General features: G+C 38.1%; 1 protein-coding gene across 2 annotated transcripts; it reads left to right on the forward strand.

Annotated features, from left to right (window-relative positions):
- The first annotated feature begins 288 nt into the window (after nt 1–288).
- LOC134533266 (eukaryotic translation initiation factor 3 subunit C-like) lies at nt 289–37,803 on the forward strand. 2 transcript variants are annotated; one of them, XM_063370707.1, is made up of 2 exons: nt 289–454; nt 34,843–37,803. In XM_063370707.1, the coding sequence occupies exon 2, from the start codon at nt 34,871–34,873 to the stop codon at nt 37,487–37,489; it is 2,619 nt and encodes an 872-aa protein (XP_063226777.1). In that variant the 5' UTR covers nt 289–454; nt 34,843–34,870; the 3' UTR covers nt 37,490–37,803. The 2 variants fall into 2 exon arrangements, with proteins under 2 accessions (XP_063226777.1, XP_063226776.1); XM_063370706.1 differs by lacking the exon at nt 289–454 and adding an exon at nt 513–717.
- Nucleotides 37,804–72,089: the final 34,286 nt, after the last annotated feature.

Genomic DNA, 72,089 nt, shown 5'->3' on the forward strand with positions numbered 1-72,089 from the left:
CCTCATTGTTAATAATAATGCCTGAACTGCTTGGCTCAGCCTGTTCTGACCAGTAAGTACACAAACTGGTTTGTATTCATGTTAAATGAATAATCACACACATTCGGACGCAATAAACGAATAATATCGCAATTACGATTAATTTACATTCGCCGCAAATCATTCAATTTAACTATCCATTCATTTTACGTGTAAACAAACATTATCGGTTTCAAACAGAGATAAGCAAATCCATTTACTTATCTCTGGTTTCAAATAGCGCGATAAAAAAGAGAAAGAAATGACAATTCAAAATAAGTTACAGCAGCGCGACTAGCGGAAGCTCGGAAGCGCAGTAAAGCTCCTATATACCTATATACTATAGCTTCCACCCTATGCTGAGAAACCGTATAGATTGTTTCTGGCTGAAAACGACATTATCCTAAATAATTCGTCATATTCTCAGAAAAATTAGGTAAGAGTAAATTATTGATTTATATGTTAACTGTAAAGCATATTATATGGTGGTTTCATTCTTTAAAGTGGGTTAAATTTTATATTACTTTTTTTAAAGCGTTTTTGTAAGTTGCCTCACATGCATGTCCAGTTCAAATCATGGTATTCTTCTGCGCGAGATGTGGTTTTTTATGTTGGAAGAAGTATATGCGTTAAGTTATTTGGCTTTAAGTTTGTGTGTGTTTTTTTATTTAAACACTAACTGTATACTTGTTTGTTAAGGTAGGTAACATAGTATACAAAAAGGTTTAGGCAAACGTAAATGTTTTGTTATTTTAATTTGATTGATTTTATCATTGTGCTCTTAAGAGTTAAAATTTATTTTCTAATTTGGAATTTCGAAATAATTATTTTAATTATCTCTGAAACTACATGCAAAACATGTATGAGAGTAAAATATTTTAGTTTTTCCTGTCGTTTTGTATCTGGTGGTTTATTTCTACTAGTTTATTTGTTTAGAGTAGCTGTTCAAGGCAGTATAAACAGAAAATATTAACCAAAAACTTTTTAACGTTACATTAAACCAAATACTGAAAATTGGGAGGGCAGATAGGGTAAAATAAACGATCTGTAATAACTGTTACCTATTGCTATTACATTTGTGCAAGGAGTGAATTGAAAGTCTGTTTAGTGAAGAGAAGATTTGGACAAGTTGGGTATATTTAAATAGGCATTCATGTTTAGTTAAGAAAAGGAATTGAAAAAAATATAAGCGTAAAAATTTAAATTTGAAAACATATTACTATTTAGCAGGCTGATATATATTGGTCATTGTTGTATAAATGTTTGTCAAGAGACAATATAAAGTAGAATATTCAGATTTAAAAGCATTTCATGATTGTCTATTCATGCATTGGCTTGGGAATTATGAACCTATCTAAATTTTTATTTAGGTAATTATTGAAACATCATGGCTTTTTAGAATGGAAAGAATTAAATAGGAAAACATGGTTTCACACACTACACACGTCCATAAATTTATCCTGAAGAAATGGTTTTTTAAATTCCTCCTGGATCGTGAAAAATAACAGTTTAAAGGTTGCATTACAATACCTGTGTTATCACACTGCCAGCCATTCATTGTTTACCTGTGATTGTGTATCTCTTTGTTTAGCACAACTTTAGTCAACTATGGAGGATTAAAAATATGCTAATTCTTCCACTTCATATATTGAAGTTTATCCCTGGATCCTGAAGGCTTGATCCTGTGGTACATGATGCTTTCTGTTTTAATTCAGTACATCAAAAGATCCTGATGGCATGATCCTATGGTACTTGATGCTTTCTGTTTTAATACAGTAAGTTGGAAGATCCTGTACATAAAAAAAAAATGTCATTAATGAATTATGATAGTATGTTGAATAAAAATAATTTATTTTCAACTTACAATTATAATTCTTTCTTATTTCACAATTTATTTCATGTGCAGGATCTTCCGACATACTGAACTAAAACAGCAAGTATCATGTACCACAGGATCAAGCCAACAGGACCATGCCATCAGGAGCTTCCGACATACTGAACTAAAACTTAACAGCAAGCATCATGTACCACAGGATCAAGCCATCAGGATGAAGCCTTCAGGATCCAGGATCAAACTGGGATACATGAAATACCAGCCATATCAAACACACAATATATGACGGCTGTGATCAAAGAATTCTTTGGAAAGACCTACAAAAATCAATGTGTCAGCTACTTCAGTGCACAGCTCACATTCCGCACAGAAAATGAATGCTGTTAACAATTGTATTCAAACTTTTGCCTCCTAGTCTTGTCCATTGCAGCGTGACTTAAAAGAGTACATACTTTAAATGCAATGAAATATAAGCATTAAAAATTCCTTACAATTGCAATATACATTCATTATTTAAATGAATTTCATTATTACAATAAAACCAACATTGGCTAAAGTTCTTAAAAAAATTAGAAAAACCCACACAGGTAAACAGTGAATGTCTGCGATTGCGTGAATACATAGGTATTGTAATGTAAGCTGTAAACTGTTTTTTTTTTCCTCCACGAATCAGTAGGATTTAAGAAACCTTCCTTTCAGGGTTATATCAGGAAAGTCTCAAGTATATTGAAAACATATATTCCTATTTATCGCGGGTAAACAATGAATGGCGGTGTCAGGGTAAAAGCACAGGTATTGTAATGCAGTGGCGAAGGGTGAATTTCAAAGTGGGGGAACCAAGTATGTTCACTGTCACCCCCTATTAAGGTGCTGGAAAAATTTGATTTTAAGGTGCAAATTGGTGCTATTTAAGCGGTTAACGTATCTCTTTTGTAGGAAATTTTATGCTCTTAAATTTTGTATAAAAATGTTTTTTTTTCTTCCAAAACCCATAGTTTGGAAAATACTTAAGCAAAAGCGATGAATTGTACCTTTAAACAGCCCTCCCGCCTCCCTTTCACCACCGACCAAGGGGTCTATTAGTATGTTTTTCATCTATTTTTCTTTTGTTGCCTCGACTAATAAGGTGGCTTCCGCAGCAAAACAATTTTAAGTGTCGATGAAAGCTAGGCCTAAGAGTTTCTCTACAAAATGTTAAGTCAACATTTCCTATATTATAAGAAAATTAAAAAGCTGGTATGACTAAAACTTGAGCAATTTTCGTTACACGAGGCAAGCTTTTTTAATCCGTGAAACAGTGAAAGATACGCTCGGAAACACATCACCAGCATATATCAAAATTCACGAAATTATGATTTTGGTAGTCAATGAAATACATGTTACAGTCACGCAGAATTTAATAATCTTAACTCTCACTTTCAAGCATGAGCATGTATGGTCGTTTTGTTAGGCTATTTCGCTTAAGCAATGAATACATAGGACGAGTCAGTCTTAAAAAATCTCAATATATATACTGCCAAAATGTTAACAAATCTGTGCATACATAACAATTCTGAAACTAAACTATTGAAGAAAGCTCTGTAATTTAGGAAATTTCCTACTCACCATCATGTCATCTTGTAGAGATTATTGGTGGAGTGGAGAGATTTGGGCGGCGCTTAACATTTGTGGTTTTGAGAATTGATGCAGGTGAATGAGGTGGGGTGGAGCAGCACTGGAATGCAAGAGCTGGGAATACAGGATATCTTGAGTAAACTTGCTGACCAGCAACATTGTCCGGTAATATCCACATCCGGGGAATTGCTGAGGTGGGCTGCTACTTATTTGTAAACCAAGTCTAGTCGTCATGTCTTGCGAACAAAATTGTCAATTACATCACTGTAGAAAGTTTTACTTTGTTTCAGGGAAGGCAATAATTTCTGTTCAATTGAAATGAGTCCAAGATTTGACAGTCTTTCTTGTTTCTGGGCGTTTCTGATGTAGGTCTTAATTTGTTTCAGTGAGGAAAACGAGCGTTCGACAGATGCACTTGTTGCTGAAATTGTAGCTACTAACGAACACAATTTATACAGCTCAGGAAGGAAAACCGTCAACACTTAAACCAGACTGTTTCAATACCTGCAGTATCTCATAAATTGATTTTGATTTAAACTCTGCTAAACTGAATTTTGTAGTTAATTCACTCCTTAAACGACGTAAATCGTAGTAGTTGCCATAAGAAAATTTTAAAGAGGCGAATGCTTCCTCGGGAAATATTTTTGCATTTTCCTCGTTTTTATTTGGATTTATTAGACCCAGGAACTTCAAATTTTCGAGTGAGCTGAATCTTGTAACAAGCTGTACTAGAATATTATCAATAATTTCAAAATAGTTTTCTGTAGCTAGCTTCTGAATCATTTTCCTCAGATGTACGCCGTTTCTTAGTGGGAGGGTCATCTTTGAAGACAGACCAAATTGTTGAACTGAATGCGTTTCTCTTCTCAGAAATTAATTTTTCTGTTTCTTTCAGTTTTTGAAGGTAATAGCTAATGTCGAAAGTTTTTGCTTGAATAATCTGAAACAATGCATCTGTGATGGAAAATAAATCAGAAAACACATGTAACATAAAATTAAAATTGAATTCTTTTAATGCAGCTAGGAAGCCACGTGCAGTAATGTAGGTTTCATTATCCCATTCATCAGGACTTTCGGTTATGTTTTCGAAAAGGCTTATCAGATCTGATTTGTTTTCAAAAATCGTATGAACTAAGCAGGAATTATAATTCCACCTTGTAGGACATACTTTGGGAAATCGTTTGCTCACAAATTTGTCTAATGCCTGTGTTCATTTGGTAGAATGAGAGAAGAATGAGGCAAACCCACACAATGTTTTGAAAAATATCTTACAATCAGTAATGTTGTTGAGTGATTGCGAAAGCACAAGATTGAGACTATGCGCACAACAATGTATGAATATAGCATTATCATATTTTTCTCTCACTAATTTTTGTAGCCCATTCAGATGACCAGCCATAACAGCAGCTCCATTGTATGTTTGAGATACCAATTTTTCGCCACAGTTATACTGATCTACTAACTTAAAAACGTGCTCTGCCAGTGCTTTTGCTGATCTGTTAGAACTAACGTTAGTAAAACTGAGGAATCTCTCTTCGATGTTACCCTCGTTCGTTGCATACCGCAGTAAAGATGCAAGCTGCGACATGTTGGCAACATCAGTCATTTCGTCAAGGATTAGTGCTACAAAAAGAGTCTAACTTGTGTTGCTTCGGCAATACTTTCTATTATATCATTTTGTATGTTGCTAGACAAACCTGTGAAAACCTTAGAAGTTTCCAAATGTGAGGCTAATACTGAGTCGTAACTGCTTAACAATTTCACTAATTCTATGTAATTACCACGGTTTGAGGAACACTCTTTTTCATCGTGACCTCAGAACGCAAGCTCTTGTCGCCCGAGAAACATAGTGACATCAATCAAACGTTTGAAAACTTCTCTGTTTTGGTCCACAGCCTCATTGTGTTTTTTGACATCAGCGCGGAGTTGTTCGTTTAGATCCAGATCAACACGACTGAATCCAAACATATTTAGCTTACAGACGGCTGATAAATGTGTGCGAGAGTTCATGTCTGTAAGCTGCTTTATGAAAATTGTTCATCTCACTAAAACCGCTCTTATTACAAACTCCTTTCTCATTAGTAAACATTAAACAAGGCCAACAGTACAGTTTTAAAGTTTGTTTACAAGCAGTAAGCCATTTGTGCGAACTGTAAAAAATTAGATTTGAAGTGTCTTTTGCACTGCACACCGCTTGATTTAGCATTTGTTACCATACACGACATGTCTGGCGTGGGTCTACCTTGCAAAATTAACACTCATTTTTGTTCGTAACATTTAGCACCAAAAGATGAAACAAGTAAATTTTCTACCACGCAGTCACAAGCACGTCTGTTTCCTGCCGCTCCCTCCCCTCCTGAACTGCACCCTGTGACAGCTTCATCCCTCCGCACTCCCCTTGAAGACCCCTCCATGACCAGGGCCCGCAGAATAGACTGTTGGTTCCCTTGGCTAAGCCTACCGCAATGAGCGAGTTCAACAATGCTGTAGCTATGTGGCCACTTTTGAATTTGATGAAACTCTTTACCAAAAACTTGGGACGTAATGAAGTATTATAAAGTACGTATTCTTACAGCAGTAAATCTGCTTTCAGGCTGTCAGGCAAGTTATTTTACGCAACGCGAAGCACAATTTCTCTAGAGAATACGCCACGCGGCACACGATGGAACCAGCCTTCTGGCTTGGTTCCCCAGGACGGCAGCCGAAGCCGAGTGCTCACGGAAACACCCGAAGGCGAAGGCGGAGAGATCTGATAAGGAGTCGGCCACCAATGAAGGCGCAGAAAGCAATGGAAGCACCCTGTGGAAGGGGGGGGAGGAGGTGGGAGCAGGGAAGGCAGAGAGAGAAAGAGAGGCGTGAGAGAGATAAAGCGATAGCTGAAGAGGTTCAACGTGCGAACGCGCCTACACAAAGTGTTAGGGCGAGCTGTTCAAAAAATACAAGTTAAATTATTTATGATAGTAGACAAGTAGTAATATATTAATTTTATTTATTTGTCAGCAGTAGGGAAGCAATGGTTCCCTTGGTTCCATGGAATATTCACCCCTGTTGTAATGTAATATAAAAATTTAATTTTTTTTCACCAACTAGTAAGAATTACGAAACCATTCCTTCAGAGTAAATATATGGACGTGTGTGAAAACCATGTATTCATATTTTTCTCTTTCCGTTTTAAAAAGCAGCAATGTCCAATAATTACCTAAAAAACATAAGTGAACTGCATAGCAATCATTAATATCAAACCATACTTAAGTGGGCTGGTGATATAGTGGAACCTAGCATACTTGAATATTAATGTTTGTGGAAAAGCGTGATCCTAATGGTTCTGCCTACTTGGAGACACTTGACTATAAGTGATACCAGATTCAATCTGAAATTCTAATGCAATAAGGACACATGTGCCAATAAATGTTTTTGTGCTATTAAATGTGAATAACAATAAACATACCAACTAAGGAACATGGTACTAGAGTTTGGTAATACAATCTTTCATGTGACACATGTCTCACAACTGGGTCTCCTGTCATCTGCATTTTAAAGAAGTAAACCTTAAAAGAATATGGTCATATAGTGAGAACTAGCAGGTCTAAACAATAATAAAAATCAAATAAAGCTGACAACATTCAGCTTGGCACATAAGATTAAGGCCGAGATCCATAGTTTTGCAAGCACGACGGAAATTATTTATCCCACGAATAGCACTGTCGGTAAAAAAATTGTAAATTACAGCATTATAAGATCAAGCTTTGATTTTTGCAATTGTGGTAGAAAAAATTTTATCAAAAAATTATTTGTTACTAAATTGTAATTAAGAAATTTTTAAAACGACATATTTCATATTTATAAGAACTGTACACGGTCTTTATTTTACATACAAATCAAATTGAGTATCCTTTACAATTCCTGTAGCCCAAAACTGAAACATTACGTACAGAATTTAAATAATTTTAGTTTAAAACTTGTCATGTAACGGACGCGTGTAGCTCGTGAAATGGACGAATGATGTGTTAGTTCAGCTTTACGCCGCTAGACGTCAGGCACGATGAGTTTAGAGTTTGCCCGCTAGATGTCCCAACTATCGCAGAGGATTTCTGTAGGGAATAAAATTTATTTTAAACTTTCGACTTCAAAACTTGTTTCGGTGACAGTAAGTCATTGTGTTTTGAAAATAGAAGTAAGCCAATTGAAAACTCTTCCATTTCCTTCGAACTATACTGAGCAATGAAACATCTATATCCTAATATTGCACAGATATGATTTAACAAAACTCTGTAGAACTTTAATTGTAAACTTTTATTGAGACAAGATTTATTGTTTTTATGATTATAGTCATATTGCGTGGATCAAACGTGACCTATTAAATGTCGTTTCTTTATTTTACTTTTTACAACAACACGCGTCCTCTTTCGCCCCATGGTCCGCTCTGTAGGTATCAGGTCACGCAATATTTTGAATGTTATTGTAATTTTGGCAATTTAAAATTTGTGATTTATGTGTAGTAAAGTATTTTTTAATTTTTATAATTTTTTTTTTTAGTTGGTTGGTTTTTTAATGGTATATGCGTTCCTTTATTTCCTATAATAAAGTCATATTTTACTACTGGAATCTTTCCATAATATCTTCAAATTGCAATAACTATTTCTCTGCATGAGAAAGGTAATAAATCAAATATATAAAATTAACGTCTGATAGCAGTTATGTCTTGTTTTGCAATAATATTTGAACAATGTGTTGAAATTATGTGTATGAAAATTACAAAATACTATCAAATTTACAACAGCTAGAAGCACTGAAACAGCTTTTGCTGATTTTTGTTATAAAAGATACCGATACAAGGCAATTGATGATGAATCGATAGGAATTTTTTGTAACGCATCTAACACGATTTGACACGATTAATCAAAATATAATGTTGAATAAAAAAACATTATTTTAACTGGGAATAGTTTAAAAACACACAAATTATTTCAGTTTTATCTTAATGACATGAAGCATATAGTACCCATTCTGCTCAGCCTGAATGATTAGGTCCACATTGTCAATTCTGATATCCAAACAACAAATATCGGGGTTGCCCAAGAAAGCATTGTCCAAACCTATTATTGAATACGTGAATGTTGCGGAAGAATAAGTAAAAATGTGTATCTCATTAGCTTTGCGGATGACGCCAACACAATTCCTTAAATAAAAAAAAAAAATAAAAAAAAAACAAAAATAAAATATATATATATATATTCTCAAATGTACGAATGTTTGTTTCAGAGAAACGTTTTAGATACTATTTAGAAGATTTTCGATAAATTGTATCATATTTGGTAGTGAATGGTAGTTAAGAAATGTTCTATTCTTTAGCCACTGTTTTTTTTACAATCCCTTACAGTATTGGTTGGTTGTATAAAGTATTATTTCAGACTAAAGTTGTAGAGACTATTTATTAAGTTTGCAGAAAATAAGAATGTATTTTATATTTTATGTGGCAAGAATGTTATAATTTTTGTTTGTTTTTCAATTCTAATCGTTTGAACTCCCTGCAACAATGTTTAGACTTATCAAAAATAGTTTTATAACATTTTCTAGAACACATCTAAAGTTTACAAACAATTTGAACTGATTTGATGGCGTGCCTGCTAAGGAAGTTAAGAAATTCTTTTGTCCTCTGAGCCATTTTTATTTAACCTTGCAGTTATTTTGACAAAAGGTTTTTGGTATAAATTAAACGAGATATATAATAACTCTTCATACGGATGCGCGGGTTATAGCAATTGTCCTATTTAAAAAAATAAACCTTCCCCATTTCTGCCCCATTGGTCAGATATTTTCCATTAACAAACTCGACCAAGATTTCTCATTGTTTTTTTCTTCATTAATTTGGAAATGTTTCGTGCAAAATTACGTAGTTATCGTGTTCATAAAATTTTATGTATGTTATATATATGCATATATAATGTTTTGAGATGATGATTTTGGGGACACTAAACTATGTAACGAAAAACTTTGTAGAAATTTTCCGGAAGTCACACAGTGGTAACTGCTACAATAGGAAGTCTTTCTCCGAAATCTACCCAACTCTATAAAAAAAAGATCACTTTTATTTCAATGATTTAAAGGCTAGCAAATTCATGCCAATACATTTTCATACGAACAGCATTTTTTATAATCACTCTATTAGTTGCGGCATTAATTTTTAGAGTTATAAACAAATCCAAGTTAAACAAAAAAAAATGAACAGTAAGTATTTAAATGAATAAACCACTTCAGTCACTACCGAAAACTATTTAAATCGTTAAGATTCATCCTGTTCCTTATATTTTTATCTTTGTATCCATTTTATATATCAAAACAACATGGAAAAAAAACTTCATTATCGATCCAGAAACAACCAAAAAATACACTTGCAGAGAACCACAAAAAATACTGCCTTAGCAAGTGTTTCCGCAGTGGATTTAAACTTATAATAGCTTTCGTGTTTCATAAAATCAATTTTAAACTCTATTAAATTAAATTAATTCTTCTAGATAAATTAAAGTTTGTAAGGCCGTGTCCGTATTCGCCTGAAGTATATAATACTATACGTACTTGTCCCTGGAAGTGAAATCACAAGGGCTGCATAACTGAAAGTTAAGTAAATTCAAGTACGCAAGTAAATAAATCTGTGTACTTCTCACGTACTTCCAGTTGAAAAAACGTCACCATTTTGAAAAACGATTTTAGGTTATATTTGATTTTAAAAATTTAAGAACTCTTAAAAAACATTAATAATTTTTATTATAAATTTGATGAAAACATTATTTATACACGTTTAAAAATAAGTTTAAACAATTACATGCACATGCACAGCCTACCGTTGGTAACTACAAAACGTAGGTAAAATAATAAATTAAATTGCCATAAATTCGCGGGACAGTAATTAAGTGTTATATGACTATTTTCGGCTAAAAACATTTTTCTCAATAAAAATTGTGTGCAAAAATAAAATGTAAACATCCTTTTTGGCTAGATATTACCATGTGAAGAGGCCAAACATTGAACCTGTCCAGATTCGTCAAGGGCAAGTGAAGTACGCAAGGTTGCAAGCTCATAACTACATAACTTTAGTTCGGATCGGCCTAAATAAACATGTTAGTAGTAGTATTATAGTTTGGTTGCTCCGAGCCCTGGCTTCAGGCTGAGGATTGAGGATGGGGTCAATGACCTATTGATCTGGCGTTACGGTGGCAATATTTGGTGTCAAAATTCCCCAAAAAAAACTCATATTTGGAGGGAAAAATTCCCGTTTTGAGGGAAAATTTCTCGTTTTAGTTATCAAAACTGTCAACGGCTTTAAAATTCCTAAAAGTGGCTTAAATTCTTAGCGTTAAGCCGTTCTAAGCCGTCGAGGTCATGACCTTGACAATTAGGATGACATCACCGCAATTTTGAATTATCTCGTAACTGTTGCAATTATCGTGTGTATAAAAATTAAACTAACTGGCTGTAGCGCACTCTAGCAAATGTAAACAAAATGACGACTGTGATGTCGTAATCCAAGATGGTGGGCGTGACGTCATACTAGCGGGCTATATATATATGTATATATATGTGTATATATATACATATATATACATATATATATACATATATATATATACATATATATACACTTTAGCATTAGTGGTGGGAAGTCATTCTGATGGCGGCTTACATGGAGGAAGGATGGGTCGCCATTTTTTTTATTTTTTGCACTCACCGGGTTAGAACCGAGGACTCCGAACTTCATTTTGTAAGTGCGTTTTTAAATAATACTTTATTAAATATTGATTAAATTTTTTATAAATTTTGAATCTTTTCTTATTAAAATCTGAAAATAAATACGGATTCTCAAGATGGTGGTAGTGATCTCATAATCCAATATGGCGAAGTGATATTATTTAAATTTTTATTATTTATAAATTTTAATAACGTTAATGAATTTTTTGGACAATAATTACTGTTTTTCAAGATGACGGCTGTAACAAAAATTGCAAAGATCTATAATTCAAGATGGCGGGCGTAAAGAAAAGTGAAATGATGGCGTTATACACATCCATTATGGCGGGCATAACGAAACATGCAACAGTTCTGGAATCCAAGATGGTGGCCGTAACGATATGTGCAACGGTGTGTTTAAATATTTTTTATTTAAATTTTGTTAATTAAATTATTTAATAAATTTTAAATTTTTTTCCGATTTTATAGCATAAAAATTACGTATTTTTAAAATAGTAGGCGTACTGATAATTGCAACAGTTACGACATAATTCACAATGGCGGTGATGGTATCCTAATTGACAAGGTCATGACTTCGGCAGTTTAGAGCGGCTTGACGCTAAGGAATTTAAGCCGCTTTTAGGAATTTACAAGCCGTTGACATTTTTGATGACTAAAACGGGAAATTTTTCCTCAAACGGGAATTTTTCCCTCGAATTAGGAATTTTTTTAAAAGGAATTTTGAGTCATTTTTGAGGAATTTTGACACTAAAAATGGCCGCCGTGACGTCAGAGAAATCGGTCTCATACGTTTATGCCCTTATATATTCTTGATTAAAAAGTGACAATGTATAATGACAGGGCCCATAGCATAATTATGTATACCAGTTGCGGAAAATGTAATGTAATGATACTTGTATATATAAGAAAAAATATAATTTTTCTCATTAATTTGCAATGGATGTGTAATTATTTTACTACAAAATTTGTCTAATACATTGCTATTTAATAAATAATTTGTCCTCTAGTTGTTTTATTTTCATTTGTCCAAAGACATTTAATTATATACTAAGCTTACTAATTTTTACTTTTTCTCAATTTTTCTTTATTATGCAATTTTAAAATGTAAATTTGGTATGCAGCAATTACAATTTCTAAAACGTGAGTATAAATTACTATAAAACTACGTCCATGACTTATATTTATTGTACTAGTATTCCTCGCTCCTAATCACTTAGACTCTGGTTGATTTCCGTGTATTACATCAGTGGTCGTAATTTATGCACGCCTTTTTTCTACTTACCTGATCCAGGTCCAGATCTGAAGCAGTGTTTTGCATGTGGTAACGTGTTAATTTTTTTTTTTTTTTTTTAAACGGTTTGGGAAGGGGAGAATTACTACTCTTCGCGTATCACTTTATCTAGCCACCTCTGAAATATTATTTTGTTACCTACGACGAATAGCCTACTCCCTACATATGTTCATTCAGACACTTCTGACTGGGTAGCGAAGGCGGTTTGTGGTAAAGGTCTGTGACCCTTTCAGAGTTAAATTTTAATTATAGAAATATTAATTATTAATTACAACATATGTTATTTCATGCTTGTCCGACCTGCAGTACATAAATACCTACAAGGAGAACTACCGGTGATGGTTGACGTCACCCGTAGGGATAGCATGAAGGTGCTCTCCATTTCGTCAGACGCGACCGCCAATATTTATGTTGCAATTATAAATTACTACACGATACCATATTTTGTAAATTTTAATTACGTATTTTTAAAAGAAATTTTTTTGACGAATGCCAGGGTCATTGAGCAACTAATGACATAGATTTCAAACATCATACATGATAAATAAAAATGAAGGGGTCATCGAAAGCCACAAGCTGCAGGTAGGCTAAAAGCAAACCAAAAAATGCTTCAGCTCTATCCTCGTCTATACATACTTACATGCATAATACATTCAAACAACTAAAATTAGTGCAATAAGCGGCAATATTTTGTGGACATATATTCAACTACAAATATAAATTGATTGTATAAAAAGGTCATTTTTATATCGTCGTACAGAAAACTATAAATTTTAATCATATACCCAAAAATATCACTTTACAACAGAAAGTCGCGTAATTAGATGTTCAATCATATATCTGTGGCAAAATGTGTAAAGGAAGAAAACCCATAAAAGCTCAAACCCTTTTTCGTACAGTATATAACAATACTTTTTTTTACGGGAAGGAAAACTGCATTACTGGCCAACCTCACTGATTGTAGTGGTCAGCTGTGTGCATAACTTGCAGAAGAGACCAAATCTGAGAGTTTCGCCACCAACCCACCGCGGTAAAATGTACAATATGTTTATCGTATAAGTGAAGTGTTCTTTATATTTGTTTGCATATGTATGCACAAAATTAATATTTATTATAATTCTGCTGGGTTGCATAAGGTTGCATACGGTTACCTACGGGTTTATAACTGAAATGTCAAATGTACTGAAAATAGTAATATTTATTCTCTTACGCGCTGAGGGTCGAGCGGTCGAAGAAGTCTGGGGAGAATTGACAGAGAAAACCGAGCGGAAATCTTACTTCTCTCCGAGGCAGGCAGTTGGCTGGCTTCCCCCACCCCCCTCAGCTCATTGAAGAACATGACACCCCGCTGGGCGATAAGGAATTCTAAGAAAAGCGCGCTCTTTCCTCCTACTCCTCCACCCCCACCCCCCCTCATCATACCATAGCTCATCCGTACAGCTAGTGCTCTCTATCGAGGATTTTGGAACTACGTGTGTTGTGTTCTTTCTTTGCGCGCTCGGGAGAAACTCAGGATCTTAGCCTTAAGCAGACTCTGCTTAATGTCACAAAAGCTTGCATTAGATTTTGACAGGAGCCCACATTAACAGTTGACGCAAGTATTAATAGTCGTGATCGCAAGTTCAATGTGACAATAATAAAATCAAACAACCCAAGGTAGCAAAATTTGGCTTGGTACAAACGTTTCTGGAGACTGCTTAATGTCGCATATATTTCACAACTGGGGGAGCTTGTACCAGCAGCCTGCACAGACACTGACCGGACCATGCCAGCAGCATGCAGGGCCATACCAAGGAGCTGAATAAGGAACATCATCCGTACACTCCTACCACATAACTAGCCTTCACTTCACAGTATTGAAGTGTTTATCTGTCTGCTCAAAGTTTGCGTAGTTTTGGCAATTAAGTTAGATAGTTCTGTGTCAATTTGTTTGAATGTACCTATATTGTTGATAAAATAATCACACAACACAATTTGTTACTCAACAATGATTACATATTTTATGATGATGTAGCTAAAAATAACTTGTAGCACTAATACAACATACTTTATGCAAAGAGAATCGTGAGTATGATGACGACCCTCGTGGCTAAATTGTATGAGCACCAAGTTGGGAAGCAAATGGTTCAAAGATACCATATCCTTTACCTTAGACAATTAATCACCTGATGACTAATATGATTGTTAAAACCTGCCTCTAGTTTAATCAATCAGTATGAAGTGTAAACATTAATCAGCAATAGGAAAATTAAATTTTCTCCATCAAGCAACTTGCAGCTTGACACATCAGTGTTGACGCTTAGTGTAGATGGTGTGTCGCGTGACACAGGGTTTCACACATGTATTTCTGTTTTCCACCCAATGCTTTATGACACTTCATTAATTAATTTAACATCAACATAAGCCTTGTCACAGGGATTTGTGATGGCAGTAGAAGTGAATGCATTTAGCTGCTCAAACACACTGCTTCTTTGCATTTCAGTACATGAGCAGATCTGTCTGATGAGGTTCTTGTTAAAGAAGTAGTTTTAGATTGTGCGACATTAAACATTATCTGTTCTCTTTATCATTCTTAAGTCGGTGCCATGGGCCCTTGTGTAAAAAATTATCGTTAGATAGCATTTCTTCAATTTGTAAAAAAGTAGTCTGTTGCTGAAAAATTCCAAAAATAGCCATCAGGAAGTCAGATCAATGACAAATCAACAATAATCAACAGAACAAACAAAATACGGAAGATGATTGGGAGATTTAAAAAACTACAGACAGAAATAAGAGCAAATACAATACATAGCAACATACAATTTACCACAGCAATAAAATAACCAAATCCTACACTGTGCAGTGAGTGGGCTTGATATTACAGACAGTAAATGGCCAGAAACCAAAGACTAATAAAAATTTTATAGCGTCATTTGTGACTGTAGTACCCTTTTATAGATGATGGGAGTTGTAAAACAGCAAAGTGTAGTTCCACAGCAATCACACAGTGAATTGTACACCACCCAGCTACTGCGTCATGAGCAGCGTGGCTCTTGTGTGGTAGGCTGACGGCCCACAAGCTCTGTCCTTTGATGTTTTCATAAAGTTTGCCCAGTTCCAACCTTTTCATTGATGTTCAAGGTAAGGGCAATTTAATGCTCTCATTCATTAAAAATTTTATGTGTGCCTTAAAAAAAATCACAAAAACTCATCACTTAACTTTTATGAAAAACAAAATTACGATACCTAGTATTTTAAATGTTATTTATTAATAATTTTTGTATTCCTAAATCACAAATAACAATTAGGCCTATAGCTACAGTTTTTGTTTTGTTTTCCTGTATGTCAGCTGGTATGCACCACTGTATGACTATGTGCATCATTCTTAATGGCTAAAAAAAATTTCTGTTAGTTGACTGAATCCTGAACATAATTTTGATTAAAGTGGTTTCAAAAGTCTTTTGAGCTGCATTTTTGTGAAACAACTATATACATGTATAGGAGTACCTATAAGAACTTAATTTGAACTGTCAAAAAGCTGTTTAAATTGGTTTTTTCTTTGAAATATAGAAATAGCAATAACATTCAAAAGAAATGAATATTTCTTTGTAGGCTACAACGTGTTAAATAGAATAGTTGAAATACTTGTTTTTTTGTGTAAAATGCCTTTCAAAGTTTTGTACTGCATTAAATTGCATTTTTAATTTAAATAATCTAATCAAGTGATTGAATCCAACAAACTGTTAGTGTCAAGTGTGCAAAGAGGCATTAAATTTGAGAAAATTAGGGCAGTGTGACTTTAAAATAAATGTTATTGTAATTGCTGAATGACTGAAACACACTCTATTTGTGACTCCAGCGCTGTACAAAGTCAAGTCTCACAGATATTGTTGAATTGGTAACTGCGCTGATCCTTGTGGTAGAGGTCAGTTCTGCTTGGTTGATACTGCCCGTCAGAGTAGGTCGCCCTGGCTGACTGCAGTACCTAGGCCGCGGGGAGGTAGAAGTCTGCAAGCACCCTCGAGGGCTGTATCATTCGAGCAGCACTCCTGCGTTACGTGCACGCCCTAACAGCGAATGAGCAGGCAATCCATCAGTCTGCTCAGTCTGACATTGTCTGATCACAGTCATGGACTGAACTGATGCCAGACAGAACATGTGATACTGCGTATGCTCAAAGGCTTTGGATGTTGGCAAAAAATAATCAACTTGCACGTTTTTAAACATCTGCTCTTGCAACCAGAGTAGCCAAAATCATGAAGCAAGTCACTAGAGATGGTACAAACAGTACCTATTGTTTCAATCACTGCTAAACTGTGAATGCTCCCATATTTAACTAAATCCGTTCTCATTGTAGTCAACTGTATATAGTTTGTACCTAGTGAAACTAATTGAGTAAACTGCAGGCGCTACTGCGATACCTAAACAATCACAAAGTCATTGGGTTATTATAAATTGTATTGTCGCCGAGCGGGCTGATCCCCTTATTGGTTGTGTAGGTTCTTGGGCTAGCTCAGTTGGGGGTGGGTTTCGGGCCGCGTGGCAGTTAAGAGGATCTAGCCGGCTAATAATGAAACTACATAGGGTTTCGTGGCACTCACTCTTTTTATTGGCCACTATTTGATTTGCACTGGCACGGGGCTGTCGCGGTTCCCGCCTACGACCGTTCTTAGGTGAGGCCTGACTACACGAGAATTTCCCCTTACACGGCCGCCTATGTGGGAAGTAGTAGGTGACGGCGTCGCGGCGCTAACCGATGGCGTTTGTCCCAAACCGGCAAGGCTTTGATTTCCTGTCCTATGGCGACTTCAGGCAAGCACTACCTGCGGACACAGTTTCTGAACTGTCCCATTAATATGGCGAGGTCTCGTCCATGACACAAAGGTACTATTTTATCCTAGGCAATGCACGACTATACAAGCGAATAAAGATATATATATATATATATATATATATATACATACATACATACATACGAGAGGAAAGGAAAAAATTAAGAAACACTAATAAAAAAAAACTAACTATCTACGATAATGCGACCCCTTGGCAATAGTTGACATACTAATCTCCATAGTTCCGAACTGCCTGACACGACTCGAAGACTGTTGCTGATCTATTCCCCGCGTCACTCTGGTTAAGCCCGGAGGTCTCTATGCTCACCCGTTTCACTCGTCTTCGCGAGAGCTCGCGGCCGTCACGTCTCTGCACCGCGGTTCTCCAGACACGACTGCCGACTCTCCTCGCGCCGACCCCCTCCCCACGCGCGTCTCGTCCCGCCCCTCACGTCCTCGTGGACGGGAACCCGCGACTTGTTCACCCCGTGCATAATAAAATACATGTTATTTACCCTTCTAATTTAAATTATACATGATGGACGATATTAAAGTTTTTACAATAAAAATTATGTCCTGCTGAAAGAAAAGAAAATATACATAAAAAACTACGTCGGAGGGACACTGGTTTATTGAAGGTGGCACCACTGGCTCCCGCACATGATCGCGCACAGAAGAAGGCGGTGACGCGTCATAACGGCCTGCAGGAGCTAGGGTGGCCTCTGGGTCGACGTCAAATGCCCTCCCCCCTCCCACAAGGCCATTATGCGCGTCAACGTCTCTTAGTCGCATCTGCCGTTGCACTCGTTGATCGTGGAGACGGGAGGGTAGGGAGTGTCTTGGCCTCTGGTGTGTTTTGTGTGCGGGTGTCTCGCGAAGGGTGGCAGTAAACTCATGACACTGAGTCGGGATCCTGTGTTCATGTGGTGGCTTGCCTTTGGTAGGTTATTGCACTGAAATTCCCGTAAGTAGGTGGGTACCCGCCGTATCCTCCTAGGTCGGGAGTTTTCCCCAGATTCGCTTCTGGAAAGTGAGGGGCTGGGTGAACGGTTGGAGTCTAATGTCCTGCCCTTTCCCCCCATCCTCGTGGTTGGGATGGCAGACCACCCCGAAGATCCTGGTTCACCTGTCAGGACCCCCATCAGTTCTTCCTCCATCCCCTCTGTGTCCCCCCGTTCTGTCTCTGAGTCAGGTTCGGTGACGGTCATAATGAACGACGAGTCCGCCAGACTCGTATTGAGGGGCCAGAGAGGGGTGTCTGGGTCTTTCCCCTCCTCGTCCTCCCCGTCCGTGTCCGGTTCCGTGATGAACTGGATCACGTTTGTGTCGGCGGTCGTTTCGTCTGGTTCCCCAAATGTCCTGGCCGGTTCCATTACGCTCTCTTCTGCCCCTCCTGTCTCCGTTCCTTTCATGGCTGCCCTTGTGTCGGCTGCCGGTCGCGTCTCTGTCACGTCTCCTCGTTCTTTCTGTCCCGCCATGTCCTCGTCCCACCTTCCATCCATGTCACGGCTGGCTTGGTTTGCGTCGGTGACTGGTGTAGAGGCAGGTCCCTCCCCCCTGTCCGTGTCCCTTGGAGCTTGTCTCTTCCCCGCGGCTAGGCGCAGTTGGTCTCTGTGAATTTTTGCGGGCCTCCCGCTTGGTGTACGTATTAAGTGTCGCAGAACGGTCCTGGGGCCCGCCCATTTCGGGGCTAGACCTGCACAAAAGTTCTTTGCCCTTGACGACAGAGGATGCTGTCGGACGTACACTTGGTCCCCGGGGTTCAGAGTAGGGGGAGGTCTAGTGGACTGTGGTGTCGTTTGCTGTAGATAGGCCTCCTGTCTCCGCCTAGCCCTCTCCTGCATTCTGGTCAGCTCGGTATTGAGACATTCGCCCCACCCGGCTTCTGTGGCTGCCGCCTCTACCCGGCATTCTCCTGGCAGCGCCAGGTTCCGCCCCATGACCAGCTCTGCCGGCGAGTAGCCCGTGGCGGCACTCGTACGACGCCTCAGACAGTATAAGAGGTTCGGCAAATGGGTATCACATTTTGAATGGTCCTCTCCCAACCGGAGACGGAGCTGAGCCTTTATCTCTTGGTTCCGTCTATCGGTTGGGTTGGCCCTCGGGTGATACGTCGGCGTCGTGTGGTGGCTCACCCCCCACCTTCTGCAGGCCTGTTTCCAGCGGGCTCCCGTGAACTGACATCCGTTGTCCGATAGGAGCACCGCCGGGTACCCGAAGCGAGGGGCTACCTCTCCGTCGATCAGCGCTATCAACGTTCCCGACCGGACGTTGGAGACCGGATAGGCCTCGACCCATCTGGTGAACAGGTCTGTTAGTACTACAAGGAAGCGCTTGCCTTTGCTGCTGCGGGGATAGGGCCCCATGATATCTAGAGCTAGTGTGTGGAATGGGTGTTGCGGGCGGCGAGGTCGCTGTTGCTCCTCCGGGCCTTGCGCTGCTGGCAAGTGTGGCAGCGTCGGACGTATTCCCGGACATCGTGTCCCATGCCGGGCCAGTGGAAAGAGACCCTGATTGCCTCCGCGGTTTGTTCGGCCCCGGGGTGGCCTGCTAGCTGGTGGTAATGGAAATAACCCAGTATGGCCGCGCGGGCCCCCTTCGGGGCGTGAGTCCGCCAAGCGTCCCCACCTCCCGGCACCCGCGTCTGCAGGACCCCGTCCACGCAGCGCTGGTCCGGTACCACCTGGTTCCCGCACGCCTCCACGGCGGCCTTCGTGACGTCGTCCCCCCGCTGAACCCGCTGCACGGCGCTAATCAGCTGGGAGAGTGTGTCCACTGCCTCGGGTTCAGGGACTGGTTCCTCCTGTGTTACTGCGTACAATGCCGCGGGCCCCACCTGGTCTCCCGTGACAGGTGCCCGCCCTGACGGAGGAAGCAGATCGTCCCACGTGCCCTCGTCCTTAAAGATGTTCTCTGGGTTAGGATGTCATGACAGTTCATCGGCAAGTTGGTTAGTCCTCCCTGGCACGTGTTCCACTGTGAATGCAAAGTTTTGGAGGGTCACAGCCCACCGGGTAAATTTACTCTTCCTCCCTTGCATCGAGTTCAACCATTTTAAGCACTGATTGTCCGTCCTAAGGGTAAACTCCCGCCCTTCCAGATGGTGTTGGTACCGCTTGACAGCCCACACCACTGCCAAGCACTCCTGTTCATTCACATCGTAGTTCCGGGCGGCCGGCCCGAATTTGGCGCTGGAATACTCCATCACGCGTCGCTCGCCATTGGGTCCGACTTGGTACAACACGGCCCCCATACCTACTTGACTCGCGTCCGTTTGTAGGTACAGGGGTTCGCCCGGCACCAGCCGTGCGAGGCTGTGACTGTCCTTGAACAAGCGCTTGACAGCAGCCAGGGCGCGGTCAGCCTCCGCGGTCCACCTGTATTTTGTTTTGGGGGATAGCAAGTCCGTCATGGGGGCCGTCACCGCTGCGAAGTCCGGTATGAAGGACCGCAGCCAGTTCAGGAGCCCCATGAGTCTTTGCAGCTGTTTTCTCGTCCGTGGAGCCGCCTTGGACGCGATCAGGTCCAGGTGCTCCGGGAGAGGGCGGCACCCCTTCTCACTGACGACATGCCCCAGGAACCTGATCTCCGTTGCCCCGATATGGCACTTGTGCGGGGCGCAGGTCAGCCCGTGTCTGGCCAGCCGTTCGAGGACCAATGCCAGGTGATGCGCATGGTACTCCCACATCCGTGACCAGACGATCACGTCGTCCAGATAGGCCGTGACGATTTCGCCCACGAACCCATCCAGGACGCGGACCATCATGGCCTGGAACGTCGAGGGGGCGTCCATCAGTCCGAACGGCATGGCTCGGAACTGAAACCTGCGTCCGTCCGGGGCCGTAAACGCGGTCTTAGGACGGTCTTCCTGCCTGACGGGGACTTGCCAATACCCGGACCTTATATCAAGTGACGTAAATATACGGGCGTCCCCCAAGCCTGCCAACGCGTCTGCAATGTTTATCAGTGGTGGTGGGGCGGGTATGGTGACAGAGTTCACGGGTTTGAAGTTCACACAGAACCTCAAGGTCCCGTCCTTCTTCTTAGCCATGACGATTTGGCTATTTTACGGAGATTCGCTAGCTTCTATTACTCCGTTCCGGAGCATTTCGGTTATCTGTTCCTGCACTACCTGACGGTCTTTGAGTCCAAACTCACGCGGCTTTACGTATATGGGACTGTGTGGCTTTGTAGGGATGGCATGTTCCGTCACCGTTGTCCGCCGCAGCATGTCTGTGGCCGCGAACACTAACGGTTGCTGTGACAACACGCCCTCGAACAACCCTGTGTAATTTGGTGGCACGTCGTGAGTGAGGTCTGCCAGCTGGATCTGTGGTGAGGGAGGAACAGGGCCCGCCCGGCCCACGCCGTACAGCGTTCGGCGCCCCTGACGGCCCACGTGCAACTTACTGTCCTTGATGTCAATGGCGGCGTCCTCCTGGACCAGCCAAGGCAGGCCCAGGATCAACTCCTCCCGCAGTCCACGCATCACCAGGGCGCTAGTCCGACTGGATAAGTCACGAACACGGATGGTTACCTGTGCGCGTCCAGACGTGGACGCGCTTGTCCCCTCCGTTGCCAGTTGCACCTCGTCCTCGTGTGGCTCCAAGTCCTCGTCCGGCACCAGGTGGGCGGCAACAAAGGAGTGGGTCGCCGCCGTGTCCACCAATGCGTGGACGGGACGGCCGTTCAGGAGCACTGGCACCCGCAGCAGCGCCGCCTGGTCCGCGCCCAGCTGTCCCAGCTGTGCTGGAGGAGCCCCCTGCTCCTCTGGTGGTGACCTGTCCCCTGCTGTTGGACTGCTACTGGCTCCCCCGTCTGCTGTGGCGTCCGTGCTGCGGTTCCCGTGGTCCCTCGTGTCTCTTCCGAGCTGCCCAGTGGGGCTGTCACTTTTGGTAGGCGACGTCCCTGTGTTCCTCTCGTCCATGTGGCTGGTGTCATGGCGGGCGTCGTCGGGCTGACTCGTCCTCGGGCTCGGTGAGGTCTTTTCTGTCATGTTGTCCGGGTTTGTATCTAGGAGGCAGTGGCTGACTCTGTCCCTGCCCCCTATTGTCCGTTTCCCGGATGGCGTCCTTCCCTTTCCATCTTCCTCCACAACTCCGCCTTGGTTGGACACTCCGCGTGCCAGTGATACTCCGGGCTGCGGCAATACTGACACCTGGGTGGACGGTTGTCACTCGTCCGCTGATTCGTACTCCGCTCCTCTGACCGTGTTCTGGTCCCCCACGTGGGTCCCCCTGTCGTCCTCTGCCCTTGTGGTGTGGTCCCGCCCCTGTATCGGACCACTGTCATTGCGTCCTCGGGTGCCACAGTCTCTTGTGACATCACTGGTGTCATCCTCGGCTCCCGTCGTGACCCTCTTGCCCAGAGTTCCCTCCTACTTGCTGCCAAGTCCATTTCAGTCTCCCGGGCCAGCTCCACGAACTCGGATACCTCTAGGTCCACGGCCCGTCGCAGAAAAGGGCGTAGCGACGGCAACAACTGTTCGCATATTACGGGCATGACCTCGCTCACTGTTCTCTCCGGCCCCACTCGCCGGTGCAACCGCACCTTCCTATAGATAAATGATTCGGCGCTCTCCCCTGTGGCCTGTGGTACACTGTAAAGTTGTCGCTGACACTCGGCTCGTGCCAGTGGTCCGTTGAACCGCCTCTCTAGTGCTCGCTCGAATTCTCCCCACTCGGATAGATAGTCCCCCGTGTCCGTCCACCATTTCGCCGCCCGGCCCCGTAACTGGCCACACACTCTCGTCACCCAGTCCCTTCGTGGCACTCCCCTAAGCCTGTCCACACACGCGGCTACAAACGCACTCGGATCTTCGTGCGGTTCTCCCGCAAACTCCGGTAATGGGCTAGCCACCTCGACCACTCGCATCACTGTACTCGGATGACCATGACCTATGGGCTCTCTAACGCCCTCGTCGCGGTGGCCCGGTAAATGACTCCCCGATTGTCTGTCATTACTCTCCCCGCTACTCTTCACGTCCGCTAGTCCCCATGGGCATTCGCACGAAAGGTCCCGTCCATGTTTCCCCCTGAACGGAAGTCCACACCCCACACACGTGTCCATCACCCTCGCCTTTGTCTCCTCCAGTCCCTCCATTTTTCCAGTCGTCACACGGCTTCACTTGGTTATCCGATCCTTCTCGGCTCGGTCGGCGAACTCGCCTCTCGGCGCACGATAAGCCGCAGCGCGATACCGCGCGAATTCGAGCCCGGCGTGGGTCGCGCCGCCTTATCTCTCTCCCGCGTGAACCTGATCCCGGCGAGGATGCGTCTCCTTATCTCTTCCCCGCGCCGCTCCTTCCGCCTGCATCCGTCGCTCCGCCGCGCCAGGCAGCTCCCGCGCCGTTCGCGTGACGCAACTCACGGTACGTCGCACGCTACTCCAGTCCGTATAATGTCCGTGATGTCCTTTCCGCCCACTTTGTCCGTGTTCTTGGCAACCCGCACTCTTTGCCAAATTACGCCCTTTGAGACAAAATTTCGATGGTTTGAAAGTTTTGAAAAATTTGAAAGTTTTGAAAATTTGAAAGTTTGAAAATGCATTGCCACCTAGTTGGACGCCACTTGTCGCCGAGCGGGCTGATCCCCTTATTGGTTGTGTAGGTTCTTGGGCTAGCTCAGTTGGGGGTGGGTTTCGGGCCGCGTGGCAGTTAAGAGGATCTAGCCGGCTAATAATGAAACTACATAGGGTTTCGTGGCACTCACTCTTTTTATTGGCCACTATTTGATTTGCACTGGCACGGGGCTGTCGCGGTTCCCGCCTACGACCGTTCTTAGGTGAGGCCTGACTACACGAGAATTTCCCCTTACACGGCCGCCTATGTGGGAAGTAGTAGGTGACGGCGTCGCGGCGCTAACTGATGGCGTTTGTCCCAAACCGGCAAGGCTTTGATTTCCTGTCCTATGGCGACTTCAGGCAAGCACTACCTGCGGACACAGTTTCTGAACTGTCCCATTAATATGGCGAGGTCTCGTCCATGACACAAAGGTACTATTTTATCCTAGGCAATGCACGACTATACAAGCGAATAAAGATATATATATATATATATATATATATATATATATATATATATATATATATACATATATACATATATATACATACGAGAGGAAAGGAAAAAATTAAGAAACGCTAATAAAAAAAAAACTAACTATCTACGATAAGGCGACCCCTTGGCAATAGTTGACATACTAATCTCCATAGTTCCGAACTGCCTGACACGACTCTAAGACTGTTGCTGATCTATTCCCCGCGTCACTCTGGTTAAGCCCGGAGGTCTCTATGCTCACCCGTTTCACTCGTCTTCGCAAGAGCTCGCGGCCGTCACGTCTCTGCACCGCGGTTCTCCAGACACAACTGCCGACTCCCCTCGCGCCGACCCCCTCCCCGCGCACGTCTCGTCCCGCCCCTCACGTCCTCGTGGACGGGAACCCGCGACTTGTTCACCCCGTGCATAATAAAATACATGTTATTTACCCTTCTAATTTAAATTATACATGATGGACGATATTAAAGTTTTTACAATAAAAATTATGTCCTGCTGAAAGAAAAGAAAATATACATAAAAAACTACGTCGGAGGGACACTGGTTTATTGAAGGTGGCACCACTGGCTCCCGCACACGCCCGCGCACAGAAGAAGGCGGTGACGCGTCATAACGGCCTGCAGGAGCTAGGGTGGCCTCTGGGTCGACGTCAGTATAAATATATAATTCCTTAATAGTAACTAGTGAAATTAGAGCACCACAAAAAGAAGTTTTGCAACAAATAAATACATAAGAAATAAAACTAACTACAGTTATACATGTTAGCAATTACCTTATAACAATCCAGTTATAAATAAAAATTATTCAAAATTTATTGTGCTGAAAATAACTAATTGAGGTATTGTAATGTTGATTAGTAAATGTATTATTTTAGCCTAAAACCATTGTAAGAAAATAAATAATACACTAATGTACGATGTTTAGTTTTAAGAAAGACTTTTAAATTTAAAATAACTGATTTTAAAGTTACTGTAACTATTTAGTGACTTTATAAAGACCCAGTTGGCAACTCTGCCGGTGATGGTACTTACCAGTGCGCGGATAACGAAAGCGGCTGATGCAACGTTCCGTATATAACGTCACACGTGGCTGGGCCGGCTGATTCAAAACTCATTAGATCCACGATCGCACGGCTGAGAACACCCAGCATAGGCAGAATGTATATAATTCGTGCTCAGCAGGACTTAGAGACAGTAAATAGGTACGTGTTACTGATACACTTTAGACAAGTATGTACACACTGTTCAAGATTAGGTAAGGCTTCTTTTGGTAGGTACCTCAGAAAACATTCAGTCTTTAACATCTGAAATACTTTGAAAATTCGTAATTGGTGAATTATTCTTTAATATCTGTTCTTATGATACAAGAATCTGTTTGTTTTGTCTATCACATCACAATATTCAGCATTTAGCTGAGAAAGTTTGCATGTTCGCAGTAACCTCTGTAAAAGTCTCACTTTTCGTTAATAGTATATGTATGTACCTACTAGGTCGCCACTTCTGTTTTCACCTCTCTGATTTAACTGCATCTGTTGGATTATGTAAAATAAAAATAAGATACTAAAGACAAGGGCGCGAGCGTGGAACCGGCCACCGACTAGATTTATAGTGTCCGGACACGCAAGTTTCAATTATCATATTATTATATTTGTAATATCATAAACGTCGCAGTTTCCTCCCCCTCCCCTTTTTTTATTGCGTTACCAACGAATTTTTAGAACTTTTTTTTGTGTGTCTTGATACAATTTAATGCTGCTGGTTTACACACACGTCTTAATGAATTCATGTTAACAATTTTATATTAATAGTACATACTTATTTTCCGGACGATAAATATGAAGAATCGTTTCGGCTTCTCCGCATGCTCAGTTACCGTGCGATAGCGCTAGAGCCGTAATTGCCCAGTCCGGCAGAGACCGACACTGTGGGGGGGGGGGGGGGGGGGGGGGCAGCTGTTTGCGGACATCCCCGGCAGCCTTCGGCACCGTGTGACTCATGGCCAGGTGCTACAATGTAGAGATAAGGAACAGGCTGTTGCACTGATGATCTTCCGCGCGCAATGGTGGCACTGACGGCTTAGTCAACTTTCACGTTATCAAGGTAATCACAATGGATCAGATTAGATAGGATGCTAAGAAACAACATTTTTTACTACTTTTAGTATTTAAGTTCAATCTTCGTTTAAATTATTTGCTTTGTAACTTTAGTGGTCATGCTCTTAACCAGTAGCGTATGTAGAATTAGTTTTGTGTTGGTGGATTGGGGAGGCTAGAAACACTTTGCTCACTGTTTGCTTTAAAACTATTTCCTTTTGTTGGTAGTGATCTATTTTTTAAGATTTGCTGGGGGGGGGGGGGGGGGACTATATCCCACATTCGCCCATCCACCCGCCACCTGCATATGCCCCTGCTTTTAACAAGCTGTATGAATTTCTCTCAAGGAGACTGTTAAGTACTCTGAAGCCTAATCCACCGCCATTGACTACTTATACAACTTTGGTTTATGGTCAGCGAAGTGATTGCTGTCTGTCGCTCCACCTTGCGATCACTGCCACATTTCCTGTTCTCCTTGGTTCATTTACAGTTCCTTGTAGCATCATCTATCTTCCATTTCTTGTCTTACATCTTTCTCACTGCTAGGTTTGTGTAGTAGCACATTGAATTGCTGCTCCTGTTAATTCTGTGCTTACTAGTTTTTTTCATTCATGTATAATTTTTGCTTTCCTGCTATTATGCAGTGTACTGATACCTATGTTATTGAGCCACTATCCTACATACCACTTCATGCACTGTTACACACTTATTAAAATTTTTCGTACTTGATTATAAGAACAATCACTCTTTAGTAACTGGTTTTCAAGTGTGTGTCAATAACAATTTAAGTTAGCGCAATAATATGTCTCATAGTAACACTGCAGTGGGCAGTTGATAAGCATTTACTCTTTCTCATTTTCAGTTTCTGCCATTTGCAGTGACCTCACATTTTTACATGTGCTCTTGCAAGATAGTTTAAAAAACTAAAAAAAAAATTTAAGTTGTGAAACTTTCTAATTGAAGTCTATTAAAACTAGTGTCAAATGAAACATATTTTGCTTATTTGCTATATTTCTTGGAAAAGGCTTAATTAAGGACATCACATCACCTCTTCTCACTCATTTGCCAAACAGCATGGTAGGTAATATTTTATAACAGGTGAAAAGTTTTCTGCACACACAGCAATATTTTGTACAAGATTTTATTCGTGGATTCTAGCTTGCAACTGTGCAGACTTGATCCTTTTAAAGGAAATTCTTACAAGCAGTGCTGTGTACTCAGCTGTAAGTTTGAGGAAAATGAAAGTATGCTATTTTTGACGTGATAACGTCTTATAAATCGATGAACGCCGGCTGCACGCACGAAAAAGCATGACTCATTGTCACGTTCTGCCTGAGCCGAGCGTGCAAGAACCGGCCAACCACCGTGCGAGAAAATCTTCTGTAATATCAAACAGGTTAAGGCGGGCTTTTTAAAAGCTGAAATTTAAAAAATTTGATTTTTTTGTTCAATTTCGTCATTTCAAATTAATTTATTGACATTGATTTGGTTTTGGTTTATTTCTATAGGTAACTAATTGTTTGTGATTATTTTTAAACAAATTATTTAAATTAAATTTGCAAAAACTGTAAATAATATTTGAAAATTAAAAAGTATGCAATTTATCATCAATGTTTTCTTATGATGTTATCACGTAAAATTATCGTCCGTAAACCAACTTTACAGACAACCCGCTTTTTTCCTACACTTTTCAAGCTGATTTTTGCTTGTTGCGAATGGGAGCACGCCATTAAGTATATTTTAGCAAAATACCTTATTTTTTATGAGAAATACTTCTTGCACTGTGACATGTTGGAAATATGTCTTAGCCAGCTGAGTTTAGTTGTATCAACTGTGCAGTTAGAAAAGTATCATGGTTTTGGACAAGGCATTTTTTCGAGTTCAGATAGAAACTCAGCACATACAAAATAACTCTATTAGAACAACTATGAATGCTAAAACTTTCCTCATATATTTTTCTATACTTAAAATAACTATGTGTATAAGTCTTACAAAACATCTTTGAATATTATTTTGTTGTTTGCTGAGAATGTATGAACTTTTTATTTGTAAGTTTCTTTCTTAAACATTTAAAGTGAAAGTAATCAATCTTATCAGTAGTAGCCTGTGGTAAAATAACTAACTAAATGGGAAGATTTTGAAAATGTGTTCTCATTCAGTAAAATAAATCAAAAAGTAGCATCCTTTATCATATACATATATATGTAATGAAATATTTTATAAAATAGTTTGACCATATATATATATTTGTGTCTGTGTGTGTGTGTTTTGGCATCGTGCAAATAAATATTATTTGAATGCTGCTGCAAAGTATCCTTACAGTTGGAATATGAGCACATTGCTAATCACTTCTATTTGTCTTAGTCTTGTTAGGTACCTATAGAAGATAATAGTTAGCAATAATCTAATTTTAATTGTTGTTAAACAAGGTATTACTTTTGCTAATAGAAAGGCAGGTTGCCACATTTAACTTGTTGAGGTAAAATGGCAAAGTTGTCACACACCAGACCACCTCGGCTGGCTCAAAATTCGGTCTGAAGTGGACGCACATAAAAAACTTCAAAAATAAAAATTATTTGGTGTCGGAAAATTATATAATTTCCGCCAGTGGCAGATTTACGTTGTTCTGCCAGTAGGCTACTCAAATTTTGCAGCCCTTACCAAACTCTACAATTTGATACTAGGGGATTGATGTGACAGTTCCTATATTATTTTTACAACCCACAATTTAATTAAGATTGCACAAGAAATAGTTTTTAGGTATATTTCTGAGCTAATAAAAATTATGACTACTTATAAGGCGGGGTAAGGTATGTCTTAATACTACTTACACAATAGCATACATTTGGTAAACGTAATTAAATAATTGAGCTTGTTTACAGTTTAAAATATTGTATATTGAATTATTTAGCAACAATCCGGCTGATGGTGACTATGAAATCCAATTAAATACATTATGAAAGTTTTACAATACCTTTTTGCAAATTTTCTATTAGCAAAATCATCAATTATGTCGTATGAAATCTTGTTCATTAGTTCTGACTCTGTGCACAAAAGAGCCAAGGAGTTTAGTTTTTCTTGCCTTCAGGTAAATGTTAGATAATTTTTCGCTGGTGTTCATAGAGCCATGCAAACTGCTATGTCCAAGTTTGGATACACATTTCGCAAATTCTGTTTTCGCAGGAACAGAGATACACTTTTCAATGATCCAGAATCTGGTTTCACCAAAAACATATATCTTTAAAAGTGTATGCATTCTTAAACTAAGTTCCTAAGTCATTGGGATACATTTTATTCCAAGGAAAGAACTTTTTCCATAAGGGTTGTTACGTTGTTAGTGACCATTCACTCATTTTTGTGAGAAATCAAAACTTTTCATTGAAACTGTTGTAGGCCTCCTGCCGCTTTTCTAATTCAGATACGAGTTTATCAATGAGGATGAGAAAAGTGTTAACCCCAAAAGTATCACTCTCAGTCATTCTCATTTTTTCATCGGATGTTTCATTATAATTTTTTTTTTTTTTTTGGTTGTCTTTTTATCGAGTATTTTTTATACTTCTTCGAGATGCTTAATTTCACCGCCTTTTCTTCAAAATATTTCAAATTTCCCATTCAGCTACGAAAAACTTAAAAAGAGATTCATAAATATCAGCAACAGTGATAAAATCTACGGTAGAAGCCTAAATTTAAACATTCACTTTGTTTATTATTTTAAAAAAAATTCCACACAACAACCATTACCGCCGTTTCCAGTTTTTCTAAATTTAAAAGTTTTCCCGCCACTTTGTTTCGGTTTACAGGCTTTTTGGTACAATCATCCTTGATTGATTCCAAAGTTTTAAAGTTTTCGTGCCAAGAATCTCTCAAACTTCTACGTGTGTCCTCTAGCTGACCAACATGTCAGATTTACTCTCTTTAGCATTTTCTTTTTCCCCGATATCTGTAATTAATTTTTGCTAGTGTTGTGTCATACTCACAAAAAAATTGATTTCTTGAAGCAACATAAAAAAGCAACAAGCTTCTGTGCAATATTCAGAAGCTGCAATCTCACCATTAAATTTAAAGAGGGCAGAGCAAGGAATGAAAAAAGCAAATGGTGCTTGTCTTCAAATTTTAGCCTGTAAGCCATTGTACACACCAGGCATGTTTGCGGCATTATCATATGATTGTCCACAACAGTCTTCAATATTTATGCTCAGTGTTTTGATTTCTGAAATAATGGCAGAAGAGCTTTATGCCCCACTGAGGACAAAAACTTGAGAAATCTTTCACACCTTTTGCCTGTTTCCAAAACGTATCTAATGATGAAGGTAAGTTGGTCCACATGTGCTATACTTGGTGTTGAATCAATGATTAAGGAAAAATATTTTGCCCTCATTATCTTACTTCCAATCTGTTTTAAGACTTTATGACCCATTAAAAAAAATAAACTGATCACAAACGGTCTTTGATAAGTAACTATGTAATACTTCCAGAACCTTGATTTCCAAATCGTTCAATATGACTGGCTAAAAAAGGGTTGAATTCAACTAGCAGTTCCTAAATCATACAATAATTTCCATTATGCGGATCACCAAACTTTTCATTTTTTACTCTGAAAGCGAGGCTTCTTGAACACAATCGTTTCACTATGGCAACAACTTTCTTCAAAATGTTTCTTCAATAAGTAATTTCTTCATGAATCTGGACATGCAGTAAATTGTCGATTCGGCCATCAATTTCATTTCTAACTTTCAAACTAATAATTACTATATTTATGACACGCAGAGTTTTCATGCTGAGCTACTTGGTGTTCTGCATTTTTCCAGTCATTAAATCCTTTGTTCTCAACCTGAGTCATATTCTCCAATGGACCAAATGCTAAACAGGTCCCGCAATATACAGATCTTTTACTTTCAGAATAAACCAGCCAATTTCTGTCATTTACTTCATTATTTTTCATTTTCCTTTGGAAGATACTTACTGGCTAGAAACAGCACTGATCAGCATGTATTTTTTTTTTCACTTTTAGAGAAGTCACAAGACTTGTTTTTATCAAAACCGCACCTTGTGATAATCTCACTTAAGGTATCGTTGATTTCCCATAAAGCTGGATCTTTGTTAAGATGTACTGTTATTTGCACTTGATCATTACTTAGCGTCTGGTTCAGAGATGCATCTTCAATTGTTATTCTTATTGATGATTCCTCTACCACCTCTTTGTCAAAAACATGAATATCAGTTTTTTCAAAAGTAGATTGTTCAACAGATGACTTTTGTTGCTGGACCGCAGGGTTCAAATCAGTTCGATCGTTTCTAGTGTATGTTATCGAAGTTCCTGGTTTTTCAACACTACTTCCACTTCAACTTGTAAAAAAAACTGTCAATTTTCAACATGTTTTGGCTAACCTGTTCTTGTTCTTCTTTTTTTTTTTTTTTTCATTGTGGCCTTATTTTTATACTCAGCTCCACTAAGTAGTTTTCTTCCATCACTCATTCCAACAATTTTCTCAACCAAGAACTGAAAGTACGAGACATTTATTTAAGTATAATGAAACAAAAAAATCAAAATTACATCTTATTGATTCGTTAATTATGATTTAGTTAAAAATATTATGATTACTTACCTACTATAAATTTGTATGCACCAGTGATGTTTTGTTATGAAGTTATTCATACAATCCACGAAACACTTTGAAAAATTACAGCAAACAACCAGAAAAATGTGCCAGGGAATTATTAATACGTATTAAAAATTGTAGGGCGCAATCAACAAAGGCGGTTTTTCTTTTGTTTTTAAAGTAAGATAATGCATCAGTTGCAGCTACAGTGTGTCCATACAAATCTATAGTAGAATTTCCCAAATTTTGCCATGACCAAAATCAAAAAATTATAGCTCTTATTTTATGCAATTTTTTCTCATTTAAATGCTTTAAATACAAACATAAAAATCTGAAGACATAAACTATTCCACTCTTTATCATTCTCTCAGTCTGTGACATCTATCTGTTAATATTAATTCAGACTTACAAATTTTAAATTTAAATTACAAAAGAAGTTTCACTTTTGACACGTATAATCTGTACACACAGTCTTTCTTTTTTTTAAAATTTCTGTAAGACATAAAAAAAATTCTGTCCCCAAATTTGCCACCCCTAAAATTTGTCGCCATAGGTTTGTCACTCAGCCTGCTGGTAAATAAACCTGCTACTGCTTCAGACAGTCCTTTTGTGCATGTATGCTAAATTGTGAACATTTCTACTAAGAATTATTCATTACTCTCGGCAGCATATTAGTAACATAGATATTTACACTATCTGACCAGATAGCATTATTCCTTATCTCATTAGGTTATGTCGTTATCACATGCTGCAGTCAATCATCTATACCTAGAAAGACATGAACAGCTAAATGTTAATTACCAATCTCTTTATGACACATTAATATTATGACATTTCTTCACATCTTAAGACGCCCAAATTTGGCCATCATAAGTTAACACGTCACTTAAGATATTTAAGCGAGATATTTTATAAATAGTGAACTTATTTTCTGCAAAAAATATTTTATAAATACAATTATAAAATATTCCAATCTTGTCACTCAATTACACAAGGAGTCTGTGCTCTAGGATAAATATGATTTTTGCAAGAAAAGTATCATTTCTGTTTATATAAACACAATAAATCATTAATAAACTACTTAGAAGGTGGGGACGACAAGTAACCTGAGTCACTATAACTTCTCTATTTGCAGCTTGTTATCTCTATAAGAACATTTAGTCCCGAAAATATATTTTTGATGAACACTTATCCTGAAGAACACCGTTAAGTATTTAAAATGTTGCTAACCTAACGTAACATTTACACTATTTTACTTTACCTATTTTAAATGCAGCTTACATAACCTTACCAATGAAATGTAACAGTCTAATCCAGCTTGCCATTCACATGATTTAACAGTATTTTTTAATGTAGCCAACAGAACCTAACCAACCATCCAAATGACTTTACAGTATTTTAAAAGTAGCTAACCTAACATAACCCAAAATACTATTCCAATAGAAAAGTACTGCTAAAATGCTTGAAATATCTCATTGACTATTTACAGAATCATGAAATATAATGAATCAAAACCAATTATTGTTGTTGTTGTTGTTATTATTATTATTATTATTATTATTATTATTATTATTTATTATTATTATTAAAGAGCTTCAACACCAGAAAATTCCAAAATAAACACTCAAACAAAGAGCAAAACCTACTCTGAGGCATGATTATTAGCACTTTAAATTTATATTTTACCCATTTTTGTTAATGCTTTCAATGGACCATTACAGAAACTTACACCTAATTTAATTAACAGCAAGTATTCTTTTTCCAACCAAAACTTTGGGATCAGTTTATAATTTTTCAAAAGTTATTGTAAATTCATCCAATAATACGACAAAAAATATGTGTGTATTCATTTGGCAATAAAAGATATATTTGGTAACTAAATTAAATGTTATAAACATTATTACTAATAATTCAGTGACAGTGTTTCCTACATAAATTTTATTAACAAGGTTGTAATTTAGAAAGCCATTTAAAATAAAAACATAATTCAAATTTTGTGCCTTTATTTAAAGTAAATTTTTCTTAACTGTTTAGGCCAAGAAAAACATTTTCTAAAGAAAAGTTGATTTAAAAATCATAAGTTGACCACTCATTTAATCCTACCTACTTTACTTTGTGCAATAACCATTGTCAAAATTTGTATTTCTGCCAATACACTCAATTATGCCAATTTACAGTTTTAAAAGGAACGGTATGCTTCATGTAATTCACGTTTGTTCTTTTACTGTTGTTTTGGCAACCATATTAAACACAATTTAGCATTTTGTCATTTAGTTTTATCAACCAACCATTAAAACCTGTGCTAGATTAGTGCCAATATCGAATGCAGTAACTCCAACGTGACAAGTGCACAGAACGAGAAAAAATTTGTCTGCAGATCAGACAGGCCTCTATACTTATATAACTTATTTTAAAACAATTTTTATAATGCACTTTTAGCACACTGACAGTGATAAAAATGATGCCATATGTTAACAGTAACTGTTATACTATTGTACCATGATAAGTGTAAATATGCATTGGTTACTTTTAAAAGCTTCATGGTGTGAAATGTTTTCATTTGTTTTTATTCCAATGTAAGCACATAACTGATTAACTAAATATGTTTACTTGAAAAAGTTGCATAAATTAGTCCAGCCTTTCATGTACCCACCATATTTTTGTTTTGATTGGCTGGCAAGCAATTTAATGTCTGAATTTTATTATTTTCTGCATGAAATTTAATAAAAATGTAATTTAATGCAGGTGGAATATTCAATTTTTGTTTTTTTTTTGTTTTTAGGTAACAGTTCCACAGAAGCTGTTTCATCATGAGCCGTTTCTTTGCCAGAGGCTCTGATTCAGACAGTGAAACTTCCTCTGAAGAAGAAGAAGTATTAGTTCGTCCTCATAAACCAGTAGTTGCCTTCGCAGTGAGCGACGATGAAGATGATGTGAAACGTGTGGCACGACCAATTAAGGAGAAACGATATGAAGAGGTCACTGGCCTCATCAAGAATATCAGGAGCTTTAAGAAGAACAAGGACATGATCAGCATGCTGTCTACATTTGAGGATCTGACACGTGTTTATGCAAAGGCCGTCCCCTTCATTGTTGAGGAGAGTGGAAGCACTCCTAAATTCTATCTGCGTTGCCTCAGTGAAATGGAGTTATTTGTCAGCACACTGTGGGCCGATCAGGAAGGAAGGAAACGAATGTCGAAGATAAACTCAAAGTCGTTGGCATGCCTGCGGCAGAAGCTGCGAAAATACAACAAAGAATTTGAAGCTGAAATTAATCTATTCAAGGAGTCATTCGAAGAAGATGGGGAAGAGAGTGAGTCTGATGTAGATTTGGAAGTAAAATCACAGTCAAACAAAATGGTTGACTTTGATTTGACAGTTGCTGATGCACCTGTACAACAGAAGTCGTCTGGGGATGAAAGTGACGATTCCATAGATTGGGGTTCTTCAAGTTGTGAATCAGAGAGCAGTGACTCCGAACAGTACGTTAATCGCAGGCATGAGTTTTTTAGAAAGCCAGGTAAAGAGGTTGAAGTAAAAGATAAGAAGGACAAGGCAAAACAGAAAAGGGATAAAGATCGCAAACAGCACAAGGCTGAAGATGACCAAAGTGATGGAGAATGGGAGACTGTCAAAGGTGGTGCTAGTATACACATAGAAAGAGAAACTTTGTTTTCTAAAGATGAAGAAATAACATCAGATGTTCTGGTTAATAAGTTACATGAATTCTTGTCAGCTCGTGGTAAGAAGCGCACTGACCGTCTTGAGCAAATCAAACTATTTAATGAACTTCTCAACATAGCAGAAGCAAATAACTTGGGTGTTGTAGTTTCCATCAAAATAAAACTTGCAGTTATATCGTCTTTATTTGACTACAACCCAAAGATTTTGGATGCCATGAAACCAGAGCATTGGTCAAAGCTGTTAAATGTATTTGATGTGACATTAGATTTGGTGTTGTCTGTTTCTGATATTCACATTCAAGAAAACATCCCTGATGACAGAGAAGAATTCGAGAAGCCTCCTTATGTAATCCGGGGTTGTATTCTCACAGTTTTGGAACGGATTGATGCTGAATTTTTCAAGATGCTTAAAGAATGTGACCAACATAGTCAAGAATATGTTACTCGACTAAAGGATGAAATAGCGGTTACTAAACTTATTGAAAAAGTGGAGAAGTATTTACTGAGATTCAATTCGGGTCCAGAACTTTGTCGGTTTTACTTGATAAAAATCAAACACATGTATTACAAGTATGACGAGAATGTTGTGAAGCAGAAGAGAGGAGAGATACCAGTAGATTATGCCACGAGCATTAATTTGATGGACGAGCTGTGCAAGTTTATTTACGTTCACGACGAAGTGGGTCGCCTGCGTGCTCATGCCATCCTGCACCAAATTTACCACCACGCCCTCCACGACAACTGGTTTGAGGCACGGGACCTGTTTCTCATGTCCCACCTTCAGGAATCCATCCAGTTCTCTGACACAGCTACACAGATAGTGTACAATCGCACCATGGCTCAGCTGGGCTTGTGCGCATTCCGCCGGGGTAACGTGGAAGAAGCGCACAGCTGTCTTGTCGAACTGGTCTCCTCGGGGAAGATGAAGGAACTGCTCGCCCAGGGTATAGTGATTCAGAGGGGCTACGAGCGTAGCAGGGAACGCGAGGTGGTCGAGAAGCAACGCCAAATGCCCTTCCACATGCACTTTAACCTGGATCTTCTGGAGTGCATTTATTTGGTCTCTGCAATGCTCTTGGAGGTGCCCTACATGGCTGCACACGAGTACGATGGTCGCCGCAGGATGATATCAAAGGTTTTCTACCAACAGCTACGCTCTAGCGAACGCCAGTCCTTGAATGGTCCTCCTGAGTCCATGCGCGAGCACGTGGTCGCGGCTGCAAAGTCTCTGAGGAACGGCGACTGGCGTGCATGTACCAATTACATCATCAACGAAAAGATGAACGTGAAGGTGTGGTTCATGTTCCACGAGGTGGAGAAGATGCACGCTACACTGGTGAGGCTCATCAAGCAAGCATCCTTGGAAACTTTTCTGCTGACTTATGGTCACGTGTTCGACAGCATCTCCCTGCATTCTCTCTCTGGCATGTTTGAGCTTCAGCTACGGGAGGTGTATGCCCATATCAACAGGTTGGTAGCAGATGAAATGGTGGCAGCCTCGGTGGATGGCACGAATCAGTTGATGATCATGCACCGCAGTTCACAGACGAGTCTCCAGGCCTTAGCTCAGCAGTATGCTGATAAAATATCTTATTTTCTTGAAGCCAACGAGAGAATTCTGGAACTCAAAACTGCCAATTTCTATCGTGGAGGCAACTACCGTGATCGTCAAAACTGGCCTGGTCAGGAATGGAGTCGTACAAAGCGTGACGGCGGGACTCTGAACTACCATGCCTCGAATTAAAACATTTTTTTTTAATTATTGCATTTCAAAATTGGAAGCTTTTTTGCTTGTACAAGGTTTTGTTTTATGTAACTAATGATTTAAAATATATATTTGTTTCTTGAATTAAAACTTCTATCAGGTATGTAGTTATGATATTAATATCCTCTCATTAACTGTTGAAGTGTCTGTACAATGAAAGTGTTAAAATTGTAAAATATTTAATTTGCAGAAATGGATGTATACTTTCTGAACATGTGAACATTTGTTTCTCTTATTTAAAACTTTGAGTAAATTTTTGTTATTTAATAAAAGAATAAATTTATATATGAATATATATGTGTATTATATTAATGTTAATTATCTATAGGTTCAATAATGTAGGTAGGTAGTGTTTTGATATTAGCACCTACTGACAAAAAGTTTGCTAATTTCTGTATGTAGGCCTACTCAGTTAAGTTGGAAAAATTTTGAATTTATGTGTTTGTGTTCAACAAAATATTTCATTTGTTGAATGAATGTCATACTTCTATATATAACTAATATATTTGAATACCTGTACTTAATGTTTTCTAGAATGAAAATCATTTTTATTTAAAGTTTGAATTTAATTTGACTAGTTATTCTTAAACCAAAAAGATTGTAATTTTTTGGCTAGGGGGGTGTTAATTGTTTGCTAATGATTAAAAGCAATCATAAATAATGTATCCAGAGAGCATTCACAAGGTAAGTCAGATTGGTTGATGTTTAGCTGGAGTAAAGTGTTGCCCACGGGTAGTTTCATAGTGCAAAATGTGTCGTAGTGCTTAATTTTAGGGTAAGGGCAACTCCCTCCTTCCTAATGCTGGACATTAGCTAGAGTATGTATAATTTTTTGAACTGTGTGTTTTAATTCTGGATTAATACTCTTGTCATTTAATTTTTTTTAATTGGCAATTTTTTTTCGGGATTATTAAAAAACTTAAGATTTTTTATATACATGAAAATACTTAATATATTTTCTGAAAGAGTAGAAATATCTTTGCACTGTTAAATGTGAAATTAAAGGAATAAAACAAATAAGGTTATTTAATTTTTTTATTTACAACATGATTGCACATTTACAGTAGAATAAATAATTTTTTTTAACTCGTGTTTAGATCTCTTAATAGAAAGGATTGCAATAGAGCCACAACCTCAGTAACTAGCTATTACAGTGTGCAAAGTGAAACCCTGTATGAAATTTATCAAATTTTTGAATTTGGTTTCCATACATTTTGATCCGTGTTGAAGGAAGAACAATTTCCTTGTTTACATAAATAAATTATTTTGGCACTGCACAGTTTACTCACGGTACATTTTTGTTCATGTCCGAGAACATACACAACATCAATAAGGTCGACGATGTCCGAAAGCACAGATTTAACTTGGTCGTTGCCCACATCATCATATTCCACCAGTCCGTGCATTTCGTAAGTCAGTTTACGATTATCACTTTGTGACTGTCTAGATCAGTCCACTCACACGGTCCTGACTTCGTCACCACCGATCGCAGATGTCACTACAAGTATCTTAATTATGTGGTCCTTTTGGGATGTAAAACACTGGACATTGCACAGAAACAGTGTCATTATCAGTATTCATGATAACACACATGAAGCTGGGGGCTGACTCAGCGAGGCTGCGGCACTGGACTTGGTGAGGTCAGGGTTCTGTAAGGTTGGAGAGACGGCATCTAGATGTACGTGGTAGTACAGCATTTAGGAACATCCTGCTGCACGCTTCTCGTCGCTCCCAGCACCATGATCTCATGTGCAGTGTGTCGGGCACGGAAGACATGCCTCTGTCGCGCTCGGTACATGGCAAGCAGCCTTGACTGTCCTTGTCCTGTTGTAGGTACACTGGCAGGGATTTGTAGATGCATAAACTAGCAGAAAGTCTTTTGGCAAGTATGTCAACACTGTCTCCTTGTCTAGAGCCACTAACAAGCGTACTTTACCAGGGTGGCCACTCACCGGAAGAACTGGGAAATGTTATCAGGGATTTCATTATCACCTGGAAATATCAGGGAAATCTCAGGGATTTTTACTTTAAAACCGGGAGGTTGTTTTTGCCGATCTGAATATACTTTTAAATTGCAGGGTGTCAACATACATGGAACAACAGGATTTGTATAGAAAATATAATACCCATAAATAAAAAATAATGGATATTTGGTCCTGTGCCTCACAAACCTTAGCTTACTTACTTTTGTGTTTCGTGTTAACCAGCGTGCACTTGTAGCGCCAGGATTTTGCGGCATGGTATGTATGCACCATGCGGGCCGTATCAATGCGCACTTGTATGTGCCTTTCGGGGCCTCTCAACTGCGCAGTCGCGATTAGAATGGAATGTTGTTTAGTGTTTACAGTTTTTTTTTAAATGGTGAGTGTGTATGTAAAGCTTGGTTGTTTCGATGAATTACACGGGCTGTGCCATTGTAGTAACTACTTAATATGTCGTTTTTCCGTTGCGGCTGATTTGTGCCACCCACGCGGACAAATATATTTTCTTAACTAGCAGGTTGTAGTGGCCTTAATAATTAACTATGTGTAGCAAACAGTGTTCACATTTAATCGGCTAAAGTATGTTTGCGGCTTATTGAAATGGTTGGCTTCTATTTGTATTTTGCAGTGTGTTTGTGTAGAATAGAAGGTACATTTTTCATGCGACTTGTAAAATGAATGTCAATTATAAGCGCAAGTTTTCACAAGACTGGCTTGTTGATCAGCGGTTTAAGGAATGGCTTCGCCCGGTAAAAGAAAATCCATTCTCTGCGGCATGCAGTTTGTGCAACACAACCTTTTCATTAAGTAATAAGGGAAAGACTGCAGTGAGGAGTAATTTAAATTGCAAGAAACATAAATCGATAACAAAGCTTTCAGGTTCGGGATGCACATTGGGCGTATTTTTTAATTGTGCTGATAAATCACAACGTGGATCTGAGATTACACCTGACTTATTTTCGCAGCAGTCTTCTACGCCAGCAGCTACTGTTGTTACAAATATATCAGAAAACATTACAGCTGTAAGTGAGGTTAAATCTAGGCAAGAGTCGTGGTATGAATTGGTTTATGATGAATGAAAATGTGACTCATGCAGAGATCATTTGGTGTATTTTAATAGTTATTGTCAGTTCGCAGTGCGGACCTAAATGCATTGTATTTAAAAGTTATGTTTCCTGATTCTATGATTGCCCAAAAAATGCAGCTACACCGGACAAAATTTTTTTATCTGGTCGTGTATGGTTTGGCGGGAAGCCTACAACTCACGTAATTTCGGTTCCCTGCAAGAATTTCCGAAGTTTTGCGTTTTGGTATTAACACCACTTCAGCCGCTAAATCAGAAGTTTCCAATGAAAACAAGCATGTTGTGACTAACCTAACCTAATCCTTCGATTTTTTTGATTTCAATTTTTGAGAGAAATCCGAAGTTGCACGAATGTGGCAGGGAACCGAAACTATGTGAGTTGTAGGCTTCCCATGGTTTGGCACCATATTTCCATAGAGAACTTGTTCGAATGGGGGACGCGGATTTGTGTCGAAAAGAATAGTGACTATTCCGCCTAAGCAATGGCAAAAAACGGATTTGTGTCGAATCGGAATAGTCACTATTCCATACAAGATTTAAATCTCACAAGTTGGCACGGACTTGTGCCGACCCGGAAGTCACTATTCCGGTTCGACACATTTCCGTGTAGTGAAGATTCCGGGTATGGTGGAAGTCGGGTTAGTTGTATGCGGAAAAGTTTCGAATTTTTTTCGATGGAATTCATGTAGTTTGGTCAAACATGGTCCGATCCGGATTTTATTCGAATATGAATTTTTCAAGTAGTACCTACATAACGACATTAGAGTGCAGTGTTCGCGTGGTTTAGCAACGCTATCTGTCAAGTTACTCATAACTAATTGTTGAAGCTCATTGCGAATTATCACTGAGCAGGGTGCGCCAGTATACCCAATTCCATTTATAATTTTATAATTTATTGTGTATCTCGGTTTCTATTTGCACACAATATTTATTTTATGCCTGTACTTTTTAAGTGCATAAGTTGTCAATTCATACACTGACTATGTTTCTTTATTTTCTGTGCAATACAGAATAAATTTTTACTTTTAAATATAAAAAAAATAAATGTCTCTGAAACATCAAAACTGCCAATCTCCTGTTCCACAATACCAGACCAAACACTTGAATTATAATCGGTTGACACAGCTCAGGAGTTCTAGATCACGTGCGGCATGTATTATGTTGTATAATAATATGTTGTACATATTTGTAGTGTCCCGCACATGGTGATGTGATAATTATAAAATTGACTTAGTGGTAGACGCGTGAGCCCTGTTTCATTAAATATATTGTATTATATTTACTAACAAGTTGAGTAGAATTCATACAGTAATGCTATTATTGTAACAAGCCGATTGCAGGTTCAGCTTTTTTGAATTCTGCAAAAAAAATTATTAAACGTGTTACCACATCATTGCTGAAATTTTAACGAATTCAAAAGTTAGCTAACTTATGTGAAATTTATGTTGATAGATTTATATTTAAAATTTAAATTAATTTGCCGATTCTCTTGCATCTTATATAGCATAAATATTTTATAATTCAACTTCTTTTTAAACAATTTTAAGAAATATATTTAAATGTATGAAATTTTGATATTGCCACACATTTATTTAATTAATTTTTTAAGTACGATTTTAAAATAATTGTGTAATTTTGAAGTTGCCAATATGCACTTTTTGGTTGAAAAACGCAGATTTTAAAACTAATTTGCAAGAGTAGGCAGCAAGTTTTGTTAATCTTTTTCGTTCGTTTCTTGATGTTTTAATGAGTTGAAAATAAGGCTGAACGTCGGTTTTTAGGTTAAATTTTTATTGTTATTTGTTTGATGCTTACTTAATTACTATCAATTCAAAACATTTTTGCAACACGATAAAATTATAGTTAGGTATATGTGTGTTTATAGTTATTTATTTTCTGTCTAATATAAAAAGCGAGTTTTTTTTTTTTTTTTTTTTACAAAGACCATCGTTGGGAGAGAAGATTTTCTCAATTTTGGGGGACTCGAAAATAGTACAAACAAATAGCCTACTATGTTAATATAATGAAAACATTTGTTTCAGTTGCAGTGTCTAACATTCAGGTTTCTCCTGATGTATAGGCCTATTTGATGGTTTTGTGTGGGGTAGGCTCAATGTGTGTTAACTGCCTTTATCTAAAGTTATTTGCAAAAAAAAATTCTTAAAAAACTCTAATAATTTCGTAAATTCTTAAGCTACAACAAATACAAATACACCATCTCAGAAAAAAAAATTGGTTGTCTGTAAGGTCGGTTTACGGACGATAGTTTAACGTGGCAACGTCATAACAAAACATTGATGAATTGATTGCATACTTTTATAAATAAAATTGAATCATTTTTATTGAATTATCACTATTTTGTATGGATACAAAGAAGGAGTGAAATGAAATCTACAATTTAATTGATAAATTTACTTTTATTTGCACTAATTAATTCAAATATGTTTATTACTTTAGCGAAGAGATTATTTTAACTATAACTTTTATACATGTTTGCTATTTAACTTCTTCCAAACTGTGTTATTCTGTTAAGGATACGACGGTGATAGGAAAAGTAGGAAACGAATGGGAGTGTTTCAAGTTTAATGTGCCTCGAAAAAGTCAAATCGATGGTTGTTCCAATCGAGTGGAAGCGTACAATGAGCGTAAAGGGACACAGTGTAACGGAACAACGTGCGTTACGGGACACTTTTGACGTGACAACATCTAATAAATCAATGAACGCCGGCTGCACGGACAGATTGGAAGAAGTTAAATAGCAAACATGTATAAAAGTTATAGTTAAAATAATCTCTTCTTTAAAGTAATAAACATATTTCAATTAATGAGTGCAAATAAAAGTAAATTTATCAATTAAATTGTAGATTTCATTTCACTCCTTCTTTGTATCCATACAAAATAACGATAATTCAATAAAAATTATTCAATTTTATTCATAAAAGTATGCAATCATTTCATCAATGTTTTGTTATGACGTTGTCACGTTAAACTATCGTCCGTAAACCGACTTTACAGACAACCAATTTTTTGGAAAAATATTTTGTTTTAAATTTTGGATATTGATTATTCTTATGTGTTTCTGATTAAGTTTGCTTGTCTTTCATGCTTTCATAAATATAATTATATATAATTTTAACTGTAAAGCTATTTTATGATGGCCTGGATTAGATGATATTATTTCAAAACTAGTTTATCTTTTATATTTAAGTTAAATATCTTCGTTTGTGATTTGAGTACGAATTATAGGTTACGAGCTTTAATGTTGCACATTTAAGGTTCAATTGTAACTTATCCCAAACGTCTGGTATCTCAAATAGGTGCATATATATTTTACCAAGAATAAAATTTTTTATTTAAAATTATCTGTCTACAGCGATTCCAAACCGAAATGCACTTCAAACTGCAGACGATGCCTACGAATTCAAAAATTCACCTTAAACCTCTGCTAAAGCCAGGCTATGGTTTATCTCTTTCTGCTCTTTCTACGTGTAAATTCTGACGAACGCCAGACATTACTATGAAGTAACAATATTCGCGCTTTGTTAAAGTCCTTTGCAGCTGATAAAAATAAAGGTGTGAACGTTTAAGAATTAAACTTCCATCGTCATTCACAAGTAGAAAAAACTTTCTTTTTCTTATTGCAGATTCTTGGAGCCCTTGGTCAACTACAAAAGGCACACACACTTGATTTCAACAATCGCATTTTCTTCGACCACAAGTCCGTCGGGGCTAGCACTCAAATATCCCTATTATAGATCCAAAAATAAATCACATTTCTGTACAACTAATCCGGTTTGAAACCTCTGAATGGCAATATGCTCATTGCGACGACCGTATTCCATTGCCAGTGTCGAAAACGGGGGCTTGTTAAGTAGGTACCGTCAGTTGGGGTAAAAACTCCAACTGACGGTAACTGTTTAAGGGCTGTATCTACGCCCCATAATAACTCGAAGAACATCTCTTTTTTTTCTAAAGCTTTTTTCGTAAACCATTCAAGACACAGAGTTCATAAATTTTATGCCACAAGAAGATACTTATAAAATTCCACCTACAGTTTCAAAATTGTGTATGTGTTCTTTTTAAAATATATAAAAAATCATAAAAGTAAGAAACAATAACTTCATCTTACGAGTAACTTATTAATATTTTCACAAAATTAAAACTATAGGACTAAAGTTCGCATTATTGCGAATAAAATGGTATATTAAAAGTATATGGTTACCGCGACAATAGTTTAGAAATTCTTAATCGCAGATGGACATTTTTCGTGCTGCTAGGGCCTGCTTTGTGCTGCCTGTGCGGGAGAAGGCATGAAGCTTCCGAGATACCGAGGTTGGTGGGGGAAGCCTGAAGCCGCGGTAGGGGAAGTGAGGTTTGGGGAGCCTGGCAAGGGGGGAGGGTGAAAGGGGGGTAGCGTGTGGCTTTCCGGGAAACCCCCGGTATCTTCAGTGCTCAAGGCTTCTGTCTGCCTATGCTAGAGCGAATGAATTCCATTGACGTGATGTGTCCGACTAATGGTTATGGTTTAGCACGAAAAAATAGTAATTTTGAAATGCTTGCTGTTATACAAGTAGTTCGCATTGGTGTTCCTTGAATGTAAGTAGAAGAACGACTATGAAACAGAAATGTGATAAAAGGAAGGGGAAATGGGGCCAATTGAATTTGAGTGCACACCGAAGAAAACGAAAAGCAACTGCTTTCATTGCATATCAAAAGCAAAGGTTAGTGTGTACGTCTACGTCTGAAGAAATCTGTAATTTGTAATATATGGTAATTAAAGGTTTGTTACGTGAAAAATAATATTTCTATGCACAGGAAGTGCAAAAAAATATCAGAAAATCTTACAGTAACAGAGGATACTTGGCAGAATGCAGAAAAATGTTTGACTGAGGAGCACGAAGAAATTCAGTTAGGTTCACGACCAGGAACAAGTTATACGGAGAACGAAATACAGGCACAAAAAACGTATAACAAGTAAGTTTCCTGTTAAAAAAATGTATTCTCCAATACTCGTTCAACTATAAAATTTTTAATGAAAGTTTAAACTTCGGGTTTATTTAGACATTCGAGAAACAAAAATCGATTCAAAATCCGCAAGTACCCACCTAGGTAATTAGATTTTCCCGTATTATGAACAACCAAATTGAACTGTACATAATAATTGTAGAGTACATTTAATTTCACTTATGAATACTATTATAAATGTGGAGCAATAGCATGCAGACATTAAATGATATATACTATGCCTTGAATGGTGAGTTGAGCAAACAATAAAAACCGAGGTTCATTTTTAATTTAACTTTCTTTAAATCTAATATGCAATGAAATTCAAAATAGTTGATAAACTATAAGTTAACACTGTATAGAGGTGCTGTTTTTCGCCTTTGTTATTTTTGGCTTTCATTTTATCATCAGTAATTTTCCCAATAAAAAAAACCGTGCAACTTTGACACCTATGAACTGAATGAAGTTACAGCATTTTTATTTTCGCAACAAATAGCAACTTTGGCTGTAATCGAAATTTTACAAAATCTGTCACATGAAAAGTAAGGTTTGATTGTTTAAATTTTTTAAAATAATTTTGTCTGTTTTAAACAAACAATTCAGCATGTATCTTCTTCAAATACTTTTTATATCATATGTTAGACATTCTAACTGGTTAAATCAACTTAAAACTGGTTTTTATTCAAACCTTTTAAGCTGAAATAAATTCCCATGTTCAGATCACTATTTAATGTGTGTACATGACGTCTCCTAAATCCTTCGCGTTACTTCAGTCACCCCTGCAGCTACTGGAGACAGAGGAAGGCGCTTTGTACTGGTCCGCACGTGTTACTGACAACGAAGTAATAGACGAAAATTGCACTGATATCATCTCAAATACAGTAGATGAAACAGCAGCTATATCTTTTCGAAAGGAAAGCAAGGTATGGCATTTACTTCTAAACTGTTACATGTATGTGAGTACCTGTATTATTAAAAAAATTATTTGATGCTACACTCCAAATCGGAACCATTGAACATTCAGAGATTGACTGATTTTTCACCCATTTAATTTGTCAAAACTTCTTCATCGGGAATCTGTGGAAAACTAGTTAAAAAAAAAAAAGTTAAAATAAAAGCACAATTGAAACACTGAAAGGTATGAATTCACGTATTGAATTTGTGAAGAAAATAAATGTGCCCACTCATAAAAAGAAGAGTAACTTTAAGGATACACTTGATGTTACAGCAGTGGCGTCTCGTCAGGGCAAGCAAGGCAAGCAGTGCTTGCCCAGGCAGTTTCCAGACATTGTATTTTTTAAATAAATATTTTATTCAGAATAGTATTTTACTTTGGCTCGTGCAGTTAGGTGTATGTATTTTTTACACTATCTTCTTGGGACCCAATACTGTGCGCTGTGCGCTATAAAAAAAGAACTCGTTGACACAAAAACATGCTGTTTTAGAAGCGTTGCTAGGTTTAGAAGCGCTGGTAGGATCGCTTTCAGCAGGAAGGCTGCCGCAGTAGTTTCCTTTCGGAAGGGGGGTGGCATGGTACAAAGGTTCAGAGAGGGGATTGGCTGGAAAAATACGCGGTAGAAGCTACGAAGGTAACGCTTTCTTGCCGAACTGGAGCGAACATGGCCGAAGCAGACGGTGGAATTTTTCCGCCGACTGCTTCGGCTATGTCCGGTACAGTTCGGCACGGCAGGTGGCGATGTCGTGCTGACTGGCGGCGGAGTGAGTGGTCAGTGTAACCACTCACCACCAGGGGCGCTTGCGTCCCTGGTCACTAAATCCAGTCCTGGATAAAAATCAAAGCGGACCACGAGTCCAAGTGCCCAACCCCCGCATGGTAGACTCTTTTCTACTCTGTCCAACACTTCATCCAGACCATCCTCTGTCTCCTGTAAATTCCTACACGTAATGCATGCCAAATTGCATCCCGCATGAATGTGCCCAGGGTTTTCCCTGTGTCTATGCAGGTTTTACCTGGGCCCAACCTATCTCTAGTTATATTCTAGATTTAAGAGTGAGGGGAGTTAGTCATGGCGCCAATCGTTGCCATGGCTGGCCAATCCCCTCCTAGCACACGATGCATGCGACCCTCTCCCTGCATGGCTAATCCCAGCATGACTAGGCGTATAGGCTTCGGCCTGAGACGCACCTAGGTCCCTCCCTAACCCGGACCCCTCTAAAATACACTTAGTTTAAGTTAGGTTAAGAAAAAAAAAAAAAGTAGGTGGCGATGTCGCGTTTCAGTCGGCGGTCGTCTCCCGGGGCGCGCGCATCTCTCCCGCGGGCTGTTGGCTGGCAGTGCGTGGGGGATTTGTGGGCGTACGATGATACTACACTCCCACTTAGTATATAAGTAATGTAGAGTAGGTATTTTACTATCAGAATAATGTAAGTCAATCATTATTTTTCAAAAATAATGTATTTAAAAAAAATGTCAATTTTTCTACCTGTGGAATAGTCAATGTTCAGTTAAGAAAACTACTTAAGTAGCACCATTTTGTACCTTGAAATCCATATTTTCCCGGCGGAGGGCCCCCAGACCCCCCCCCCCCCCCAACCTCATCATGTTTTGGTGTGAACGGAGTTATTGCTTCCCCTCATGTAAACCTCACGCCTCGCCACTGTGTTACAGACGGGCATTGTCAAGACATAGGTTCCTTTTTTTTATAACGCAAACCAATTATTATAAATAAAATATGCTTTTATCTCCGAATAACTAACTAAACTGTGCTAACCTGGGTTTAAATATTGATATAACTTATCTTTTGAACCTAAAAATAAAAAATAAAAATTGGCGTACATGTTTTTGACGTGATAACGTCTTATAAATCGATGAACGCCGGCTGCACGCACGAAAAAGCATGACTCATTGTCACGTTCCGCTGAGCCGAGCGTGTAAGCGAGGGCGCGGAGCGTTCGGCTTGAGACGAATCTTTTTAGGAGCAACACCTGACGCCCTAGAAGGACAAGATGGGCATGTAGAAATTAAATTTCCTTCTTCAGCAGCTGGCAGAAACGTTGCGGAATCAGTTGCCGAAAGGAAAATAAAATATCTGTCACTTGTTGGAAACGAATTACAACTGAAAAAATGTAACGAATATTATTACCAAATACAAGGACAGCTCCACATAACAGATCAAAATGTATGCCTTTTCGGTATATGGACATCAAAAGAACAAGAAATGGTTATTATAAGAATAGAAAGAGTAGATATATTCTGGAAGAATGAAATGGAACGTAAATTGGTCAAGTTCTATGAAGAATGTTTTCTCCCAGAACTTGTCGACCCCAGACATACATGTAATATGGAGATTAGGGACCCATTTTCCAACAAGAAATAAATTATGCAAACAAGTCCGTAACAGTCTGCGGGACTGCAAGAACATGCTGCGCATAGGAAAAGTAGTAGACTGACATATAAGTCATTTTACCTGATTAAGTTTATAATATTATGTACATTATTTGTAGATCACAAACAACTGCCTTAGCAGAACTGTTTTTCTAAGGAGTAAATGTTTATTAATCAATATTGTAGGATTTTGGATGCTGTTCACCGATGTCATGTAACAAGAGTAATTTATCTTTCCTCCAAATATATATCACTTAGTGTTTTAATTTTGCATTTTGATGCAAATCCTGTGATGCATTAATTAGTATTCTAAACTTGATTATAGTATTAGGTGGCTATAACTATCAATTGTATGATGACATGTTCATAAATGAGTAGGCTAGGGTATATTTTGTGTGAATTAATAATATATATAGACTATATAGAAACTATAGACTATGTACAGGAAGTCCTGAAACGGCCGTAAATTAAGCACACCGCACGTGAATGGTGGGCAAAATAACAACATTTTTGACGTGACAACGTCTAATAAATCGATGAACGCTGGCTGCACGCACGAAAAATTGTCCCACTACGGATGTGTCCTGTTTATTATTTTTTTTCCTAACCTAACTAAAACTAAGTGTGTTTTGGAGGGGTCCGGGTTAGGGAGGGACCTAAGTGCGTCTCAGAAATAAAAGTAAATTTATTAATTAAATTGTAGATTTCATTTCACTCATTCTTTGTATCCATACAAAATAGTGATAATTCAATAAAAATTATTCAAATTTATTCATAAAAGTATGCAGAGGTAGAATTTATCATACAAAAGATAGAAATATTTTAAAAAAATTTCTTCCTCAAAGGATATAATATTTTAAATGCCTAAATGGTTTGGTTGCAAAAACCTATTACGGCTAAGTCTCAGGCCGAATATGATATTTCATTTTCTTCTGGATCAATCATTTCATCAACGTTTTGTTATGACGTCACATTAAACTATCATCCGTAAACCCACTTTACAGACAACCAATTTTTTCTGTTTTTTTCACACAATGTGGCAACACAGCATGCGGTTAGTCGCCTCTTGCGCTCAATAGGTTTCATACTAACAGAGTACGCGGGTTCAAATTATGGTCAGTCCAAAAATTATCTTTCGCTAGAACGGTAGTTGTATTATATTTGTTGAGCGTAAGAGAGGAATAACCGGCATGATGTGTTGTCACTTTGCATGCGAAAAATGTTGCCGTACAACATTTTGCCACTAACATTTTCGTCTTCAATTTTGTCCAGGAATATCGTGGTGTGCTTTATTATACTGCCGTTTCAGGACATTCTGTATGCATTATATGTTGGCACAATAAGTCAGCATAATATCTCTGCAGAAGCTTATGCATATAATTAATACTACTTTGAATTTAACTTCAAACAAATCATTAAAGTTAAATTAACGCTCAGAGAAAAAGAATCATTTTCCTTGAATATGCAGGCCAGAAAGAAATGATTCTTCAATTTGGCTACATTTGCTATATGAATAGGCCTACGAATATGAATAAATAACCATGTATTCAAGTGTTGTGATAAGAGAGAAGCCGAACGCAAAATAATCTGTTACAAAGCGTTAGCATTAGGAGGCTAATTTAATATTGTAATTTATCAATAGTATGCCAATGTATGTGTGATAGTGCTGTAACTATGCAGACATTTAGTGTTGTTATTGTGAACATATTGTAATATTGTGTGATAAGTAGTACAATGTGTATTCTAAAACTTTGTCTGCATCTCATATTAAAGATGAGGTATTGTTTATTGGAATTATTGTGTCACACAGTTTCAGAAAAAGTGACGATGTAATTACTGTATAAACATAAAGTGGAAGTTTTATGCAGTTGCAGGTCTAGTAATTGCTGACTTATTATCACCAAATTACCCTTTTGTTGTTTTACTTTGCGTACCTACATCTTTGTACTGACTTGTTGCGTTTTAAATGACGATATTTTATAAGGGGAAAAAAAATATGGAAACTGGTGTGTAACTCCTCGATCATCAACCGTGTAGAGTATGTAAGACCTACTATTTACATGTGGATGAGTATTTAAAGAGGTCATGGGACATAATTGTCTGTTAAACATCTTCTCGGTCTACCATAGCTATTCAAAAGCAAAAATGGGGAATCTAAAAAATTAACTACCATATAAAATAATCCTTTTACCGTAGTTGCAATAACAATTTCAATGTTTTGGCTTATTATTTGGTCAGCACATGAGCAGTTAATGGAACAGTGCTCGTGGCGATGTGGTAGTTATTATCAGCAACAATAAGAGAACTATGTAGATACGTAGGCCTATGAATTTTTTAAAACAAGGCCTTATGAAAATGTTCCTCGTGATATTTTAGGATGAAAATATTACGTCTCATGTTTGTTCTGTTTATGATTGCCATTAATTATTGTAAACATTTCTCTCAATGATTATTCCCCGTGTGATGGCATGGTAGAATTCCACCACAGCCTGCTGGACTTGGCACATTACATATAATTACCAACCTTTTTTTCTTATTTGTTTTCAAACACATTATAAAGTATTTGTCAAACCAAATAAAAACTGAAGTTGCAAAAATATAAGATTCTGTGCATACCGTCTTCCTACATAATTTGAGTTAGAATGTGGTTTTGCAATAACCTACTGCAATTAATTTCAGTCACTAAAAAAATGCAATGTTTTTGTTCGGCTATTTTATTTTGTATACAACTGGAATTATCACTGGCAAATACTTGTAATATACCTTCTCTGTTACTCAGGACCGGTAGTACACCTAAAACGTTTACCGAAATCTGATGTAACCAAAACCTTAAAGTTTGCAGCATGCCAGAAATCCATTAAAACGTGTTTTTTGTAACTCGTCAAAAACTTCAGGACATAATTCAAAATTAAGTGTTTCATAATATTGATGTTATCTATAACATGCTCATAACCTATGATAGAATTCTAGTTCTGATAACAAATCTGCTCTTTTCTGAAATTAAAAAAAAATCAACGTGTGTCCACGTTTTAAAACTATGTAGTCTCAGATTAATCGCAGGTAATACAACTTCCATAACAAAAAAATATTATTATATACAGTAGATAGAGTCTCGCTAATAGGGACTTGTCGGAACCGGACCCTGTCTGGATCACCGAATGTCCGGATGAAACGAAAACCACTTTAAAATGTTTCAAAAACAAGCTTTATAGCCAAAAAGTATATATATATAATTGATGAAATTAACGTTTATTCATCATAAAGTACATATGTATATAAGACTTCAGGCGACTGAGAGCAAGCGGACCCTCTCTTAGAATTGTAATTTCTCGTTTTTCTGTGCCACAACACTTTTTTTAAAGATTCGTCTGTATTAACCGGATGTCCGGACTAGCGGCGTCCGGATTAGCGTAATTCTACCGTATAAATAAATATATATTAATATATACACATAAAAATGAAGTAAGGCATACAATATCAAGTTTCTGCAAAATACGTAATTGCAGAAAACTCAGAAATTTACAAAAATCCCAACATATTAATTCATCATAAACTAAATCCTTTTTTTACCTTGGTTATTTGTAACAGATTTAGGATATCTGAAATTATTTAATAAAATTAAAAAATAACTTCCTAATTTACCAAATTACATATACAAATTAAATTTTATATATCTTACTTGACTGAGTATGCACAGGCAAAAGGAACCTCTCGTAATAAGTAAGTTTCGCAGGGGCACAGTTATTCATATCATTAACTTGCTTTCTTTTTTATTTGTCTTTCCTCCTGAGCACGTTTCATACTTTCACTGTGACATTTTTACCCTCCCTCACTTTCAGTAGGTAGCTAAGTAAATATAGGCCTACATTTCACTACTATCATTCTGTAACAGTAGTGTAACATTTGTTCTATATCCGTTTTTATTCTTCGTATTGTAATCTATTCGTATAAGTTAACATACCTAAATATCCAATTGCGTCTATCTCAGTTTCAATTTATCAGCATGGATATAGATGTGACGGCCAGAACACAGACATCCAAAAAGATATGTATTACCTCTGTATCAGTTTCAAAAAAAAGCTAATTTTTGACAGTTCTAATTTTGCGCCAGTATGATTTTGACAGCATACACTCTAAAGCTGAATTATTGAAAGTTCACTAATTCACAAAGATGGATGAAGCAGTTTTAACTATTTGAATCTGTGAAAATAATGTACGTTAAAACAGTGAATATTAACAGATTTCGTTTAAAAGTGTCAATATTTCACAAATGAATTAGTGAATATTCACCGATTGTTTCTGTTTCCACATAATAGTTTTAGTTAATTGAAGCAGAATAAAATCACCCCTTCATCGGTGCTGCACCTGATGGCCTCATTGGAAGTCATACAATAGTGGAAATAAAGTGCCCAGCATCAGCATACGAAAAGGATCTAAGAGAAACCACGAACGAAGGAAAACTGAAGTACCTGACGTTTTCCGATGATAAAATGAATTATGTCGCTATAAATAAGAAACATGAATATTTTTAATATAATACAAGGTCAGCTACATGTCACACAAAGGTAAAGCAGAGGGAAATCTCAAAAACAGTTTTAGAAGTGTGTCTTTAGCATGTATTTTGCAAGGACGTACGAATATTTTCAAATAATATTTAATTTCCAGTAACCATAACAAAAAACTTTAATTTCAGGAATTTATCGCTTTACAGAGTAGCGTTGGATAGAAATTACGGTCAATTCATGTATACGTCCTTAGCATGAAGTTTTCAGTTTGTATTATTATTGTTGTTCAATTTCTGTGACAGAAATTGTGTGAGCAGGAAATAATTTTTCAGTACACTGCGTATAAATTTCAACAATGTCTTCATTGCACGTTTTTGACATTACACACTCAGTTTTAAACGGTAAAGTTTTGATATGTTGTTAGACAAATTAAATTGTACAGCTGTGCAAAAGTTAAGCTTTCGACAAATTTGCCATAGATTATAGTCATTTGCCTATATTCCTGGGCTAGGTCTAATGTGCATAGCCTACGTAGTAGCATATGACTGTGCTGGGACGAAAGCCAAACACAGGTACATTCTCAGAACTGGCGGTGGAGACCAGCCCTCCTTCCTCTACGGCGCCTGCAGCCGACTGTCTGCGAGAGAGGGGGGGTAACGCGCCGTCATCCCCTCCCTACCTACTGTAGATACGCGGCGAGCCCAGAACGGTGACGCCCCCAGCTACAAACTCCGCCTCCAGGGCGTTCCGTTCAAGGTTATCCGGACACATACCGAGTTCTCACGCGTATAGATACGAACCTTAACAAGATTTGAACAGGACGTAGATTCTTTCCGGCGACAAACAACGCCAAAATGACTGGCTTTTAACCGCACACGTCTCATTTTGTGCCATAGCTCACAATCAGCTTGCATTTTTGTTCGTTCTACGATATTATTTCTTTCTTCCAAAGTGACTTGCAGTGATGGGATGCAATCAACATTATTTACATAAGTTGTTTTGTCACAGAAATGATACTACTAAATATACTAACATTGTGCACCTGTTAGATGTTACACATGCAATTATAACATGACATTAATAATATACATTTTGATACTATTCATTACTGTTAAATAAAACTATATAAACGTTAATTATATAACGTTTTTCAGTCACATTGTAGCAAATATAAGACGTGTGTATAATCACAATGGCAGTCCATCGGTGAGTGGGCAAAGTCGTCACCAAAACTCAGAAAATCTAATTTAGTACTACTTTTAATGTAAATAGATTCTTACATTAAGTGAATTTTTAATAAAAAGTTTGTTTTACGTATACGTCTAAAAAAATATATACACATGGTAAAATTTTAAAATGGAATAACATAAAGAATATTTTACAGAAATATTTCTGGATTGATTTCTCAGTTTCTGTTTTATAATCTATTGTCGCTGGCAAATAAGTGCCAGCACGTAAAATTGACAGTAAAGATTACAAAAAATTTTATAGACATAAAATTGCATCCTAATAAAAATGGTATTTATAGCTGCATATAAAAATCAAAATTGTCCCGTATGCATCCGCACTTTTACGGTTAACATTGTCACTAGCACACAAGTGTAATGTATCATTAATAAATTTTCAATATATAGGCATATAGAAATTATTTTTAAGCATAAAAGAAAACCTTAAATCTGTTTGAAATGTGTTTAGAGCAAATATTTTTTTTTCAACTGTTAATAATGTTAAAAATGAATTTCCAGGACAATCAGTTTTCAACCTTATTTTAAAAGTTTTACAGTAGGTCACACATAAATGTCTCATATCCGTGTATGCATAATAATAAATATAACACTCAATGTACATAGGTACCTTTTTTATTTTTAGCATACGTGCCAGAAGCATTTTCTTTTTTGCGGATTTCTTTCGCTTTGACAATTTATTGTGGCCGTTTCTTGAGGAATTTTGTGCTGCCCATAATCGCACACTGCGTACCAAGACTTGATAAACTCCGTTGAATAAGTCACACGTAGTCGAGCGTTCCGAACACTAATACTACACAAGAGAGAATGAGTGATCTCGGTGAGACGCTGGCGTCACACACCTTTCCCTATCCCTTCCCATCATGATCGGTAGCCGAGGGCGCAGCTAGCCACGGGCCTGGACGACATCAAATCTTTTTCTTAAAAAAAAGTCTAATTGACAGAATGTGAGTGTCGCTAGATTTTTCTATCTACACGGCTCTACCAAAAATATCAAAGTTTGAAACAAATGTAATCGTTTGTGCGTCTTCAGAAACATTTGAATTTTCAGGAGCAGCCTAAATCTAAAGATAGCAAAAACTATTCTGTGTTATTTTTAAAACTCGCTATTAAAATAAAATTTTATCAAGTGTGTGTAGATATTCAGATAGGAATTTGAGATCTCTTGTCATAATAAATGTGAAGTTAAAAAAATTAATAAGCACTTGGTTTAGACAGGATTGTTTCGAAGAAGCCTCGGTGTGCATAACAGTGTGACATAAAATCCTCCTAAATTATATATGAAAAAACGACCACAGAAAAAACTACTTAAAGTTATGTACAAATTTAATTTGTGAAGACGAACTGCGTAAGCACAATTTTTATTATTTTTAATGCATGACCATCATGCTATCAGTTTTTGTTTTTATTTGCTGTCCTGTAAAGAGTTAAACACTAACCACTGAAGTTGTAAATGCAGAACTGTCACTACCCCGCGCGCAAGGCGTGTCCGTCTCCCTGGCCCACAGTCGCGAGGGGTGGCTGACCTTCCAGGAAGGAGCTGGCAACACGGCAGCCTGTCTCCGCCACCTCGCGCGTCATCCTCTCCCCCCTGCCACCCCTCCTCAACAACCATGTGCTGGGCCAACAACCTCTGGATACAAGCAGTGATGCCAACTTGGGGGTTTCCCCCCCAAATTTAGGGGGAAACAAGATGTCCAGGGTTTTTTTTAGGGGGTACATTTATTTAGGGGGATTTTTTAGGGGGTACTTTATTCAAGAATTTTTTTTTTTCTCTACAAACACACTTTTTGCTCAATTATCATCGGTTGCCTTGAAAATATGTTTAAACTAATGCCGTACTTCGTGTCTTGTACTCATTGGCGTAGCTGTGTTCATAAAGTTGGAGGGGACAAATACCTAATGATTTTGATGTCATGTAAACCCATTCCCCTCTTACTAAGACGGGGGTCCGGGGGTCCTCCACCGGAAAATTTTGATTTCAAAAGTGCAAAATAGCGCGTTTTAAGCAGTTTTTGTATCTAACCATAGGATACATCGATGTTAAAATTATTATTGTTTTCTTAAGATAAAATTTGAGAGTGAAGAAATTACAAATAAAGTTGGGCAGAATAATATTATAAAATAAAAATATCACGGTCTAGAAAGTTGGGGGGGGGGGGGACAGTCCCCTCCACCCAAAAAGTTCAGGGGGACACGGCCCCCTGTCCACCCGGTTCCTACGCCCCTGCTTGTACTAAGCAAGACGCATGTGGCGCTGGTGGCTGAAATTACCAGTAACAACTTACTGCTCCAGTCAAGAGAACGCAGCGTGATATCCAGGCCGATGCCTTCGACGAAATATTAGAAGCTTATCCCAATGACATTTAATAATATTGTGTTTAGAAGGAAAAAAAGGAGACATTGAAGCAATTCGTTTTTTTATTTTAATTCTGTCTCGTTTAATTTGATTAACATATATCAATCATTGATTAACATATATAAATATGTAAAATGTACTCACATAAATAAAAAAGCTATTTTTTACTACTTCAACGTATTTTTAATTCATATTTGAAATTACCTCTCAAACCAAGTGTACAACAAAAACTTTAGGGGTTTTTGATCGACATTTAGGGGTATATGAAGTTGGTCCTAGGGGGAACATTTTGTAGGAGTTGGCATCACTGGATAAAAGGCCTGCTTTCGGAGGGAGGCGTGTGACGTCAGCAGGAGTGGTCCTAGCCTGCCCCGGCCGTCAAGGGTCGAGCCTATAAAAAAAATAGCGCGCGCACGTGTTCCTTCCCTTCTGTAGCTTGCCAGAGGTCAGTTTTTGTACAGATTTCGTGCTGAGCGGTCAGTTCACATGCTGGTTCACTGCTTTGTTACTCGATGTCGGATTTTGCTGCAATTCGAACCGAGCTATCACTTAACATTCCGTATAGTCGTTGTGTCGGGATGTGGGTTTCTTATGTGATTTGGAACTGAGAGATCAGTTAACATGCCGTATCGCTGTTGTGTTACCGAATGTAACGAACTATAAAACAAAAGCATTTATAACCAAAGAGAAAAAATAAATATAATACAGTAAAGCAAAGGCCTATTAGAATTATATTTGAAATTTCCTGCAAGAAGCATTAAATTTACAAGTCACTAATACTCACGCTATATATAAACATGTATACTTACATACATACATATACATCCACTTTCAAATTTATAATGCTATTGATATTTAAACTACCATATATATTGGAGAAGGTAATATTTAAATGTGTTATGCGTGAATGTTAAATTATGAATTCTTTAAAAATACTTGAAAACATTTCAAGGAGCAATTTTCTCTTAAAAAATAAAAATGCCTGATTTTAAAAATCATCATTTAAGGAATTTAGAGGAAAAAAAACATTTTTAATTCGATTACATCTTTGTTTCATGTATAGAATGTTAGATGGTCATATCTTCTGTATGGACCTTTTTGTAGATAAACATGAGAATTCTGATGCATAGTGTAAGAGAAAACGATTTTTTATTTGTTTGTTAACTTTACAAATTAATACAGGTTAACATAAATTGCATTTAAATTTACATTTTTTCGGTAACTCTGATAACTAAAGCTCATTTTGGTTCAAAATTAATATGTCTATTTATTCGTGAGACCATGAACTAATTACGTTGGTACATAATTTTTAGTTATAGCTTTATAAACATTACTAAAAGTTTCGTAGTATTATTTTTTCGTATTATTTTGAAACAAAATTAACGAATATTAATTCTCATTACTAAAATTATATGCCCAGAAATTGTTTTGATTTCTTAATAACATTGGATTTAAGTGGTTTCAAATACATAAAACTATCGCTAAGACTGTCAAATTTAACTTTATCTTTCCCCACAATGCCAGTAAAATAAACGAGCATGCATAGTCAGTGATACCACTGCTTGGTATCAAATAAAAATGTATAGTATTTTATACTTACTGATTAATAGGTTTCTCGGATGTATATTTTAATTGCGTGGTTTAATACTGAATAATCTTATAAAACACTATTCAAACGTTAGAAAATTACTTACACTTCCTCTTTATATTGGCAGAAAAATGTTTACTGTTAAACTTCATAATAAACGTAGGATAAGAAAGATTGCTAAATAACTATATTTTATATGTAAACGCAATTAACTGACCCTGAAATCTTAATAAAGGTCAAACCTACACCAATAAATGAAAAATATTATACACTATAAACCAAATTTGTATTTACTCATCTGGTCTTGTTAAAATGAATGCATTGTTTCAAATAATTATTTTCTTTATTTTAAGGTGTGTGAGTTGCATTTCTAGTCAGACTACATACTGAAGGAAACAAGCTGTTATGATTCTAGAACTGGCAAACATCTGACTGCTCCACTGGCACACCCAAGATTATGTGATGATGCCGTTCCAGAAATATTTCCCAACTGCCCTTCTTATTTGTCAGCACCTAGTCATAGTCGAGAAAGCCCTGAAATAAAAATAATTTTTTGCAACAGGAGTTAGCACATGTTCAATTAAACTCAAATTTTTGTTATTTCATTTTTTGAACAGTCTGTCCACCTGAAATTTGAAAACATACATTTTAATTATTTCCCTGTAACTTGAAATTCTCAATTTGTGTATTCCATTACACCTCATGCCCATAAGATGATTTTAGGAACCCAGGAAGAAATAATTTTGCCTAATTTTTACACAAAAAAAATTGCCCGTTCAACAATAATAACAAATAAAATTTTAATTTCTTGAAAAACTACAAAGTAAGTATCAGTTACATACGAGAGAAGAGTACTTTTTCTCTGGTTGACTAAATTAACTTGAAACCGTATTATGACTACAAAGTGCACTTGTTTTTATGGTCATTATAGCCTTTTATCGTCGGATGAAGATGATGTTTACATTTAACCATTAAAACCAATTACAGTACACTCCCTATTTAACGCGGTTGTCGGGGGACATAACTTTTACCCGCGTTGTTGCATAACCGCGATGTTTCGATGTGACCAAGGTCAAAAGGCATAAAACACCGCCTGTGTTCTAATAGGTCGGCAAGCACGCACAGTATAGACGGCCCGCCTTTGTGCGGACTTTGCATCCGCAGTTTCCACTAAACACGGGTGAAAAAATAAAAATAATAAATTTTAAAGATAAATATTAAATGTTGAATTGTTTTTATTTTTCCGCGTGCCGCGCACAGTTTGTCGCACGGCCTACGAGCGCGCCACACGCCGCCATACACATGTGCGGCACACAAGCTGCTGCTGCCAGTCTCGTGGTGTTAGCCACAGTATCTGCTTCGTCAGTGTCCGTAACAAAGTAAGCGCAGTGTGTGCGGTTACACACGATTCTGTGGTCAAAGTCTTCTAAAAAGAAAGGCCGTAGTGATACTTCAAACCGAATATGAATCGCAAAGTACCGAGTTTGATTGACAAAATAAAAATTCTAGATTTACTTACAGATAGCTTGTCTTTTGTAGAAGCAGGCCGCAGATACAGGAAAAAAACGATTCTAGCATTCGTACAATAAAAAATAAAGAATCGTCTTTCGTGTCAAGTGGTTAAACTTTATTACCCATGCTTACAGTAAATTATAAATGGTCACATGTGGGAAACAAAAATTGCGCCAATTTAATTTTAGCGCAATCAGTGACACCGTATTAAAAACCGTGTTAAACTTTGTCTTTACTTATTTCACCAAAAGCTGTGTCGAGTTGCTGAGTGTGTGTGGCTCGGATCGGCAAGTGTTATATTCCCCAGCCTCTGTTTAAAGGTCGGGAGACCGCTACACATAAACATTTCCGGGACTTGTTTACTACCTCACGGCAAAAGTGGTACAGTATGGTTCAAGTAAATATTGGACCACTGGGAATTCCTGGGCAAAGATTAAAAATACGCTAGCCGATTTACTTTACTATTTAATGTTAAAACATTATACCAAAGTAAAAAGATGAACTTGTATAATACAATGAATTACCCAATAATATTACGTCTGTAGGTTTAAGTTGTAACAAAACATTTATATACAGATGTCCAGTAAAGTACCAATTAAGATTCTGGAGTGGAATTTTAAACACCGGACTACCTGATTTTGCCTTGTACGCAGGGACGCTGCTCAGTCAAGTGACTCATGCTCTGCCTGTGTGCTGCGTGAACACATTCCCTCCCCCACTCCCCCTCGACAAGTTTCTGCCCGCTCTAATCTCTACCTCTCTCCATATTCTCGGCTCGCCTCTCCCTACCCAGCGCTTGCCGACAACCAAGCCTATCCAACATCAATCCCCAGCCGAGTCACGCTGGACAATGTCGCTGGAAGGTGGGCTTTATCAGGTCCCCTGTCCGATGCTTCATTTGTGAGATAAAGCGACGTTAAGAACTAGTGTTTCAGAAAATATCACTGGGCTGGATTGGACCATAATTTGAAAACCCTACAAGATAGAGGAATAATGTACGGAGATATCTTGTTTAGAATTTTACTGCGGACATTTTCTACGCCTAGGCTTTTTTCTGCCCGATGCTTAGTTTGTTAGTTACAACGCAAAATTATCCTAATCGGCTGTCAACCATTTATTCCATTATTATTATTCATTTCTGACTGGGGGACATGGTTTGACCCGCGATATACCCGATTCCGCGATCAATCGGGGCGCGATATACCGGGAGTTTACTGTACTGCTAAAATATACTAATCACTATATATGCTCTGCTGGTATTGTAACAATATACTGTGAATGATGTTCAAAGTTTGTTCTGTAACAGCAAAACTGTCTTCAGCAATTATGAAATGTAATAAAGTTACGTCTTGTTATAATATCGTTTATTATGTGTAGGTATGTTTTTATGTTATGTAGCTATATTCAGTCATAAACTGAAAGTCCATTTGGATCTTTTTTTCGTAACCTAACTAAAACTAAGCGTATTTGTTTGGGAGGCGTCTGGGTTAGGTAAGACTATAAGTGCGTTCTAAAATAATTCCAGTGGTAATTATTTTGCTTTATAAACATACTAACAGCCAAAAGAGTTTATGGATAATAAATGGAATGACAGAATTTTTTTTAAATTATTTCAGCAGAGTTCGTTTGTTACGATGAGCTTAGTCAAACTGAACTAGCTTCTTGACAAGCAACCTAAAATTCATTAAAATAAAGAAAATATAGTTTGCTTCGGTGGCCTGCTGTCGTGATAAAACAGTCTATAACTGTGTTTATTAACGAAACTAGCACTGCTGTGAGTAGAAACGTTTTTACAAAACATCCAAAGTATATTTTAAAAGCGCACGTTAGAAAATGTAATAAATAAAAAAATGACTATGTCTATAAACTTTAAGTCAATTTCTTAAAACCGTATTATAACACTCTGATACGTTTTTGTAATGGTTATCTTAGCCACGCATTTTCATTCTTAAAAATATCAGTTTTAATAACATTATACAATAAATTTTAAATGATTGACGAATACGCTTTAATGAAATGTGTCTAATACTATATTAGACAAGCTAAGATTATGTGTGTCGAAGATTTCCTCTTCGAGAAATTACTGATTTTGTACTCCGGATTTAAATCGCATGACTTAACTAGTTAAATTTTAATCCACAATTACTTTTAATTAATGTTATATGTCCATACAGTGAGACAGAATTATAAGAATATAAATGTAATAAAATAACAGCGAAAAGCAGCTAAAACGCTGTGAAACAGGCGCGCATTAGAGCGGAGTGAGGGACCACTCTTGATGACGTCACGCGCTTGAAAGCAGGCCTTGTGTCCAGAGGGTGTTGGCTGGGCCTCTCGGCCTCAATGTTTCCATTACAAATAACCATGCTGTCAGGGGCGCAACAACAGGGGGGAAGGGTATTTTGCCCCCCCCCCCCCCTCGGAAATCTTGAAGTGGGGGCAAATGGGGGCAAAGAAAGTGCTGTGTAATCAATTTTTAGATAATAAAACTGCTTAAATAGCACCATTTTCCACCATCAGATAAAAATTTTCCCGGGGCCGCCCCCTGCTTCAATAGGGGGATAGATGATTCTTTATAAAAAGGTATATTGCCCACCCTTTGGAAATTTAGTTGTTGCGCCCCTGCATGCTGTGTCTTTGTTTTTAGAGATAGAGTATCAGTCCCGCTGACTTTTTTTTAAAGAATTCAACTCAGTCAAGGGTGCAGTACAGCTCTTTAAGCGATTTAATTAATAGCCTGAAAACTATGATACTTTGAATATTATATCACATGATATCACCATCTTGAAATAAAAAATTAAAACTTTTGAAGCCATAGCACTGTTAAAGGTCTTAAAAATCTACAACAATGTTTTTGTTTGACGCTATTATCACAAAAATTGTGGAAATCGCGCAATAATTTGTTTTGCATGTAAATGCATATCCCGCGGCCGGAGTGAATTTGGTTGAAGCCCGGCCTTACTCGCGGACAATATATCACCCTGGGTTCAGCCTGGCAAACGTTGGGTACTGCAGCTAGTATTATATATAAACCATATGGACATTAATTATATTCTATTTAAACTCCATTTAAAAATAGTTACAGGTAAAGGTGTATGTGACTGCGTACAGTGAAGTTTGCGTAAGAATTGGTGTGTAGATAATTTTTAAAAGTTCTAATATGTTCACATTTCCCGTAATAGACGCTTGGGCACGAGTTTTAGGCCCTTGACAACGTTAATTTGACCGCTGGGCGGAAGGATACCAAACAAGATAAATAATATAATAGCACAGTGGTAGAGTCGACTATGCTTAATAACATACCGAAAGTTTGCCGCTGTAGACCTTGTGCGTATCACCGAAAATTTGCAGTTAAGCCCTAGATGACAGCGACTGACAGCAGTTCATTAAAATGCTTTCCATTTACGCACTCTTTACCGTAGACTCTTGATAGCTTTATGAAAATAATCTTAAAACACTACTACACACATTTATAATGAAGAGAGTTCTAAGGGTTAATATAAAAGGTAAGAAAAAAATTGTTTCATTAATGAAATAAGTTTTTTTACATCAGTCAAGGAAATAAAAATATTATTCACTTAAAAATAAAGGGTTTTACGAAAATATTTCTTGAACAAAAGTTGTTGTATAATTCTTAAGCTTAACAGCGACATATCTCTTAAATGTCTAGCTTAATTTATTGGATCACTAGAGCCTTCCGAGCGTATCAATGTCGTCTACGCACTGCGACAGAGCCACATCCGCAAGCGCTGGGGCTACTTCCACTCCCACGAAATAGAAGAGTTTTAATCTTTGTAAAATTTGCTCCAAACTGAAATTTGAAACAGTAGTAACAACACGTTTTCTAGCAACATGTGAAATGTTTACCTCCGCAAACCTTGCGCGTAGCACCGAAAACATGTAATTAAGTACTAAATAATACTTTATTGGCAATTTAACAATATGGCACTCCTTAAACGTAATTACTATAGTAAACCTTCATAATAGCAAACCAAAACTAACTCAAAACATTCATCTCTATGATTAAATTTAAAAACCTTTCACTACGTTTGACTAAATATGCTATGAATTCAATAATATTAGGAGAGAGGTGTTATGCAAGAAAATGGCACAAATGGAAATACGCATGAAAAGCCCGATGTGAAAACATTAAATAAAAGTAGTTGCAAAGTTCTTAAGCTTTACATTAGTTTATTTGTTGAGAGTCTGGTACAATTTGTCTGACCGCCGAAGCGATCCGAGCCGCGTAGTGTGTACTACTGCGAAGTTGCCGAAGATGGCTCGGGTCGGGACGAATTTCGCTGTTAAGAAACAAAGGTTTTTAATACATGGAAAATTATCCCAAAGAAGAAACCTTGTACAGTTGTAGAATGAACGTTTCTTAGTAACATGTAAAATGTTTACCGATGTAACCCCTGTGATCACATCAATAACGAGCATTTAAGTCCTAAATGATAATTTCCCAAACGATCCACAAAATTGTGTTTCGTAAATAATTTAATAACTCCATAAATACTTTTTTTAAGTAGGCTCTCAGTATACAGCAAACTTGGTTTTTCTTCAAACGCCATACTGCTACGGTAATAGGAATATGAAATCACTAGGTACAGACAAGATTTTGTTCCGTTTACTGTGGTGAAACCCGAGCTAACAGAAGAAATGACCGAGCGTCCTGGAAAGTTGTGATATTTGACGATATTTGACTATATTGCGCGAGTAGCACACCCGTACGTGACAGAGAATGAATAGTTTCCTTAACCGTTAGGATTTCTGGGACGAACACCCTCTCACAGCTAGGGTCATAAAATAAGGTCAAACTCTTGCAAAAACATCCACCACCGCTTTTTGCCACTAGCAATCCAACGACGTCAGCTAGGCGCAGCACTCAAATACATTAACTTATAAAAAACTAAATATGTAATGCTACCTATACATTTTACAACACAACTCGTGATTTATTTATTTTCTGAAAAAAAAAAGTAATACCTATTATTATAGGAATTATGTTATAAAAATGAAAAAAAAAACTCAGAGTACATTTACGATGTATCGTTTTATTAAATTTTATGTAGCAAACTGATTTTAAAGAAGTAAATATATAATTTTTATATTTTCGAATACAGACTACATTAAAATTTTGCATTGTTCTGATCGAAAATAAAACGATATATCAGAAATAAAAAAATAGTTGCTACAAAAATAATTTTTAATAATAAAATCGTTGTAACAGAATAAATCCATGCATATATAAAACCAGAGGTCCTCTAGAGTTTTTCATTTACAAGTTCCAAGCAGAAATCGTTTATTTTTAATTTTATTGTATCAAAAAAATTCATATAAGAAAAAAATGCATAATCTCAATACATGTAACATAAATACACCCTATCATATGAATTAGCTATGTTTAAATAATCCCTAAGTAAGACCAAGTTGAATGAGTGTCGCAGTACGCAGTGTGTCGGAATGCCGCGCTGGAACGGCGGTGGCCGTGAGAGATCAGTACGGCCGCAGTACACTGCAACGCTCGGGCCGCTTTAATGAGCCAACTAATTACGCTAGACTCTATATAAATATACTGTCTTAAAGCTAAAGGTATAACCATAAACATTTATTTGGACATTTTTCGCATTGGGCTCTTCAAATTGGTGTATATCGTATTTTTATCTGGGTGGCAAAGATAAAAAAAAGTCATGAATTAATCGCTTAATATCATATCTTTAATATTAATAATTTATGCTTTTTACAACATTAATTGCTGCATTAGAGTCTCAAGATTATTTTGGTAATTTTATGGACAGTCTAAATTAAAAACTGTGCAAATGGGTAACATTTTAATAGACTGATGTAAGTCGCTGTCATCAAGGACTTAAATGCAAATTTTCGGTGATACGCACAAGGTATACAGCGGTAAACTTTCAGTATGTTATTTTATTAAGCATAGTCAACTCTACCTACTTGTAGCTGGCTTTTTGTAGAATGATGTACAATAATGATTATTGACAGAACAATATAAGCATTACGTGTTCGTCCGCCTGTATCAGCAGCAGTGTTGCACTGATTGTACAAAATTTATTTTACTCTTCAGACAACTAATGGCAGTCTTCAAATTTTCTGCAAATTTGCAGCAAAACCAATTTGATAGTATAATAATTTCAATCAGACTTACTACAAGCATATGAAAGCACACTTTTTATAAGCTTGTTGCAAGCACTTCACTACTAGCTTGCTGCATAGCAAGCATCTCATGACATCTAGTGGCAAGCCACTGACAGCTTGGCATGGTAAGTTTGCTGCAAGCTGGTCATGGCAAACCAGCTGCGAGCTTGTCAAGGCAATAAGCCTGCTGCAAGCTTGTCATGGCAAACCAGCTGCAAGCTTGTCAAGGCAAGCCTGCTGCAAGCTTGTCACGGCAAACCAGCTGCAAGCTTGTCACGGCAAACCAGCTGCAAGCTTTTCATGGCAAACCAGCAGCAAACATGTCATGGCAAACCAGCTGCAAGCTTGTCGCGGCAAGCCTGCTGCAAGCTTGTCGCGGCAAGCCTGCTGCAAGCTTGTCGCGGCAAGCCTGCTGCAAGCTTGTCGCGGCAAGCCAGCTGCAAGCTTGTCATGGAAAACCTAATGCAAGCTTGTCACGGCAAACCAGCTGCAAGCTTGTCATGGCAAACCTAATGCAAGCTTGTCACGGCAAACCAGCTGCAAGCTTGTCATGGCAAACCAGCACCAAAAATGTAATGGCAAACCAGCTACAAGCTTGTCGCGGCAAGCTTGCTGCAAGCTTGTCACGATAAGCCAGCTGCAATTTTGTCAAGGCAAGCCTGCTGCAAGCTTGTCATGGCAACCAGCTGCAAGCTTGTCGCGGCAAGCCTGCTGCAAGCTTGATTCAATCACATTATGGCAAGCTTGCTGCAAGCTTATCATGGCAGGCTTGCTGCTGCAAGCTTGTCAAATGTAAACTAGTTAGCTTGAATCAAGTTTGATTCAAGCTAACACACTTGCCATGGCAAGCTTGATTCAAGCTTGTAGGCTTGTCATGACTCATGGCAAGCTTGATTCAAGCTCGATTCAAGTCTATTTTACTATCTGGGTAGTTAGTGGCTTGACCTAATCATCACCTCTAATTCTAACAAAGTTGTGTGCCATGGGTATCTCCCTGCACCGGGTCTATCACGCCACAATTTATTTACCATGCTTTTCCATTCGCGCACCTAAGTTTCTAGCTACAGAAATATCAAAATTTTTTCAAACTGATTTGCTTAACAAAGTGGTCTAGTTATTATTATAAACCCGGCGTGTGGTGCGTCCTCCGTCTTCACAGATGACACCGGCATCTTGTTATTGATGGCTCGAGGGGATACTTGCTTTAAGAAAATATAAATGCGACGATGAAGTGTCAAATACAGTTTTTGAATCCTAGCATGTTCTAAGAAACATTTGTATCCAAGATGTACGCAAGGCTAAATTGCTTACACCAGCCGGCTCACGGCTCAAATAAGGCGTGATTTAATAAATAATGTTAATGCAAACAAAGCTCCAACTGCGAAAAATGTATTAACTCTAACGATTGCAATTCTCATTTCCTAATAAATTTCATTCCTGTGGCACCTGACATCCAAAATAAGGCTACAAAAGTCATGTTCATAATTCAGAAAGTCAGTTGTAAAAACATAATGATACGGTTCTTTTTAAGGCCCGTTCTACAATGGCACGGAAACGGAGACGGATCACGTAAACGGAGACGGATCTCACGGAACAGAGTTTCCACAATGGCACGCAGATGGAGACGGACCCGCACGGATTAGCTCGGCAATGCTGAGCTCTTCCGTTTACGTTGCTCCGTGCGACCAATAGACGCCGAGTATTTGGATTTGGTGGTAGTCATGTTTGTTTATGTTCTAAATACGTTAACATTTGTTTGAAAAACTAACATTTTTAGTGTTCTTTATTAATTTGTCGTTAATTTTATATATTTGCAAATTCTGCCCGTAATTAGATTTTAAAAAATAATATTTTTTTTATTATTATTTATTAATCTTGAAATGCACTCTCAGACCCGTTCTTCAATGGCACGGAAACGGAGACATCGAAAACGTAAACGGAGAAGGATCTCCCTGACATTTCATTGTCGCATCTGCTGCATTCACAATGCACGGAAACGTTACAAATGGCAACCAATGAAAGTGCATTTCAAAATTTAAAAAAATATGAATTTAACTAAAAAAAAATATATAGGTATATGTTTTAAAATATAAGTACGGGTACAGGGACTATTTTAGATTTTTGTATACAACATGTATAGAACCATGATTTAAATAAAGTACAGTCAATATTTAAGCCCAATTTCTTTGCTGTAAGCGTACTTTTTGGATTTAATAATAGTTCAAATTTATATCCAGATTTGCTGATGTATAATTATATTTTAATATTATCATGTATAGCAGGTTTTTTTTAACATTAACTGTCAATTTATTATTTATGAACCAATTATTTCATCTATAGGTATGTGACTTTTTTTGTATTTAAATTACGTGGTAATAAACCTGATACTAAGATTCAGTTAATGGCATTTATAATCCTATTATGAAAACGTTGTGTTGATGATCTCTGCGACCCTTGCGAAACTCCGTGGATAGTATTTCAACTTCAAGTCAAACTCATAGCTTTTAGCTTCACTGCCAGGTGGCAGCATTGCTCAAACAGGATAAGCCTGCAGTCTACCGTCATTTTATATGAACTAGTTTTAAAATATCAGATTCGACAGAATTCCGGATCGGTATGGTTCTGGCGTACAGGTTAGTCACTGGAATTTCACCTAAAATATTTCGACACTTTTCCGTGTGCTATTTGTAGATGCTAATAACAAACAGAATAGTCACTACGCCGTTTCGACACAATTCCGTCATTCCTACGATTGTGCGGAATATATACTATTCCGTGTCGGTACAAATCCGGGCCACCTTTCAGAATTTATTTCGTAGACGGAATAGTCACTATTCCGTTCGATGAAAATCCGTTCTTCTACTTAGGGAATCCGGAATAGTCACTACGCCGGGTCGAAACAATTCAGTCGCCCCGTTCGAATGTGTTCAGATGCTTCACACATTGTGATTGGTTTCGATGTATCTCTCACCAAGGTGGCACAAAGATGTCAGATGGATGTTATGGTTTGGTTCTGGAATGAGGTAACCAATTGTGTAGTTACAAGGTATTTTTGTTCTGCATTTGTTGGGCATGCAACATCACAAGACTTGTTAAAAGTCCTGACTTCAGCCTTAAGTGAGATTGATTTGTATAAAATGGTACAGGTTTCAATGGATGGGCCAAACGTTAATGTTAAGCTTGACGTCGTCGGGCCGAAGGCCACCCCAAAGCACGACCTGCAACCGCCAGTATCCGACCCCGCTAACGGAACGTATCCCTAGCCATGGCCCATACGAGTCAGGTGAGCACCGGAACAACAGGTAGATTCAAAGACCATGCCCTAATTAACCAGCCACCTCTAACCCAGTTAATTATAAATCTAACACAATTTAATGATACATCACTTTTTATTAAAAACCCTGTTCAAGGAAAGTGCGATGTAGGAGTGCCCGGGTCACTCACTTGTGGATTTACGTCAATACATTTGTGAGTGCTCCCCTTGCGGCTTTCTGCCTATATTAATTAGAGTGTTGTGTAACGTAATTATGACCTCCCCATTTTTTGTGTATAACTCGCCACTGGAGCAGTCAACAAGTGACGAACAGTCTCCAGTGTGGATCATATTATTCAAACTAAATTAATGTAAACTTGTTAAATCTGGTTCTTAGAGAGTATCTGCAAATTAGGTTTATTTTATTTTACGTATTAATTTAGAGCCACTAATTCCGAATAATGGAACTTTAGAAACCTTGGAGCGAGAGAACGCTAAGCCTCTCCTCGCGCCAAGGCCAGAGGCGCGACTCGCGGACCAGGGGCGGACCTGCGTCTCACGGGGAGTCCTCATCTTTTGTCTTCACCGAAATTCACTACTGGTAATTATAGCCATTCTTCAAAAGTCTTTTGTGCTTAAACTCCCCGTGCGCACCCGGTCCTTTTTACGGTGTAGGGCCTAACCGAGCCGCTTAAATTTAAACTCCCCGCACAAAACATTACGCGGGGCAGTGCAGCATACGGCACGGGCAGACTCCTGCCACGAAAGACTTTTGGATAATCGCCGAGTGCACAGGCACCGGCAACAACGACGTAAAGACTTGTAATAAATTTAATAGCGAGCCGCGGTCCACACAGGTGGACCCGGGTATTGCCGTTTCGCAATTTACAGGATTGGCCGCCTCCAATCGACCTCCCCCTCAACCTCGACTGGTGTGAGGATTTAAGATTAGTGACGGTGCATCAGAGCACCCAGTGTCAATTTAGTGTAATTTTTGTAGGGAAATTTAATGTGCATCATGTAACTGTAAACTGCAAGTGTAACTATTCGTTTGATTAAACGTCCACTCCGTGCACGATGTGAATACGAAAGTGCAAAACCGAACCCGTGTATGTTATTGTGTGAACTTCCCTAACCCAGTCAGGAATCAGCATGTTATGCTGTGTAGGGCCTGTAATGTATCAATAGCCAGGAATTCCTAAAACAACGTCCACCACCGCCGGTCCTAGCGGGCCACGCAGGGGCATTCGCACCCAACGACCCAACTTGTGGTTAGCCTTAGAGCTAGCCTGGTGCCCTCCCGGACACACTTTCATTAAAAAACCAGCCTTCCCGCTAGGAACCACGCCGGATCTCGAACACGAGAACCCGGACGACGGCAAGCTTATGAAAGATTTACGTGCATTTTTGAAGAAAGATCCAAGTGTTGCATCAATTTTGGATATTGGCACATGTGGGCTGTGTTGTATCCGTTGCAGGGCGCATTGATGCAGGTTAGAGAGAAATAACACCAGACCACCTTGCTTGTTATTCCGAGCGACATGCTCCCTCTTTCCAGTCGGACATGACACTGACCACTCGAGTCAGGGCTACAACACTCTCTTTGTTGTTTAACTAATCTTGGCTTGAGCACTACCATTACAAACATAAATCAAAAATGAATACACATTACAAATCTGGTTACAGTTTTCCACATTCACTGAGCGCTACCATCACAAACATAAATCAAACATGAATACACATTACAAATCAGGTTACAGTTTTCTACATTCACTAATGTTTCACAACTTCTGATACATAGTTTTATACATAACATAATATAAGAAATATGGGTTTCTCTTAGAGTGCTGAAGTTCTGGTGTACAAATTTTACTATTTACAATAATCTTTCATCCAAGCAGGTTGCGCCCTTTTCCTGTCTGAATTGCGTACTCCTCCTAAGAACCTTTCTTTCCGTCTGAAGTTGATCAGGACCATCGTTAATGGCATTGTCCCACCCATGCCATTCTGAATCACTTTATGATGACTCGCTCTCATGTCTATTGCCAGTTTCCTGTTGGAGTTGTAAACCCCTATCACCATTTTCTTCGACTATGGCACTATCAGGATTTCCTACTACTGGCAAATGTTCCCTGCCTATCTTCCCCCCCTCTTTCCTTAAAATCTGGGGCATGCATCAGGTGTTGAAGATTGCATCTGTACATGCTACCCCCTACCTGAACTAGATATGATCTGGGAACAGCCAGATCCTGAGGTGTGCCTGACACTGTCCCATACACCTGCAGATCAGGAATCCAAACACAATCCCCTTTTGCCAAAGGAGCCAATTCCCTTACCCTATGTGATGTCTGTTGTACCACTGGGCCTGGTAGTCCTTTTGCCTTTATAATTTCAATTTGACATCCTTATGAATGTTTTTATGGGAAAAATTCAAGGTAGGTACAGTCGTCCGAACTTTCCTACCTAACATCATCTCTAGAGGATATAATCCACAGTCAAGAGGTGCACTGCGGTAAGCTAGAAGCGCCTCAGGAGACGGTGGACGG

The sequence above is a fragment of the Bacillus rossius genome, chromosome 6, assembly GCF_032445375.1.
Source record: "Bacillus rossius redtenbacheri isolate Brsri chromosome 6, Brsri_v3, whole genome shotgun sequence".
Taxonomy (NCBI): Eukaryota; Metazoa; Arthropoda; class Insecta; order Phasmatodea; family Bacillidae; genus Bacillus; species Bacillus rossius.

What these genes read in the sequence shown, in the direction of transcription:
- LOC134533266 (XM_063370707.1), top strand. Translation starts at nt 34,871, where the DNA reads ATGAGCCGTTTCTTTGCCAGAGGCTCTGATTCAGACAGTGAAACTTCC.